The sequence below is a fragment of the Gossypium hirsutum genome, chromosome A08 (assembly GCF_007990345.1).
Source record: "Gossypium hirsutum isolate 1008001.06 chromosome A08, Gossypium_hirsutum_v2.1, whole genome shotgun sequence".
NCBI classification, from domain to species: Eukaryota; Viridiplantae; Streptophyta; class Magnoliopsida; order Malvales; family Malvaceae; genus Gossypium; species Gossypium hirsutum.
The window spans coordinates 2,929,414-2,980,555 of record NC_053431.1 but is presented as its reverse complement, the minus strand read 5'-3'; the positions used below and the strand labels follow the sequence as shown (position 1 = coordinate 2,980,555).

General features: G+C 32.1%; 3 protein-coding genes and 2 pseudogenes across 8 annotated transcripts; 3 read left to right on the top strand and 2 right to left on the bottom strand.

Annotated features, from left to right (window-relative positions):
* The first annotated feature begins 2,997 nt into the window (after positions 1-2,997).
* Positions 2,998-7,752, top strand: LOC107926283 (aspartic proteinase A1). Of its 2 annotated transcripts, none has more exons than XM_016857101.2 (14): positions 2,998-3,216; positions 4,082-4,469; positions 4,560-4,620; positions 4,946-5,040; positions 5,152-5,264; positions 5,401-5,569; positions 5,658-5,697; positions 5,842-5,906; positions 6,194-6,307; positions 6,437-6,501; positions 6,661-6,817; positions 6,909-7,028; positions 7,274-7,362; positions 7,464-7,752. In XM_016857101.2, the coding sequence occupies exons 2-14, from the start codon at positions 4,098-4,100 to the stop codon at positions 7,546-7,548; spliced, it is 1,545 nt and encodes a 514-aa protein (XP_016712590.2). In that variant the 5' UTR covers positions 2,998-3,216; positions 4,082-4,097; the 3' UTR covers positions 7,549-7,752. The 2 variants fall into 2 exon arrangements, with proteins under 2 accessions (XP_016712590.2, XP_040931550.1); XM_041075616.1 differs by lacking the exon at positions 2,998-3,216 and adding an exon at positions 3,242-3,328.
* Positions 7,753-10,688: 2,936 nt separating this feature from the next.
* On the bottom strand, positions 10,689-15,984 carry LOC107926318 (dihydrolipoyllysine-residue succinyltransferase component of 2-oxoglutarate dehydrogenase complex 2, mitochondrial). Of its 5 annotated transcripts, none has more exons than XM_041075611.1 (15): positions 15,907-15,984; positions 15,629-15,698; positions 15,459-15,536; positions 14,769-14,832; positions 14,650-14,677; positions 14,249-14,319; positions 13,609-13,683; positions 13,447-13,502; positions 13,325-13,369; positions 12,907-13,182; positions 12,711-12,805; positions 12,379-12,469; positions 12,155-12,265; positions 11,409-11,603; positions 10,689-11,242 (listed from the first exon to the last, which is right to left on the bottom strand). In XM_041075611.1, the coding sequence occupies exons 2-15, from the start codon at positions 15,677-15,679 to the stop codon at positions 11,051-11,053; spliced, it is 1,428 nt and encodes a 475-aa protein (XP_040931545.1). In that variant the 5' UTR covers positions 15,680-15,698; positions 15,907-15,984; the 3' UTR covers positions 10,689-11,050. The 5 variants fall into 5 exon arrangements, with proteins under 5 accessions (XP_040931545.1, XP_040931547.1, XP_040931549.1 ...); XM_041075613.1 differs by having other exon boundaries at positions 15,471-15,536; XM_041075615.1 differs by having other exon boundaries at positions 15,471-15,536; positions 15,793-15,936.
* Positions 15,985-18,407: 2,423 nt separating this feature from the next.
* Positions 18,408-23,676, top strand: LOC121204883 (NADPH--cytochrome P450 reductase 2-like; annotated as a pseudogene).
* A 2,032-nt stretch (positions 23,677-25,708) lies between these two features.
* LOC121204588 (uncharacterized) lies at positions 25,709-26,368 on the top strand. The gene has a single exon (XM_041074677.1). The coding sequence runs from the start codon at positions 25,709-25,711 to the stop codon at positions 26,366-26,368; it is 660 nt and encodes a 219-aa protein (XP_040930611.1).
* Positions 26,369-29,026: 2,658 nt separating this feature from the next.
* Positions 29,027-33,377, bottom strand: LOC121204882 (uncharacterized; annotated as a pseudogene).
* Between the last annotated feature and the right edge of the window lie 17,765 nt (positions 33,378-51,142).

The following is a 51,142-nucleotide window of genomic DNA, read 5'->3' as shown; positions in this document are numbered from 1 at the left end:
TTATGCCCCATGAGCACCTCTAATTTGACCAACTGGTTCTATTAACTGATTTAACCAACTGATTCTATTAGTTGTTTATTTAAAGTTATAAAATAATAATTAAGGGAGTATTTTGGAACTCAAAACACTAATTTAGAATTCAAAATTTTGGTACAATAGTGATTCGAACTCATATTATTTTTGAGAAATATAAACACCCGACTAATAGATTACGACTTGAAATTCACATGTATAAAATTTTAAAACTGAGATAAAACACGAACATTAAAAATCTGTGTTTAAACATGTCATATTGTATCTATTTCTATATTATATATAAAACTCTTAACTGAATTGATATAATGAGTAAATGACATCGCTCATATCTTGAAATATAAAATAAATTTGCTTTAAATATTTTACTTTTTTTTCTTAAAAACAAATTTAAATAATAAACCTATTATAGTTTATTTTCAACAATCACATCCATTTATCTCACATATTAATTTTTTAATAAAAAACTTTTTTTAAAAACTAATTAAAATGTAAAATTTTTAATCAAACAAATATACTTATCTATGGTTGCCGTAATAGTTTTTGGGTTTGCTAAATGAATTTTAATAGATATGGAGTTAATATTTTTAGTTAGGTGTGGTTGGTCGCTTAAAAATATATCATTTAAAAAAATTAAAATTTATTAAAAAATAATTTTGATTAGCAAAATAAAATCAAGTTTGAAAATACAGTTGTCTAGAAAAAATATTGACATTCTCCTGACATATTTAAAAAAAAGTACCATTAGACGTATTCAATTTAAACTTAACATTTAAAAATTAAACAATATTATGGATGTGGCTGTGGAAACTGTTAATTAATATTTTAAAAAAATAGAAAATAATCGATTAATTCTTAACTCAATTGATATGGGTATTGTTGTTAATGCAGAAGGATGTGAGTTCGAATGCGCTAAAGCGTAGTATGCTCCTATTTATGAGTAACTCTAATAGGAACTATGAACAATAAGACTATAAAGACATAACACATAATACAAACGATAAATAAATCATTACAAATTAAGGTACAAATGTCATGTCTACAAAAATCATCTAAAAAATGAGAAAGATAAATTAACCGTAATTGCAACTGCAATATTGAAATAATTCAGAAATAAACTAGAGATATATCAATTTGATCAAATCATTAAAATTTACATTGAAATTCCCGTCATTATCAAATCAACCTGATAATGAACACTGGTCAAATAAGAAACAATTGCCAAAAGCCTTAGAAGACTCACCACATCAGTGATGCATAAAAAGGCAAGTCTCAGATGACTTATCTTCTTTCTTATCAGATCGGATTAATCACCATCACTATAATTTATCATAATAAAATTCTTTGAGAATAATTATTATAAAATTAACGACACCTTTAAATTGACAAATCTCATATATATATATATATATATATATATTAGGCCTTGACTAGAAATTAAAAGTTACTTTCAAAGAAAACAAAGTAGGTAAAACAAAAACCTCAAAAAATATAGACAAAATAAAACCTTAAAACTACAAACAAAATTAAAATAAAATAAAAGCCACAAAAAATAACGTTGAAGAAGTTGTGATCAGTAACCTACCCAAAAGTCGATACCACCATTGACAAAGCAAAGTTTTTGTTTGAAAAAATTGAGCAACTTGTATTTTAAGTTGGATAGCTTTTTAATCAAGAATGAAAACTTTCAGAAATATATATTTTTTAATTTTTCAATTTTTTTTCATAAAACTTTAAATAAAAAAAACTTAAAATTCATTTCTTGTGTATTATTTTTTAAAAAAAGCTTAAAAATAAATTTAGTTGTTAACGTTTACATGTTTTGTCAAAATGACCCTTATTATATTTTTGAGCCTTTTTTGACTATTAACATTTGTTTTTTTCTTCAAATTATTTTTTCTAACAAATTTGCTAAATGTACGTTAAAAATATTAACGTGGATGATGTGAAATGTTTTTAATGAGATATAATTTATTACTTAGGTAACCCAATAAAATAAATACATATGAAAAATAATAAAATAAATAAATCATACATGAAATTTTAAAAGAATAATTCTTAATTTAAAAAATAAACCTAATTATCTAAAAAAGGTTTCAAAATTAAGTGTTAAATTTTTAACTTTATGATTTATTTATTTATTTTATTATTTCTACATATAATTATTTTATTGGGTTATTTAAGTAAAAAATTACGTCTCATTAAAAATATTCCGTATATAAAATTTCACAATATCCCATTAACTTTTTTTAACAGTACTTTCATCAAATTTGTTAGAAAATACGATTTGAAAAAAAGAACAAAAGTTGATGGCAAAAAAAAACAAAAATACAATTAGAGCTATTTTGACAAAACACGTAAACATTAGTGACTAAATTTGTCATTAAGCCTTTTAAAAAACTACCTATTTATCTTAAAAAATCACCAACTATTTAAAAAAAATTAAAATATAAAATTTTCAATTAAACAAATATATTTATATATGACTGCTCATGCAAATTTTTTTTAACAATCTCATTATATTTGATATTTTTATCACAATGTCTAAAATTAAATATAACCGTTTTCAACTAATAAAGAAAAATAATGCGATTCAACGTATTTGAATATATATTTTTCTGCATTAGTAACAATGCTTATAGCAATTGAGTTAAGACTCAACCGACATTTATTTTCCATATTTATTTAACAACATAATCTAGTATTATATTATTTACAAAAATTTCGATCTATTTTTTATAGGTTTACTGTATAACAAAAAATTATCCCTTATGATTCTATCAAATCGCTCCCTCACCCAAAATCGTCATACAGTCAACCGTACTCAATCACGCTCTCCATTTCTTACACAACAAGGAAAAAAACCAAAATAAATGAATAGCCTGTAATCGCTTTCCACGTGTACCGCTACGATTCTCCAAGAAGTCCGCTAATTTAACACTCCAAGTCCACAAAAAGAAAAAAAATTAATGAATAGCCTGTAATCACTCTCCACCTGTACGGTTATGATTCTCCAAGAAATCCACTAATTAAACACTCTCTTACTTCAGAAAAGAAGAAAAATCAGGAAATAAAGGAATGGATAGTTGAGAGACACACCTCAAAAAGGATCTAGAAAAGAGAATATCTCATCCTTTTATTTTCATTTCGTCTTCTTTTCAGCTCAAATTCATCATCGAAATTGTAAGTAGCTCTCTTTTATTATATCGAAATTATTCATGTAATTCATCTTTACTTTTTATTTTTGGTTCTAATCTTGTTTACTCTATCTCCTTTGGATTACTCTTTTTCTTCTGTGAGTTTTCTCTTCTTTTTCTTTAGTTATTTTTTGAATTTTTTTTGTTTTGATTGATGAATAGTTGCGATATTTGGAGTATGTGATGTTATAAACTGATATTTCATGGAAAAAAAATTAATTAAAAGATTTACTGTTTGGCTTTGATTATTTTTGGTTTTGACTTTTGAGTTGACCGTGTAACTATCGAAGTTCAAGTTATATGTTTAAGTTTGTAGTTATCTTTTTGTTGTGTTTTCCGTTTATGTGATGAGATACTGTGAAATTTTTAGTGTTTGGAACCTCAGAGAAGTGGAAGAGTAACTAGTTGACTTTTAAGTGAAATCTCTTTTGACTTCAATATTCAGTTGTATTAAGTTGATGATTTTGTTTTGAAGTTCTAAGAAGATAAGATTCTGTTTCTGATTTTTTCTCCGGTAGTCTAACATGAACTTGCGGGATACTGACTTTCACTTAATTGAAGTGTAGAGCAACTATATTTAAGATTTCTCTTAGCTTTAATCAAATTAATTTGACCTTAAGAAACTTGACATGGCAACGTATTTGACTAGATGTTTTAGGCATAGGTGAAATAGAGATGGTTTTGATCCCTGTGTGAGCAAAAAGTGGCTTGTGTGCTAGTTTTCATGTGAAAGTACTGTTTCCAGTTGTACTGTTTCTAGTTGTGCGTTTGTATCATATTTTTGAAGCTTCCCGTTTGGAGTTCTTATCATATCTGACTGCAATCTTTGTTTTGTTGGCTTTCAATTGCAGACTTGTAGTTATCAAAATGGGGACAATAGGCAAAACTACTACGGCCGCTCTTTTTCTTTGTCTTCTTCTGTTTCCTATTGTCTTTTCCACGCCTAATGACAGATTGGTTAGAATTGGACTCAAAAAGAGAAAGATTGACCGAAACAATCGGATGGCTGCACACCTTGAATCCAAGGAGGGAAAGGCATCTGAAGCTTTTCTTAGAAAGTATCGTCTTCATGGGAACTTGGGGGAATCAGAGGACATTGATATTGTGGCACTAAAGAACTACATGGATGCTCAGTACTTTGGTGAGATTGGTATTGGCACTCCTACACAGAACTTCACTGTGATATTTGACACTGGGAGTTCTAATTTGTGGGTTCCTTCATCTAAATGTTATTTCTCGGTGAGTTTTATTCCTTAAATTGACATTGAAGTGCTCAAGAATTGGACACTTGATTTGGAATTTTTCTTACATGTTGTTGTATGGGTGCAGATAGCATGCTATTTCCATCCAAAATATAAATCAAGCCGTTCACGTACCTACAAGGCTAATGGTTGGTTTCTGCATCCATTCAAGCTTTCCTGAAATCCACTTATAAACTGGTTATTTTCTTCTGATCTATCTAGAAATGCCAATTAGAACAGATGTGGTAGTTGAATTTGGTGTTATTTACTCTTTTCTTTTATAATATTTTGTTTTCTTTCTGTTTTTTAGATGAAAAAAAAGTCTCTTGTGTTGGTTATTACTTATTCATAATTAATTCTGTGTGCTTTTGACCGTGGAAGGATGACAAGAAGGATATTACACTTGTTTATTTCAGTCAAAGTGAGGATAATGAAGTTGATGCCTATGTACTTTCTTTTGTTGAGTACTTGCAGGTAAACCAGCGGATATCCAATATGGCACTGGGGCTATTTCAGGATTCTTTAGTGAGGACCATGTAACAGTTGGTGATCTTGTAGTTAAACATCAGGTATGTTTGGTAAATTATTTGTTATTATATGTTTACGCTGTATTTCACTGGTACTCTATTCTTGATGGTCCAGATTTCTAAAAAGTAAAGTTTTCTTCTGTATCTGTTTAGGAATTTATTGAGGCAACAAAGGAGTCCAGCTTAACATTTTTGATTGCCAAGTTTGATGGTATACTTGGACTTGGATTTAAAGAGATTTCAGTTGGAAATGCTGTGCCTGTATGGTATGCGATAGTACCTTTTAGTTTTTATATGCTTTTATGCATTGTTGGTCTCATATTTTGACAGAAGATGTTTTTTGTGTAAGAATTAATGACGCAACTGCCATTGCATAGAGTATTAATTTTGTAAGTGCTACAGGTACAACATGGTCAATCAAGGTCTTGTTAATGAACCAGTTTTTTCATTTTGGCTCAACCGCAATCCTGAGGATGATGTTGGCGGAGAAGTGGTTTTTGGTGGGATGGATCCAAAACATTACAAGGGGGAACACACTTATGTTCCTGTAAAACAGAAAGGATACTGGCAGGTTAGGATTCTAAACTTCCCTTGTTTTCATATAATATTTGATGTTAAGTATTCATTTCAGTAATGCTACTTTTTTCTCGAGTTTGCAGTTTGATATGGGTGATGTTCTGATTGGTGACCAAACAACTGGTGAGACTGTCCTCAAAATTATCTTACGAAGAAGTTTGCATACCTTTTTTATGATATTATGCCTCACAGGATAAAGCTGATAAGGGACTGGCAAATATTTTATAGTCTTATACTGGTTTCCTTATATTCTTTGACATGTTTTAGGACTTTGTGCCAGTGGCTGCAGTGCTATTGTTGATTCCGGAACTTCCTTGTTGACTGGACCTACGGTTTGTATCCCTATATGTGTATATTACATGTGCATACATGCTTGTGTGGTTGCACTTGTGTAGCAAGGTGGTGGTATCCATGATTTGTCCTTTCTATGATAATCGTGGAAAAATTGGAGTTATCATTTATCCATGACAGTTTTTCTTCTTTAACTAACACTTCTATGCTTGTAGCTGCACCCATTTCCTTCAAACAATTCTCTGGATGTACTATAAACCTGGTGCATGCATTGGCTATTTAGTCAGATCTTTCGATGGTGATTTTGTTTCTTATACTATGTTTTCAGGCTGTTATTGCTCAAGTCAATCATGCTATTGGTGCAACAGGGGTTGTAAGTCAAGAATGCAAGACTGTGGTTTCAGAATACGGAGAAATGATAATTGACTTGCTATTATCGAAGGTATATGTTCCATTTAAACATATGATTGTTGTGTTGCAGCTGCATGGTATCGGGATATTGTCAGAATAAGATTCTGGTAGTTTATTGGTTGGCTGCCTAATTATAGTATTTATTTTTCTGCATTGTCAGGACCAACCACTGAAAGTTTGCTCACAAATAGGTTTGTGTTCATTTGATGGAACTCGAGATGTAAGGTTGGCCACATATCTTTCTGTTTCCTTTTCTCTCTGTTTCATACCTTGAGTGAAATTGTCAACATAGCTTGAATCAGCTAGCTTAGAAATATTAGTACACGTCTTTTCAAAAACATGTTCTGTTACTTCATTAATTTTTGTAAATTTTATCGTTTTCAGTATGGGAATCGAAAGTGTTGTGAATGAGAATGCTGGAAAGGCCTCTGGTAATGTCCATGATGCAATGTGTTCTGTTTGTGAGATGGCAGTCATATGGGTGCAAAGCCAACTTAAACAGAACCAGACTCAGGAGCGTATACTTGATTACGTCAATGAGGTGAATAAGCATCCCCTTCTTCAACCATTTTGTAAATTCCGGCTAGTTTAACAAAAAGGTGCTTACCTTTTGCCGAAATTGATAATTGCAGCTCTGTGACCGGTTGCCTAGTCCAATGGGAGAATCAGTTGTTGATTGTAACAGCCTATCTGCTATGCCTAGTGTCGCCTTCACAATTGGTGGAAAGATACTTGAGCTTACCCCTGAGCAGGTATGATGTATTATGCTAGCCTTTTGCTTCGATGTAATTCATGATCATAATGTTCATCATCATATCAGCTTAGCTCCAGTAATGATTCCACCGTGCGTATCAATAATTACTTGATTATCGGTTTGGATAAGGACTTAGTAATGAATTATAAACCGATTGATCTGGTTGCGATATCATATTAATGTACACTGATTCTGTTCCTGACCTCCTTTTGCCTTTTTTGTTTTTTGATGACCGGAAATCAGTACATTCTAAAAGTTGGTGACGGAGAGCTAGCTCAATGCATTAGCGGATTCGGTGCTCTCGATGTACCGCCTCCTCGCGGACCACTCTGGTATTATTTATATACTTCACCACTCTGATATTAGATTTTTATTCTAGGCTGGCAAAGAATATCCGAAACCATACTAATATTTCCATTCGATGGATATACAGGATCTTGGGCGACGTGTTTATGGGTAAGTTCCATACGGTTTTCGACTATGGAAACATGCAAATTGGATTTGCAGAGGCTACATAAAGTAATCACTTCAACAGTTACACCCCTTTGGTATGTATAATATGCAGTGCTAAGTATTACTCTTATAAAAATAAGAGAGTGGGATTTAGTATGTAATGATAATTTGCATGTAAATATATTGTTGCTTGTGGTAGGAGCTTTTATTAGGAAAGAATTTTACTTACTCTATACTTATAATTAATGATGCAACTGAATTTTAGCTTTTATGAGAGCTAAGGTTACATATTTTTATGACCTACCATAAGAATTATGCGATTGAGTTTTTTGAATGTTTGATGTAATATTTTCTTTCACCAAAAAAAAAAAAAGTACGATGCTCCTCGTTGATAAATTCAGAGGAGAAGGAAAAAAAAGATTTAGACGGGTTAGAAATTAAATTATAATTTTTATGATAATAAAAATATAATTTTATTATTTTAATAGTATATATTTTTATAATTTTTAATAGATTAAATTAAATTTTTATTATTTATGGGAGATTAAAGTGTAATTTTATTTTTATTAATTTAAAAATTTAAAATTTTTATAAGTTTGGAAATGTGATGGGTATTCTATTTTATTTATTTTTATCCACCTTCTATAAAGGAGGCGAATGAAATCCAAATTTTTGAATTAGAGTCGTTAGGATCAACTATATCCACTTTAAGTTGGCCTTACTCGGTTGAATTTTTACGCTTATCTTCTTTAACTAGTCTTTACTTTAGCATTCTCTTTCTCTTTCTCTTTCTGGCTTAGCCTGGCCCGTGAGAACATACTTTTCTTTTTCAATTCATTTCCATCGGACTGATCCGGGTTCTAATTAATAAGTAGCTTGCCTGGGGTGAGCTGCTCCTACTGATCTTACTCCAAGAGATTCAATATCACCGGAGAGAAAGCCTAGTCACAGGAACTGAAACAATTGAATTACTTGAGGCTATCCCAGTTCCAGTTTCGCTAACACGAGGGAAGTCTGTCTTTTTGGCATAAATTTGTCTTCTTCTTTAAACTCCTAAACTATTCCTTATAGTATAGTCTACCAACGCAACTCTTTTGAAGTTAAGCAGGCTTCAAAGCTTTGAGGGAATTACGTAAAATAGCTCCTCTTTCTTCCTTACTTGCTTCCTCCAGCTCGGAATTACTCTATAACCTTGCTCACTCTAGAACCAGGGGGAGACTCACTGGCCGACTCCTACTCCTACTCATACAAGGCTAGCTTACAGGATAGCTTTCTCTAGCTTACTTTGAATCACCTTACCCTACTTTTGAAAAAGGGTGACCATAGTCAATGTTGACTATAACCCTTAGCCTTCCAAGCTAAGATGCGGGTTCTATCAGGCCTCTAGTTATGTCTCTTAAGTAAATTTTATATATTATTGACGCTTAAATGCTTTTGAAATATAGATTTATTATATAAATAATAATGAAATATCTATATTATAGATAAATTAGTTGAAATTTAAGATATATTAAAAAGTAAAAAATATTTTGAGAATTTTAAATTTATTATGAAATAGATATTTAATAAAATTATAGATTTAAGTATTTATTAATATTATATTTTTAAATAGTTTAATTTTAAGAAATAAGCTTTTAAATGCTACCAAAGGGGATATGGGTTGAATTTTGAAATGGGAATTTCTTTGATACTATAGTAGATTTGAGTCTAAATTCAATTCATGAACGTATGATTTTACGGAGGGAGAGCAAAAATTGATTCTAAATAAAATTGTACATCTTCCTTTTATTTAATTTTTCGTTTTAATTTAAAAAAAATATTTTAATTTTTAATTTTTAATTTATTTTTAATTTTTAAATTTGTGTTATTTGTTAAATTACATTACAATGAATTGTTACATAGATGTGGCATGCATGTGAATTGTTACATAAATATTATATTAATAATTAAATAATTTTTTAAAATATAAAATTTAGGAAAAATTATTAAAAAATAAGAATTATTTAAAATTAAAAAATATTTTTTAAAAAATTAATTACTTGTTCACATGGCATTTTACATGCATATTATATCATCAAAATTAATAAATTTTTAGATATGATATGATAAATAATATAAATTTAAAGATTAAAATAATTTTTTAATTAAAAAAATAAATCATTACGTTTTTTTTTTTAATCTTAGAATTTGACATATTTTCAGGACGTTAGTGCATGTGACGCCTAAAATTGTGATGGACAAATCCCATCACGAATACGATGGAATCGACCGAACACTTGTTTTTTCCTTTGCCCACTTGCGAAATTAGATTGAGGTTTACTCGAAACTTGGGTAACTCTCCATTTTCGGATTTAGATCTTGTCTAGATTGGTGGTCCCATATGAGCGCAACCGATCAGATGATCTTGTCTTGGTAGGCTGCCATATGCTGGAAAATCTACAATGCCTGACCATATACAATTTTGGAGGAAAGCAGATTAAAGGGTTCATAGAATTTTATGGCCTGGCGTTTAGTAATTTAAGTTGCGTTTAGTATTGTTTGTAAGAAATATTTTTGAGATAAAAAATATTTAAAAAAAAAAAAGTGATCTTAAACAAACTGTTTTTTAGAGAAAAAAATACTTCTTCTAAATTAAAAATTAGCTGAAAATTTTAACTTTTCTAAAAAATAGAATTTTTTTTTTCAAAAGCACTTTTAAGAAGTATTCTTAAATTAAACCTTAGCTGTACTGCATGTTGTTTGTTAATAAAAAAGAATCACAAATTTTCATTCCAACTCTTCAAATTTTTTCATCACTTAATTATAAAAAATTATAAATTGACCATTCAACTATCAGTAATTTTTTTTTTCTGATCATTCAACTATAAAAAAATTATAAAATTATCATTCAACCATTCAATTTTATCTTTTCCTTGTTACTTTATTTTTATTTAAGCCAATCAAAACAGAAAAAAATTAAATAATTAGATAATTATTTTGTAATTTAAGAAAATTTCATGGTTGGGTACTATTAACGTATTTTAAACAAATTGTAATAAATGTTATAATAATTCATGTAATTGAATAATATTTTATGTAATTGGACAATTACACAAAACATTACAAAAATTGTAATAATTTGTATAATTAAAGTTGACTGAAAACTTAATTTTAGAAAGCTTGCCAACTTCTCATACGCATAAACTAAACAACATTAATCCAATAATAAATTCAAACTGTCCATGTCTGATTTTTTTTTTTCACATTTAAAAGTGTCACAAATGTTTGATTTATGGGTAATACATTAAACTAGCAGTGGTACTATGCCCACCCTTTCTATACCAGAACTTCAAACAACTTAGTGCAAAATAGAAAGAACACCATAGTTGCCACATCAGCAAACTCGAGAACAGTTCAACGATGGCCAGCCGCGATTTTGGAACTCGTTTACGGGTGAATCAACAAATGAAACCCTACAAAACTTCAGACATTTATTCATGTTCATTTAGATAGGAGATATACATCCAATGCTAAGTGTGCCGGAAAAAAAAGCATGAAAATTATCACGGTAGTTGCGATTTAGGCCTTTTAGACATCAAGTAGCAGCCTCCGAGGGTCTTCGACAACATCCTTGATACGTCGTAAAAAGAAGACTGCTTCTCTTCCATCAATCAGCCTATGGTCATAAGTGAGTGCAATGTACATCATTGGTCTTGGCACTACATTACCTCCAACAACCATTGGTCGGGACACGATTGAGTGCATACCCAAGATCGCCGACTGCAGAAAAAGAATAGTTTAGTCCACAAGCAAAAATTGAAAACGAGAAACTTGAAAGTGACCAAACACCTCCACCAATACGGATTAAGTCACATGTATTGAACCCTCGTTCATACATCTACAAGTATGTCTACGTTCATACAGTTTATAGTTTGCAACCACGAACCTGAGGAGGGTTGATGATGGGGGTACTCAAAAGACTGCCATAGACACCACCATTGGATATCGTAAATGAGCCTCCAGCCATTTCATCAATTGAAATGGTCCCATCATTTGCTTTCTTAGCAAGGTTGTTGATTGTTTTCTCTATCTCAGCAAAATTCATCTTGTCAGCATCACGGACTACCGGAACGACAAGCCCCTAGAAGGAAAGATAAAAGGACCAAAAAGCTTAACATCAACAAAAAGCAAAACAAAATGAGAAAAGACACGTCTAATCTTCGAGAAATCACATTTTCTTACTTGGCATGGAATAAATAAAGCATCTTAATTAATAACGAAAACAAGTAAAAAAAAACAGCGTTACTTGGAGAGTCCTAGGTGGTTCATATTCCAATTCTTATGTCGTGATATAGATTTGACACAAGTGACGTGAATGCTTCAAGAAAAGTGAAAAATCTGAGCAATCTAAAACATCCCTTGAACAAATCTATAGTGCTCTTTAGTTGTCAAAGGTCACTTTTGAACCTATTGATTACTCTTTCCAACTTCCATAAATGCTTTCACTTTTTAATTTCTATAATTTTTGCATGCATAAACCCCAGAGCTTTATAAATTTCTACAAAATTAGCCAAGATAAAATGTTGAGAGACACACTGACTATCCCAGGTTCAGCAAGTTATTTGAATGGCTAAATTGCAATTTGGAAAATAAAAAGAATGTTAAAGCAAGACAATGAAGCAGAAAGATAACCTTTGGAGTACCAACAGCAATGCTGATATCCACATAATCTCTATAAATAATATCATCCCCGTCAATTACAGCATTTACAATAGGCTGATGTTGAAGTGCACTAACAGCAGCCTGAAACAAAAAACATAAGAGGTAAAGGCTAGGAAAAAACGAGAGACCAAGGCTATGGTGAAGGCAGGCCAGGAATGCATATGTGAGCATTTCAAGAATAAATCATTGTATACATTAACAAATCCTGACATAAATCCCAACTTGACACCATGTTTCTCAACAAAAGCATCCTTGTAATCAGATCGGAGCTTCATCAAGTTAGTCCTGCAACACAAAGCAAACCAATAAGAAAAGTAAACAAATTCATGGAGTCAGATTTATCATGAACACACCATAGCCTTTATAGAGTGCTCTCAACAATTTCACAGAAATTAGTTTTGAAAAAGGGAAACAAAATGTTAAGTATGGACAAATAGAAATGGTTCAGAAAGTCGGGTAGCACAGGCAGTCAGGGTGACTAACACCTGATACAAAGAACTAATGTATGTGGCAAAAATGAACTCACATATCAACTTCATTGAACGTTGTTAACATTGCAAAAGTATTCTGGGAATCTTTCAATCGTGTAGCAACCCGTTTCCTAAGCCTTGTCATTGGAACCTGTAATCATGAAGCAATACATTCAGGATTCTTTTCTATGATGATAACATAATTTTTCACCAAAGTTATAATTTGGATGTAAACAGAATGAAAAGACTTACTCTTCTTTCCCTTTCCTTCGGTGGAAGTACAGGTTCAGTAGCAGTTCGCTTGGGAGGTGGAGAAGAAGGGGGTTTAGGCTTCTCCGCAGCAGGAGAAGCTTCAACTTTAGCTTTTGGCTTATCCTCCTTCACAGATTCAGCTGGAGGAGATGGCTTGGAAGCAGCTTTTTCTGATTTCTTTTCAGCAGGAGCAGCAGGTGCTACTCCTACACCAGACTTAGAAATGACAGCAATCTTGGCACCTGCTTCCACAGTATCTCCTTCCTTTGCTACATACTGGAAAAACATTACAATTCACGACACAGATCACTCCCCTAGCTCCCAGGAATGGAAAGAATCTAGGAATGACCAACAAGCTAGATACGTGCATGCATGCATGCAAGTGTGATCCATAGATCCAAAATTGTTGAAAAATTACCTCTTGTATCACACCAGCTTGGGGACTGACAACATCAATTGTTACCTGATGAAAATAAACACTGCAGTATTAGTGGAATAAACACATATCTCTTCGATACAAGAAAAGGTGAAGAATAGTACCTTATCTGTTTCTATTTGAGCAATTGGTTCATCAGCTGCTACTGAATCACCAGGTTCTGCTCCCGAAAATTCAATTCACATGTACCCAAAATCAAACACTTACAACAATGAAAACAAGTGTGCCAGAGTGATGGATGGAAATCAGATTAGTAGAAAACATACTTTTCAAGAATGTTGCCAAAGTGCCATCACTAATTGATTCTCCCATAAAAGGGACAACAGCATCGACCAGATCCCCTGCACAAGTTGATTCGGGAAGCCAAAATTTTTTTATTTTTAAGATAATAAAGAACTAAAAGGAATGCACAGTCATTTTCAAGCAGACACCCACTCCTCATCAATATGTACTTTTGCAAGTGAGAAATGAATAAAAATGCCAAAAAAGGCAAAGGTGCAAATCTTGTACCATAGAATTTCTACTCCAAATCATTATACAACTAAATTACAGCCAAAATTTTCATGCTATGTCTTCACATTTTTCCAGAGAGAAATTTTATAAGAATTTCTGAACTAAAACTAATTTCTTATTTTCACATATTGCTTCTGATCTAGTAACTCTTGACCAGACACCTTGGGCTGCCCAACTGCAAACCAAAAAACAGGTTTGATAATATTTAGATGTTAAAGGTATATTCCAGGTTATGTGGTGATCAAATTAACACTTCTAGGGCATGGGAAACAAATTCTTAACCAAAAGAACACACCCATGTATTAATAATGGTTTAAAATAAAACAATAACAGAAAAATGATAAAAAGCCTCGGCAAAATAAATATCATTAAGGAAATTGATCAATATCATACCGTCTCCAGAAGAGAAAGCCCTGCATGACTTTTGCATGATAGTCTCTGACTGAATGCTAGAAAAGACATCCCTGCACATAAGAAAAGCTGTCAGGGGAAAGAAGTGCTGAGAAGCAGCAAATTGATTGAAAGAACTTTAAAATTTAAGTAAGTATATGAGCATAAAATTTCCTTTTCTAATTGCCCTAATTAACCTAGTTTCGTGATAAACAACAATGAGATGGACTACTTTGCATCGAAATGGACCTTCTATTAATATATATACATACGGTAATTGGACATACAAACATCCTGAGATTAATACAGCAGTCAACACAAACCCTCACAGTCTGAACTAATGATAAATGAGTGCTAGTGGAATTCCTACCACAAGTGCATTAGAAAGTTCAGAACAAACTAACCTTGTCTTTGCTAAACCAACAGAACAACCTGTAATAAACATGAAATAGTTTTCATTCAATAACAGAGGCAACTAACAAAATTTTGCCAACATCAGAACAAAACCACCCAAAAGATTTACCTGGGAGAATGAGATGAGAAAAGTTACGGACATGGGCAATTCCTCTAGGCTGAAGTAATAGAATCTGTTCAAACACATGAAATTCAAATCTTCCGAGAATATTTACTACTGGATGAATGACGAATAAAAATCCAAAATGATTAAAAAAACACAACAGCTTCTATTTGATTATTGATTGTACTCTGAATTATTCGAAACGGGATGAGTGTCTGATAGGGTCATGTGTTTGATACAAGTATGCTCCATTTTTTAAGAGTGGTTTCATATATTTGAAGGACCATATAATATACGTCAAGCATAGGTGTCCAACACATACTTTCGAGAAAATGAAAAATCCAGGTAACATGGCTTTAACTACTTAATTTTTGACTCATTGCTTCCAAAAAGTGAAAATAGCAAGCGTAAAGTAACTAATAAATTAATGACAAAATGCAAGGTTTTTACTTTCAAAATGACAGGACTAAGTTTGAATTGCAATTACAATTTCACTAATTGTTCTTTATATATTAAAAGAAAAAGAAACAAAAAATAAAAATGTTAATCTTGCATTCTTTACTATCTTCTTACTTTATATCAGCATTTACTGAGACAAAGCCTAAACAAATCAAGCATCTTCGACATCAATTACAAATAAAAGAAAAATAAGATCGATCAAAATTCAAATAAAAATAAACTATAAGCATGAATTACTCGACTATTTACCTCTTCTCCAACATTGACAGAAACTCTAGATGCTGAAATAATTGGCCGAATCGCTTTCCCTGACACCTGAAAAAAATTGAAAAAAAAATTTTTAAAAAATCCAAGGGCTTTACTTGAACGAAGTACTATTCAAAAAAACTTAGATTAAAAGTTCTAACCGAGGCTGACGAGCCTCCAATCGCAACTTTTCTCCTTAAAGCGCCCAACATCACCGATATTCAATCCCTTCTATTTTCAAAATCAAAAATCAAAAATACAAACCAATACTTTTAAATTCAAAATCAAATACCTTAATTTTTTTTTCAAAAATCAAAATATTTACCAGATTTCTTCTTATAATCGATATTTAAATCAATAATTAAAATAATAATAATAATAACAATAATAATAATAACGAGACATGGATTAACAAAAAAAAAATAGAGAGATGTAAGACCTGATATTTTAAGCTTAATTTGAATCGTCGAATACAGTATAATAATAAGAATAATAATAATAAATAGGGTTTTGACTTTTGATGTTGAGAGAAACCGCGAAGATGCGCGTTAACGTGGCCAGCTCAGTTGAGTTTGTTTACGTGGAATTATCTTATTGGTTGATGCATGAAAAAGCGAAGATTCTTTTTCTTCCCTCTTGACCGAAAATGGGAAGGAAAAGTCTAACGGCGGCGTTTTGAAATAGCTTTACACTTTGGGCTTGTTTTGGGTAACAAATATGAAGCTTGGGCTTCTGTTTCCCACAAATCTTTGGTTAAGAAAGAACAGCCCAGAGTTACTAAGCCCATATAAATGATAACATTTTAAAATCTCTTAAAAAATTTAAAATTTTAAATAAAAAATAAATTTATTTGTCTCAAAATAAAGAAAATCGAGAATTTTAAAATTTATAAATAAATTCAAAAGATATTTTTCCAATTTCATTTAATTTATATGTCTTCACTATAAAATAAAAAATTTAAACAGCAAAATATCATTTTATTTAAATTTAATATATTTTATATTTTATACCATCAATAATAAGCTGAGTATTTAATATATTGGCAGTGTACCAAATAATTTTCATTAATAATATTTAGATGTTTTACAAATATAATGATACTCCTGTTAAATATTTTTCTATACATGTATTTTTCTGTTTACATTTTTTTGTAATTATTTTCAATTTTATTAATTTCCAATAGCTTAAAATTACTTTTAATATACCATAATTTCAAATTTCTTCAATAAAATTAAAATTTTCCATCCAAATGTAACATTAAGGTTTTTCATCAATTTATAAATGGAATATAAAAATATTTGGTATATTATTCGTGGAGTGTCTAGACTCCACATGTAATATTAGAGAATTGACATGTAATCAGTGGTGGATCTTGATGGTAAGATTGTTGGGGTTAATTGAAATTTTCAAAAAAATTAAAGGATTTAATGAGAATGATTATATTTTCTGATAAGTTTAATTAAAACATTTAAAAAATTTAAAGACTTAAATGAAAATGGACAAAATTTTGAAAAACCCTAACTACAATTTTTAAAAAATTTAAAAAGACTCAAAGAGAAATTTAGAAATTGGAGAGCTCTAACTAAAATTTTCAACTTCTTTTTCTGGAGAGAAAGAGGCTAACCCTGTAATTCCTGAGATGTAGTGCAAAACTAAATAGTATAAAAAATGAAAGTTGGCATATTTTTAGCTTTATTCTTTGAAATTTAAAAATTAATATCCAATCCCAAAAAATATATTTATATCAATATATTTAACGAGTTGTTGAGAGTTAGACTTTCGCTTTGAGTATAGCGAAAGTATAGAGCAGTTTTAAAATTCGTGATCAATATCTACTCTTTAATGGGCTTATAAAATACAAAGGATTAATTACTGGGCTTGTTCTGATATATACATTGAATAATTAAAAAATATATATCTAATAAAATGTGATAATCTATTATATGCTCAAATGCATTTTTCTCGTCGACCCAAGAATTAATGCATACTATTTATGTTTTTAAAACTTCGTTTAATTAGAGATATCGCTTTTAGTAGAAACCTTGATCCCTTAAAAATAAATAAATAATTTAATTATTTTAAAAAAATTATAAAATAATCAATGATAAAATTTTATTTTTAACTTCAAACATAAAAAAATATATTTAATTCCTTCAAACTAATAAAATTATAATTTAAAATATATTAAAATTATCTTTCAAAAATTTTATAATTCTAACTCCGTTAAATTATTTTCCACCGCGATGCTTGCTTATCGTAAGCTTTTACATAACTTAATCCGTCACGTGTGTCACAAAGTCACAATTACGTACGTATCAATATTTCCGTATACAAATTTGATACATATATATGCAAATATAAATGAATTTGTCGAATTATTCAAGCGAAACGGCGCCGCTTCAATCATTAAATCTAACCGTAGTTATCTGGCAAAAGAAGTATCTAACCAGAGTTAATTTTGGTGTTAGGTGGGTGACTAGTATGGGTTGGTAGGCGTTGGCTTCCTTCATTTATAAATTCGATAATTTTTATGGTAAAAAACAATTAATATATATAATATAATAAAAAATTATTTATGATAAAAACAATTAATATATATAAGATATAATAAAAATTAAATTTTACTATTAAATTGTAGATTTAGTCTTATATTTCTTAGATTTTTATGCTTTTTAAATTTATTAATTTAAATAAATTTAAAATTTTATAATTCAAAAATACAAAATTAATATTAATTAAATTAAAATATAAAAATTAAATTCACAAATTATAAAAATACGGAGTAATATGCATAATTTTATATATAAAAAAAGGGATCAAAGAAATCTAAGAAAATACATAATAAAGCATATTAAAAATTTATAATAATTAAAATATATACAAGTACTTAATATTTTAAACAAAAAATAAATTCCTCCATTTGTCATCTGGGTCTGCCGCCTTGCTTTGCCTCCCTTTTTAACCCACCTTCTCTATTAGTCTCACAACTCTCAACTACCACCAAACTCTCAACGACGCCAAATTTTATTTATTTATTTATTTATTTCATTAAAGCCGATCAGAGATCTCCTCCGCCTCTAATTTCTCCTCCATTTGTCTTTTGCATTTACGGTTCTTTAATTTTCTGTAACAAATGGAACCTTCATCTTCATCTTCTGGTTCAATGAAAGTTTCGCCGCTCGATCTGATGTCGGCGATAATCAAAGCGAAAATGGACCCTTCTAACGCCTCCGCCGACTCGGCTGCCGAGATGGCTACCATGCTTCTAGAGAACAAGGAGTTCGTTATGATTTTAACTACCTCCATCGCGGTGCTCGTTGGCTGCGTCGTCGTTTTGGTATGGCGTAGATCCTTTTCTCAGAAACCTAAGCAAATCACTCCTCCTAAGCCTTTGATTGTTAAAGATCGTGGAGATGAAGTTGACGATGGAAAGAAAAAAGTCACTATCTTCTTCGGTACTCAAACCGGCACCGCCGAAGGCTTCGCGAAGGTTCCGTTACATTTATATATAAGTGTTTCCTTGATTTGCTTTTTCTTTATGTTTTTCTTATTAGTTTTATCTGTTCATTTCTTTTTTATTTTTCCTTAGGCTCTAGTTGAGGAGGCAAAAGCACGCTATGATAAGGCGACGTTTAAAGTTGTAGATTTGGTCAGTTTAATGTTGAGCTCCTTTTTCTTTTGTTGTTTGAATTTTGTATTCGAATTGGTGATTTTGACTTTTGAATTTTATTTTTTTGCACTCTAAATAGGATGATTATGCGGCCGATGATGATGAATACGAGGAGAAGATGAAGAAAGAAAGTTTGGCCTTTTTCTTCTTGGCCACGTGAGTTGTTTTGAATCGTTTTCTTTCTGATGATTATATGTTTATCTTTTGTATTCGTGTGTTTTGTGTGTAACTGTGTTATATACTGTTCGTATATGTTTTGCTGATTCGCTTAATTTGGTAAACTTGTAGATATGGAGATGGTGAGCCAACTGATAATGCAGCTAGGTTCTATAAATGGTTCACTGAGGTAAATATTAATTGTAATTAGTCAGGGACATAACGAGTTAGATTTTTTTTTCAGCTAAATTATGATATTGCAGTTGTATCTAGAGTGATTTTGTTTAATTAGCTGTTATTGTATTATTTAATGACTGGTTGGATATTTAGGGAAAAGAGCGGGGAGAATGGCTTCAAAACATGAAATATGGAGTTTTTGGCCTTGGTAACAGACAGTATGAACATTTTAACAAGGTTGCAAAGGTTGTTGATGAAATCCTTACTGAGCAGGGTATGCTATTAATTTTTCTTTTATCTCCCCCTTGCTTATAAACTGACACTTCGATTCATGGAATTTTAATTTCTGTAATGGCTACTTGGATGCTAAAAATGCTGTTAATCTTGGCTAACTAATTTTCCGTTTTATGAATTATGATGATGCATCTTAATATCCACATCATTCCAGTATAAAAGCTATATTATCACTCACCTCTAGTCACTTGACTGTTTCACGAGGAAAACTTCTATTGAAAGGTGAATGCAGAAGTTTTTGGCTATACTATTACTTAAATCACTAAATATACATTGCAATCCAGAACTATAATGTTCATCTTTTAACTTGATAATTCTGAATAGATGTGCATTCTAATTTCAGTGAGATGAAGTGAGTCTTGACATGTATCCAAATGTTTCTATTTATGTATTCAAATGTTCAAACAGAAATATACACATAATGTCATCAATTTTTCACTACATGGGAACCTATGTGCTAAAATTGGCCTTGCTATATTTGCAGGAGCAAAACGCCTAGTTCCTGTGGGTCTTGGAGATGATGATCAATGCATTGAAGATGACTTTACTGCATGGTAAAAAGAACATCACCTCTGTTCGAATAAAAGGCTTTTTCATTCTTTTACATTTACCCTTTATTGAACCATGTTGCTCTTCTAGGCGTGAATCAGTGTGGCCCGAGTTAGATCAGCTTCTGCGTGATGACGATGATGCAACAACTGTTTCTACCCCATACACTGCTGCTGTTTTGGAATACCGTGTTGTATTTTATGATCCTGCAAATGCACCTGTCAAGGATAAGAACTGGAACAATGCAAATGGCCACACTGTTTATGATGCTCAACATCCATGCAGGTATACAGGAATAGTTTTTTCAGATATCCTGGTGGCCATTTTTTTAGTATTCTTCTATGATGAAATCTAACTTGGTTTTTTGTTTCTAACTTGAAGGTCTAATGTGGCTGTGAGGAAGGAGCTTCATACTCCTGCATCTGATCGTTCTTGCACCCATCTTGAATTTGATATTGCTGGCACTGGACTTTCGTAAGTTACTACTTTCCTAAATATTTTGTTCTGTATTGCTAAGTTTTTTTTTTTTTTTTTTCTCTTTTTCCAATTATGATGACCTCCTTCCTCTCTTATCATCATCTTAAAACTAGATGCTACATAATAGAGAACTTCACCAGCTCATAATTGTCTTCCTTTTCAGATATGAAACAGGTGATCATGTTGGTGTTTACTGCGAGAATCTAGACGAAGTTGTAGAGGAAGCATTGAGATTGTTGGGGCTATCCCCAGACACCTATTTCTCTGTTCATACTGATAAAGAGGATGGCACTTCGCTTGGTGGAAGTTCATTGCCTCCTCCTTTCCCACCTTGCACTCTAAGGACAGCACTGGCAAAATATGCTGATCTTTTGAGCTCACCAAAAAGGTTTGTTTATTTTGCTGTTCTCAAGATGTCATGGACTCTTCTATCTTTTTTCTTGAATAAAGAAGCTAATTCTTAATGCATGCATCTTCCAGTCTGCTTACTTGCTCTGGCTGCTCATGCCTCTGATCCCACTGAAGCTGATCGACTAAGACACCTTGCATCGCCAGCTGGAAAGGTTCTGAGAGTGAACTTATAGTATAGTTTGGTTTCCCCATTTGTGGCTTATTTGTAAACTAATGCTCCTGGTATTTATCCAGGATGAATATGCACAATGGATGGGTGCAAGTCAGAGAAGCCTCCTTGAGGTCATGGCTGAATTTCCTTCTGCCAAGCCTCCACTTGGCGTCTTTTTTGCAGCCATTGCCCCACGGTTGCAGCCTAGATACTATTCTATCTCATCCTCACCAAGGTAATCCTCTTTTCTTATCTTCTCTCTCTTTGGCAAGTAGTTTTGCAAGAGGAAAAACACCATTTTGGAGTCCTGATTCCTCATTTCCTGGCCAGTTGAGTGTTAATAGTTTACCCTCTTGTAGAAATGACTCCACAGCCATCTAGTTCAGCATTTCTTTTAGCAAGAAGAAACCTTCCAAAAGGTTGAAAAATATGTAGTAGGCAATTATGTCAGTGGCATGTAATTCTCTCTTTAGGAGACTTCTATCATCTTTAATTTCATGTTTTTGTTCTAGCTCTAATATTTTCAAATGTACATGGACATATTACCATCTACAATCGTGTTTTACAGGATGGCACCATCTAGGATTCATGTAACTTGTGCATTGGTTTATGAGAAAACACCAACAGTCGTATTCACAAAGGAGTTTGTTCACTTGGATGAAGGTATTAAGTTCATGTTTCCTTTTCTCTTTTACATAGGAGAAGCCAGCCTTTGCAGTTGACTTAAATGGCATTTTTGAGGAGATACATGATTCCTGTTTGCAATGTGCTAACTCATTAGCATCCATTTTCTCCTCTCTTCTTAGCATCCATTTTCTCCTCTCTTCTTATTACACCTCCCTGTTGTATTTACATTTCTTTTCATTGAATAATAGTGTTTATATAATCTTTATCCCCATTTGCCTCCTTTTCAGAATTCCACACCATTGGACAATTGCCATGATTGCAGCTGGCACCTATTTTGTCAGGCAATCAAACTTCAAACTTCCTTCAAACACTAAAGTGCCAATTATTATGATTGGCCCTGGTACTGGATTGGCTCCTTTCAGGGGATTCCTTCAGGTAAGTTCTATTACCTTCTCAATGTTCATGATGGTGAGTGAATATTATAAAACTAATTATTTATATTTTCCCTTTCAGGAAAGACTTGCCCTAAAAGAAGCTGGAGCTGATCTGGGTCCATCTGTATTGTTCTTTGGCTGCAGGAACCGGAAAATGGTAAGTCATGCACTTTCAAGTCCTACAATAAGTGGTGGGTTTAGGGATACATTTGTAATTGAACACAAGTTTAAATTGGTACACATTTTTTGTCCAGGATTACATTTACGAAGATGAGCTCAACAACTTTGTCAACAGTGGTGCACTTTCTGAACTGTGGTTGCTTTTTCACGCGAGGACCTACCAAGGAATATGTGCAACATAAAATGATGGAGAAGGTGTATATTTTGCCTACCTTTGTTTTGATGATTTGTGCATTTCAGTTCTTTGTAGTACCCTTAATTTCAAGTTCTAAGCACATTTCTGCCTTCTTTCCAGGCCTTGGACATCTGGAACATGATTCTGAAGGAGGTTACCTATATGTGTGTGGTGATGCCAAGGCATGGCTAAAGACGTGCATCGAACCCTACTCACTATTTGCAAGAGCAGGTATGTTCCTTTCACATGTATTCTAGACTATATAATTGCTGATATCAATAATTACCAGCCGCCAGTTTAGAAGGCAATTTGACCAAAAATAGGTCACTGCAACTTTTGGAATTTTATATTCCAATGCTAGAAAGTTTTTCCTTTATCGTTGAGATTTGATTATCATTTGATGGCGCTCCCAAAAGTCTCATTAACATGTGGCCTGAGTGTCCCCACCATCTTTCTTCTATTCACTACTATTCCATTTCTGTTTCATATCTGTTGTTTCCCTGATTTCAGGGATGTCTAGACAGCTCAAAGGCTGAGAGCATGGTGAAAATCTGCATACGACCGGCAGGTATCTGCGTGATGTATGGTAACTGACTACACCATGAAAATGCAGAAAGAAAAGAAATGGCTTTATATATTATATATAATGCAGAAAGAAATACCAAATAAGCTTTGAAGAGAAAACATCACCTTTAAAAAGGGGTGGAAATTAATGATTCTTTTTAACTCTTGCATCGCAATATGAAGGATTTTTTAATTTTTGATTCATGTAATTTATGTATGACAATATAATTAAGAGTATTAGGGGTATAGCAATGGATTCTCATTTCATTGGTTTAGTTTTTTAGTTTTTACATTGTATGAACCGGCCAAGGAAGGTTCAAAATTACAACCAAATGTTGCTGTTATTCTTACGTTGTAACTTTTTTATTCTTCTGATGGTATTTCAAGTTTGGAATCTTTTTAAGAGATTTTTCATTGTGCGGAAATTGTATTTTACATTTCACATATTGCATTTATTTGCTGCTTCTGAAAATGATTCGACCAACATGATTTTTATGTTAGCGGACCTAATCAACCCATGATTAATGTGAAATTTTTTTTTTTTTTAAAAAAAGAAGAAAAGAGATGCAATGTATAGTGTAGTTCTTTCGTTAGCGTAATGTAAGATGTATGAACAAAAAGAGTATTTTCTAGAAAAGTTGAGTATTGGATCTAATTTTGTCATTGTAACACTTTGTTAAATAATTGTTTTTCAAATCTTATTGATAAATTTACAGAGTTCATTGACCGGAAATTGATAGACATATGTACTTATGATTATAAATTTATTCTTAAATCAAATGATATTTAAAATTGAGGAATACAAATCTAGAATTATTAAATTAAAGTACGTAACTAATGCCTCCACGCATGATACAAAGTATAATTCCACAAGTCAAATCCATTTGAGGGCGAAATAAGAAAAAAAGATGGAGCAAAGTTTAGCAAACGTGCTAAAATATCAACCGCTCATGCAAGCCTACTCTTAAAAGCCAAGCAAAGGTTATACGTCATGTCAACTTTCTTGATGACGAAGTGAAAGCTCGAGAATCAATCCCCCCCACCCCCACATACACAAAGGTCGTACCATCCACGGTTTATTGCCCATGGGCATAACAAGAGACGACGTTAGCAAACTACCCTCAAATGGAATTATTCAAAATCTTCATTTTAAGCCAGTTAATGGTTAAAATTTTTGTATTCTTTATTTATACAGTTTGTGTTAAACCAATGTTTTCTTTTCAAATTTTTAGGGTAAATTATAAAAATGGATATTTATATTTGTTTTAGATTACATTTTAGTCGCTTATATTTGAAATGTTACGTTTTAGGTACGTTATCGTTTTGTTACGAAGTTGTCACTTTACCATTAAGCTCCATTACCTCCTTAATAGTAGTCCTACGTGACAGTCCAAATGGGTTTTAAATGCCAATTTGGATGTTCTATATGGTAATCTAAATTAAATTTATTTAATCAAAAACTTATTTTCTTCTTAGCAGTTGGACATTCATGTTAACATTTAAAACTCATTTGGATAGTCACGTAGGGCTACCTTAGGAGGTAATAAAGTTTAACGGTAGAGTGACTATTTCGTAATAAAACGGTAACGTAAGTGACTAAAACGTAACATTTTAAATATAAATAATTAAAATGTAATATGAGGTAAAAAAATGACTATTTTGTAGTTACCCTTTTTTTTATAGTTTAGTATTTTTTTTAATGTCATGAATCTAAGAATCAAAATCTAAGTAACTTTGTTCTTTTAATTTCTGGTACTGACCATCAGATCATCTTGAACTTAATGTATGTTATTCTACTTGTTAATGTATATTAGTCCACTCAAATTGTTACGTGAAGTCTTCATTATAAATATCAATTAATTTAATAAAAATTTCAAATAATTTTATAAATTTTAAAATTAAATAACCAAAACAAAAACTATAATAAACTACAAAAACAACATGAAGTTCTTCTATTACTAGGCTTCCTATTATCCTTTTATATGTTTTTTTAATCAGTTTCTAGATGTTTATCCTTGTTTTCCTCTTCATTTGTTTTGTCATATATATATATACTCTTGCATTATCATCTGGAAGCTATATATGGACAATAACCCCTTAAATTTCAACTTCAATAAAAGCCATCTAAAAATAAACAACTTTTCCCCCTCTCTCTTACTTTTCCTTCTCTTCAACTTACGTGAATCAATTAAACTAAAAACAAAAATCATAATTTTTTTTCATATATATAATACTCTCCTTAGCCGACCAATTCATTCTCTCTAAAGCTTTTGCCTTTTATTTTTTTCATATATATAATACTCTCCTTAGCCGACAATTCATTCTCTCTAAAGCTTTTGCCTTTTATTTTTTTTTCCTCTTAAGCAATCAAAAACAATGGGAGAAGAAGAAATTACTACTAGTATGCAAGTTCTTCATGAAGAAGATGAAGAAGCACTTTCTCTTTGTGATCTTCCTTTAGAATATTTACATACCAAAAGCAGTCCTACAAATGATCATTTGCATAATTTAAAGCATACCCGAACTCAGAAATCATCATCAGAGTACGACCCAGAATTTTTCGAGTTCTTCAGCGACAAAAAGGGTTCCGATATGTGCCCGGCCGACGACTTAATCTTTGGCGGCAAGCTCGTTCCTTTGAAACAACAACAACAACAACAACAATACTTTCCGAGTCAAACTCAAAGCCATGTACTTTTACGCAAACGATCCGAGTCACTTTCCGAGTTACGTACCCAAAACAGAGCTGTTCTTCTTAGGAATAGTCGTTCTTTGGATTATCAAAAGCCGAAGCTTCATCGGTATGATATGGCGGAGAGGAACTCTAAACCCGAAGTTTTTTCGCCTAAAAAGGTGGTTAAGCCAAGGTGGTACGTTTTCATGTTTGGGAGTGTTAAGTTTCCGCCGGAAATGGAGCTTAAAGATATAAAAAGTCGGCAGTTCCGTCGAATCCGGCAATTATGTTTCCCAATGACGGCAAAAAGATGGGTGATTACCGGAGCGCCGACAAGGGTTCTTCTTCTTGGTGTTTGTTAAAAGCGTTGAGTTGCAGGATTATACTAGCGTTGCCGTAACGTCGTCGTTTTACTTGTCTCATGCTGATAATACTGAGATTAGGAGATTAATTATGGTTCATGCAATTCTTATTTACATTTTTACCCTGCTAATTTTATGAATGGTAGGGCATTTTGGTAATTCCAATATCAAAATACTAATAATAATTATCATTATCATTATATTTTTTAAGTCTATGGTTGGTGGGCATCTTTAAAGAATAAATATGTATTTATACATATGAAATTTTTAAAAAATATAAATACTTTATTTTTTTATAAATAATATCTTATTTAATTATTGTCATTATAGTATATTATATTTATTTTTATAAAGTTTCATTAGTACAAATATAAATTCAAATACAAATACATATTCTATCAATTCAATATAGAATCCAATTAATTCAACACATGACGTAAAGGCAAAGTCATAAAAAAATTTTAATGGCCAAAATTAAATTATAATTTTTACGATAATAAAAATATAATTTTACCATTTGAATAGCCTATATCTTTATAATTTTAAAGAATTAAATCAAATGTTTATCGTTTTTAGGGGATAAAGTGTATTTTTATCTTTACTAAAGAGTTTAAATAAAATTTTTTTATTTTAAGAAGGTCGAAACTTTGCCAAACTCTGACTATGCACTTAACATAACGAATGAAGAATTAGGCAAACCTACATATGACATATGCATTAAAAAACCCGACACATCGCGATTTTAAATAATAAAACACAAACCCAACCGAGACCTCAACCTTCATCAACCTTCATTTACTTTATTTTACTAATTTTATTTATTGAATAATATATTCACCCATTACATCAAACGATTTTTGTAGTGATAATGCCTTTCGTACTTTCTATTATTAGGAGAAAGAATGCTATGAATATATTAATTTAATATTTTTAAAAATTATCGTAATTAATATTTAAAAAATATTTATTTATACAAAATAATTACTGGAGTATATTTATATTTAATTTTATATGTATTGTGTAATAAATAAATAATTCTTTTCTTTTTAAAATTTTTAAAAATATCACCATCATTTATATTAAAAGATATAATCAATATATATATTTAAACAATTTTATTGTAAATTCTGACTATATCAGATTTTTTTGACATAATACCTAAAATTACTAATACGCTTCAGCACACTAAATTCATGCCTATTATATTGATAACAATACTCGTCCCAATTGAACTAAGGCTCAATTGATAATATATAATTTATTTTTAAATATTACTTTTTTTATTTTTATTTTAATTTTTACTTCAATGAAATAGTGGAGAATGTCATGTGGGGACAAAAGTAATGATAATCACGAGACTCCCGGCCCTAACATTAATATATAGTGTTATAGCTCATCAAAGAATATTGATTTTGTAATATTTAAAGGGAAATAATATCGTCACTTTTGGATTTTTGCTTTTATATTTATTTGGAATTTGGTAGTTAATAATTTATTATTTTCTCATAAAAAACAAGTATTATTACTTTGCATTCTCAACCAAAAGGTGACATTTACGTATTACAGCATGCTTTATTTTTTATTGAAGGCAAAAAATATTTGAATTAATTTGATAAGCATAAAAGTACATCAAGTATAGATATTATAAGATTGTTGATACAGGGAATAAAAATAAAGAAATAAGGAGGATATGACGATGAAGACTGCGAGACTAGTTCACATTTGATAGGCGGAGAATCAGAGTAGAAGGTTAAGGGAAAAAGAGAGGAGGAGGAGGAGGTCCAAGGACAGGAGAAGGTTGGTAAATGCTAAGTTAACATGTAGAATGCCTGAAGAAGATCCTTGATATCTCGTGTGTAAAGGTATATATAGACGAGGTTCCCTTATTTGGTCACCAACAATACGAATGGTAAGTTACTCATGTGGCCGACTAGATAGGCATGTTAGTTGTTGTCAAGTGTCATACTGTGTGGTCTTGCTTTAACATTCTCTTTACTAAAGTAATATAAGATTGTTATGTCTTAGCTGTCTTTCAGTGATCTCCCTTAGGAGAATAAAAGTGGTTGATATGAAGTGCACGGATGGATGGTCATGAATGACAGCCGGATGGCCACCACTGAGGTACAAGGCAGAGGACCATCCGCGAGTACTCACTGAGCCGTTCCTTGTGCTACTAGTGTTCAAGTTTAAGTAGGGGAACAACAAATATGAATTTTAATTTTAATTTTATTTAATATGTAGTGTGATTTGTGAATTTTAATTATGTGTAATAATACACATAAATTTTTATTTAGATTTAGTTCTTCTGGATAATTATTCGCTACAGCATGTGGAGTTTTAAGACTTCACAAACAGGTTAAGAGTGTGACAAATATCTTATGCGGCATAGCAAAAAATATTAAATATATAAATAAATCTAACACTTGATACATTCTCAACTCACTTGTAAAATCTAAAAAAACCCCCAAAATCCCGGAACATTGTTGCAAGAAATGAATTGAAATACCTTTTAGACATTGAAAGTAAAGAAAGTTGAAGCTTCAAAGTAAAGGAAAAAATGCACCAACCAGTAGACATTAAAAATTTCCAAACAAGAAAAGGTGAATGAATTGATAGCACATAACATGACAACAAATTTCACTAAATTTGAAGCAACAATGAAGGACAGAAACAAGCCTTTCAATTATTAATTTGGAGTAAATGTGAGGGCAAAGCATCCTTTTTTGCTTTACAAAGGTAGTGTAAGTTCATAATGCTACAATTGACACCGCTTCTTACTTAATGTAAATATTTATTATTTAAAGCACATGAAAGCTTAGCTCACATGAGAATTGACTGTTTTCTTGACTGTTTTCAGACCCTCTCTATGCTACCAAATAATCCTTCAACCATATATTTATATATAAAAGACTATCAATGCATTTACAGTGTAGCAATGAAGATGGCAACCAACCTTTCTTGTTCAAGCTTAGCTCGAGATGAAGTTTCACCCAGATCTTGAAAATGACAGGGAAAGAGGTTAAAGCTCGCAATGTATGCCTCCAAAGGGAATCCGAACCCTGGGGGAATAGATACAACACCTGAAGGGGGAAAACGATTTAAGAACTAATCAAGACTCTAAACTTTTGGGAGATGTCATGTGAAACTAGAATCCACACCACTCCAAAATCACCAATATTCACTACTCCCTCCTCCCGTCGTACAAAACAAGTTCCCTAACCTCAAGTAGAATGACTAAAAAGCAAGGATTTAAATTGTGGTCTAGTTGCATTTATCATGGATGCGGATATAATGGTGGTGAAAATATGTACCAAGTCCTTCTACATAATAGATTTAAAAATGTAAGTTCAATATTAACAATATAATTATAACAATGTCACCAATTGGACCTAAATTTCTAAATCCAATAAGTAGAGGGTCTAAATTCCTAGAAATAAAAGCAGAGAGACTAAATTCTAAATGTACAAAAAGTAGAAGGATTTGAAGCATATTTTAACCTATAATGAATGCTACCTCATTAAGTGCAATAAATATAGACAACCGAGAAAGCTGAAACCAAATAATAGCAGCCAATATTGCACTGTGGTTACTATTTAATTAATCCTGCCGACAAGGGAAGCCAGAATTTTTTTTTTTTTGTGCCTGTGTGTTTGATGCATTTCTTCTAGTCTTGTCAATTGGGCAAGTTGAGTTCGTTTTGGGTCCAATAAATTCGAAATCTAAAATTTTCCAGTCATTTTGGGGTTCACACTGTTCCGGCTTTGAGTCATTTAGGCCTAATCGTCATGAGTTTTTGAGTCATTTTGGATTCTAGTCACTACACATTCAGGTCGCGTTGGGTTACTTGTTCAGATTATTTCAGGTCTAAATTATTTCAAGATTGTGTCGTTTCTGGTTCAGGTCAGTTTCGGATTTGGGTTCAAGTTGGAATGGTTTTGTTTGTTAACTTTGATGGTTGAAAGTATAGAGTTGGGTTCGGGTTTAGGTTGATTGGGTTGAGTTTTCAAGTTTATGTCTAAGTTGGCAGGTTAAATTTCTTCAGGCAACAACTGGTACCATGCACCCATTTATTAAAAGATCAAAGTTGTTCTAAATTATAGCATATTAGCTCCACCTCAAAAGAGAACTGACTTCAGTCCAGTATCTTCAACTACACAGCATATAATGAAATACGAGTTTCCAGACCAAGTATAATAAAAAATCGAGTTACTGTATTCCGGGGAAATAGACTTACCTCTCTTGATCAACAGCACATGACAGCCACTTGCTCTCAACTCGAATAAAGCACAAAAGGCACTGCAGTGCATTGTTTAAAGATAAAAAAAGAACATAAGAAATATTCCTTCAGTGGTACAAAATCATGAATAAATGTTACCTCATTAGGATAATTCACAAATTTACAGTCCCTATGAAATTTACTATAATAATTTGTGAAAGTTCAAGGGCACGTCGATGACTCTTAATCCTAAACATGGTCCAAAACAGAACCAATTATTGCTAAAAGTAAATCAGGGTATGGATTAAAATGCCAGATTATATATATATCCTTGCAGCTTGACCATACTGATACTATAATGGACCGAAACATCACAAAATTCACGTTGGCTTCAAGAAAAAGCATATATAAACAACACTAATTTGGTCATTGTTAACTAGAACACTTCAGAGTTAGCGGGTGTCTTAAAAGCATGAAAGGATAATTATTGGCATCTTGAGGGAAGTGCTTCGAGTTCTTAGCTTGTAATTGATAAACACCGAAATCATCAACTGCAAATTTCTTATATGTAGCAGAGCCCGATCGAAAGGACTAGAAACAAGCATGCTGTCGGATTTTTAATCGAACTTTTGCATTTTTAAGCCAATGACAGCATCTATCACAAGAAACCCAGAGTGACTAATGATAAACAATCTATTATAAGCATATTCAATGACACTCTTTCAAGCATAAAAAGTCCTCGACTGCTTGAAATAGAAAAAAATAACTTACCAAATAGAAAAATAGCAATCAGTAAAGCAAGTGTAAGTTGCAATGAGCAACTAAATTGCAAGTGCACCGGACTTTGGAGATGTCTCAATAACCCACTGATCCAGCCAAAGTGCTGTGACATATTACAATTAGTATACTCCCGAGTACTTAGCATAGCATAAAATCAAGAAAAAGGAAATAAGTAAATGATGCTCCTTCTGTGATTCGTACCTGATAGAATAAATTAAAAGCACCTTTGGCCTGAGGAAGATCTCCACACCTTTGCTTACGGAAGAAAGGCTTCGATCCTTTTCTTTAGGTGTGGACTCGATGCCAGACCTGGTTTTGGTCCTATCATCATATTTATCGGCGATTACAATTTTCAATGTGCCAAGATTTGGTGAACACCATGTTTTTCTTGCACCAGTTGTTCTCTCTAGTCCACTACTAACCTCATTTGACCTTCCGGAACTTTCACCATCTTCTACATCAATAATACACTCGGCATCTTTACCGGAATCTTTAAAAACTTTCGTCATCTGCACTTCAGATGTATCTCCATTACAAGCAGCATTGTTAGAATCTGTGTCTTTTCTCTTCTGGCAATTCTCCAAAAGAGTGTTCTTTGTAGACGGTTGCAACAAGCTTGGAGAAGTCCCCGAAAGGAAGATTGCTAAATCATCACATTCTTCTTCATCCAAATTAACCCACTGAAGTGGTTGCTTCCCTTCCTTGATAAATGCTTCTTTTAGTGCTGCTTCTACATGGGAATTTGACTCTCGATTGCAGAAATAAATTGTTTGTGCCTAGTTGCAGTAATCTCATCGCTACGATGTCCATGACTCAACCTTATTGCTCTCTCAAACTCCTCCAACTGAATTAAGCATACAATTTATGAAGCCAACACTAACACGAGTAAGCTTCTTAGAAATAGATAAAAGGCATCGATATGGAGATATTACTAGTCAAACATGCACCGCATCCAACAAAAATCGATATCCGAGTGACATAGATGTCTTAAATCAAAAGAAAGAAAAGACAAACCTGCCATTTAGCTGTGCCTAAAGCAGTTTGCAGTTCTCTACACAGTTCAACAGAATCACCAGTTCTTAGCCCTTCTTTCCTCTCTTTGATCCACATTCTATATGCTGATTCCATTCTGGAAAAAAAACCAACAGAAGCCATTAAATTACTTCAAAGGCTTCATGAAATAATTATTCTAAAAAATATATGTTTGAAGCTTAAGCTTGTTTATATATACAAAAACCTTATTAAGTGGCTGATTCATAACATTAAGCATTACAAAATTTCCATTGAAGTTTTCAAATCACAAGCATATAACCTTCCACCAAAAAATGGAACCTTTAATTATATGTTTTCCCTGGTTCAACAGATATATATATATATACACACATAAGCATGAACATACATATCAGCATGAAAACTAGGAAATATAGCACATTTAGTAGAAACCCAACAACAAAAAAGGAACCTTTAAAACCCCCCCCAAAAAAAACTAAATAATTGAACAGTCAATTATATGAAATTAAACAAACATTTAAGAAGCACAAATAAAACCCATGTCACCAACCAAACCCCAGTAAATTTAAAAAAAAAGGCATGAAATTTAAAATTTAAAAAAAAAACATACATATCAGCAGATTCTTGAACCTCTTCTGCTGCAGAAAAGAAGGCATCTTTTTTCCACAAATCAAAACTATTTGCAACCATCATCTTCTTCACCGTTCAACAGCTTCAATCCCAAAAATAATTCGCTTTTTTTGAACGCGCACACACATACACACACACAAAAAAAAAACCACTAACAAGAGATTTGAATTTTTTGGTGGGTTTTCATTTGTTTACTTTGATTTCTTTGCTTTCTCTTCTTTGCTAAGGAAATTATAGAGAAAGCAGAGACATGGCTAAGCCAAAAATAGAAAGAAAGACAGACAGAGAAGAGAAGAGAAGAGACGTGCAAAGGATTCTATTATTCCTCCATTCCCTCTTTCGTCTTTCTTTCTTTTCCTTTCTCTTTTACCTTTTTTTTTTCTGAAATAAACTGGAATTGTGCACATAAAATTTAATAAAAAAGGTCAAATTTGAAGGTTGGTCCCTCTAGTATGATAAATTTTAATTTAGCAAAATTTCATAGTCTATTTAATAGTTCTGGCTAAAAAATTGATATGATTTTTTAAAGAAAAAATATCTCTTCAAACTTATCGAACCGAAGATAGGGGTTAGCCAAGGTCTTGATCCTTTTCTGTTAAAATATTTTACAACAATATTCAGAAATAAAGAAATTTTACTTAAGTTAAACTTTGAGTGTTCAAGTTTAAATTTTACATTGTGTGAATCATATGTAGGCTTTGTTCAGATTTATTTTTACTTAAATCTCACTATGTATGGATTTTATCTAAAGTTATTCTAGTCCAATGTAAACTCACACTCCCGTGTAGTATCGATATTTTGGAACATAAGGGATAATTTCAATTAACGTTAATAGTATTTCTAGCTTTGTCCTTGTTGCCATCGAATTTTTTTATTCGAATGGTGCTCTTTTTTAAAAAAAAATTCAAGTTACATTAACTATTAGAACTAATTAATTATATTATAAAAGTAGAGATTAAATTGTGTTAAATTAAAACAAGATGACTATATCTCAAATTTAAGTATAATAGAATGACCAAATCAGAATTTGACCTAAAAATTCAGTATGTATATACAAAATTTTTATTTACGTGATACGGTGTTTGGTTCAGACTTCAGAAAGCAGGAGGTTCTATCTGGTGGTTTTATAGCCAAACATTTCATTGCTCAGAAACCAATCAAAGCTCTCCACGCCAATGTCATAGGCACTTTGACTGACGTGTTTAAACTTTAATGGTTAATTGTATGATATCATAAAAAGGAGTAGAAACAGGTAATAAAAGCTCAACAAAAATTAAAAAGTACGCTTTGGTAGTTGCAAAATTTAATTAAAGTGTTATTTAAAATGATTCTTTTTAAATTTTCTTCCCCGTTTATTAGAATAAAATAGCTAATGATAATTTATAAAAATTATAAATTAATTAATTATATCGGATAATATAAATTATAAAAGGTTTAAAATAATAATTTAATTATTATAAAATTTTGCTTGAAGGAAAGTTTAAAAGTAGTTTTATATTTAAAAATTTTGAAAATTTATAATATTTTGTAAAAGTTTAAAATATTATACAAATAATAGTTTTTTCTAAGGAAATTAAAATAATAGTTTAATAATTATAAGATTTGCAGATTGATTCTTAGTTCAGTTACTATTTATATTATTATTTAAATAAAAAGATATGAGTTCGAGTGCATTAAAACACATTATTTTATTATTTAAAAATTGAGGATCTATAAGTAATAGAATATTTTAATTATTATTAATTATTATTGGAATATTGATTTATTTAGCTAAAAATCCCAAATATTTAATATTACCTTCATTTATTGGTTAATTAAATGTCAGATGAGAATCATAAAAGATGGTAATTAATATATCTTTATTATTTTCACTTATTCATTATATTTAATAAATAATAATAATTTGAACATCTTTATCTTGAATTGAATGTCACCAAAAATAACTACAAATTTGTACATCAACAAAACTTCAACTTGAATCATGTTTTTAATTTCTTAAAGTAAATCTTACTCAAAATATGTTTTAAACTTCAAAAGACAAAAAAATTAATTAATTAATTGATTGATTAATTGAGGATTAAATCATAATTTGGTTTTTCTATTTTTACTTAAGTCACTAAATTGTTATTTTTTTTAAAGTTTGGTCAGTGAGCTTCGAGTGACGATTTAATGACTAGTATGGTGGAACATTACCTATTGGCGAGTAAAAGAACATAACCCAGGTCCAAGCTGATCTGACTGTTGATGTCGAAGATAAAAGAATAAAGTTGTTCGACTTTTGATTCGTAGATTCATGGTATTCAAAGCTATTTTATAAAGATATATATATAAAAAAACACTAAATTGTATTGGGAAGTTTACCCTTTCGATTGGTGCTAGAAGTGAGAACGGAGAAGGCCGTGCAATAACAATTTTAACAACCCAATGACTTAAATGAAAACTTTCAAATAGTTTAGTGACTATTTTGTAACTTATTGAAATTGAATTACCAAAATATAAGGTTACTAATAATTTAATGACTTTAGATATAGTTTACCTGTTAATAAATTAGTATTGATTGTAAGTTTTTTTTAATAATCTCGTTATAGGTTCTGATCATATCTGTTATTTTTGACACAATATTTAGAACTATCTATAGTTCATCCCCAACCCATAAATAAAAAGATAATGCACTTCAACGTACTCAAACTTACATCCTCCTATATTAATAACAATACACATAACAATCGAGCTTAAACTCAATCCGCAATATTAATTATAAATTAATTTTGTTTGGTGGGGAAGAATAGAAAGAAAAAATGAATGAGATTGTTGGACTTTGAATTGATAGATTAATAAATGAATGGTAAGGAGAGATGTAAACATCATGAAAGTCATACCTCACTTAACCACCACTTTAACCACCATTTCCCCTTATTTTATTATTATGTGGCTTCAATTAAATTTGTACCCATTCCTACCCTACTATTTTTTTTGTCTTTTATTTCTCTTTTAACTTTAATTATTTTACTTGTAGACACACATGTCTTAATTCAATAATCTGACCTCTAATTATTGCCTAAATTTGAAAATAGTCCTCGACTTCTAAAACTTTCTCATTGAGTCATAAAAGTATTCGTATTTAGCGATCAAAGGTGGGTTCTACTGCCTCCTGATTCTTTTAAGTTGAATGCTGATGACACTTGTAATTCAACTTCAGGACTAGCTTGCTTGACAGTAGTGGCACACGATGAGCATGGCAGATGAATGTGGGGAATCGGAAGAAATATTGATAGATGTAGTGTGGAGCAAGTTGAACTTTAGGTAATTTATGATGGCCTCCAATTAGCGTGGGATGTTAATTGAGAAAATATTGTTGTTGAACTGATTATGCTCTAACTATCAAAGGTATCCAAGGTAGCATCAAAAGGCATTCAAGATTTGGTGTTGTGAATTTAAGAACTGTGCAGCCGTAAGTGGAGAGTGCATATCAAGCAAATACTAAGGGAGGCGAATTGTACTCCTCATATTTTGGCTAGACTGATGAAAGGTTTTCCTACTGATACTTGAATCTTTCATGAAGCTCTTTCAATGGTTGCTAATCAGATACGGTTAGATAGACATTTTTTGTTATCTAACCCTACTGCTATTACTGTTATTTTATAATTGATAATTATTTTTAGTTTGTTATAAAAAATATATACACATTTATAATTTAATTAATATATTTTAAATATGTTGTATCAATTCCATTTAAATTTTAAATATGGTATTTAAAAAAAGAAAAATAAATAAAATTTGTAATGATTTTTTTTTAGGAAAATGGATGTTTGTTTAACTAAAGCAAAATTATATGGTCCAATTCTCATTCAAATATTTAGTAGAATAAAGGCATTAAATGACAAATCAAAACTTTATAATAAAGTAAATAAACTATATATATTATGGTAACTAAGTTCTCTTGTGACAAAGCATGACAATAAATTATTGTACCATTACTCATGTCGAAAATCCAGGGTTTCCTGCTGCTTATATTATAAAAATTTAATGACACAGAGCCAGATGTTCGACAGCTCATTGACCTTCTCAGAGTGGGTGTGCCTATTCACATTATTTTGCAATCAAATGAATAAAATTCTTATAAATTACAACTATCCAAATAAATTATTATAAATTATAAATTAAATAATTTTATGAAACTTAGTGTTTATAATTAGATTAAATTTTTAATTATCCAACATGAGCTCTAATATTTTTTATAGGTAACTCACGTACTCTTAACAAGAACAGATCTCTGTTGCACCCACAATAAACAGACAATTATTATAACTAGAACTCACTATGTTTGATAGAAAAATTCTATACTTTAATTTAAATAAATGAATTTGTACGCTAAACTTTAAATAATGACTTTTTAAATTGATATATTTAATTTCACTTATTATCTTTATTTAATAAAATATGATTAATATATTTTTATGTGAAATTTAAATATTTTATTAAAATAATATCTAAATTAACGTATTTTTATTCAATAAAATTTAATTATTAAGTTTAATTATATGAAATACTATAACTTTACTTAAAATTTGAAACATTAAATAAAAAATTATTATAATTTATTTTTTTTAAAAAATATAAAAAAATCGATTCTATTAAAAACTTTACTATTATAAAAACAACAGACTGATTTGAAAAATGATTATAATTATATACAATGGATTGAGTGAGAATTTTTATTGTCCATGTCTGAATTGGTTTTCCAAAGGCCCATTGAATTTTGGCCTTCAATTGAAGCCTCGTTGTAGTTATAGAAAAATATTCTCACTCATTGCTTTTTATAAAATATAAAAAAATTTATAATTTTGCGGATAAAGTGTTGATTAAAATGATACTGTTAAAATTTATATATAAGAGGGCGAATTGAGTTGTAATTGTCAGTGTAGGAAGACGTGAGTTTGAATGCATTAAAGCGCATTATTCTCCTATTTAAGGGTAGATAAGAGGCTATATGTAATTTTAGGAAATTTATTTGATTTGAGTTAATTATTTAATTCAATATTTATAATAATTAATTTTGATGATAAGTGTTGACATAATTTTTAATTTAAAAAAAATATATATAATTTTTGGTTGAGGGTTCGATTCTCACCCTGGGTATGGAGCAGCTTTAAAACTCATGATAAGTATCTATCCCTAAATAAGCCTACAGGAGAATTAGTTACTGGGTTCTCTCTAATAGATACTTTTAGAAATAAATAAAAATTATAATTTCGAAAATCAATCTTAATTTTAATAGATTAATTAATTAATTAATTATAATTTTATTATTTATATGGATGATTATTTTTCAAATTCATGTATTTATTACAGGCTTATGTAGTAATAAATTAAAAATTCTTTAAAAATTATTGAATTTAATAATTTAATAATTTTATATTATTAAAGTTTACCTAGTTTCAATTCAATTTTTTATGTAATTGATCCTTAAACTTGAATTATTTATTTAATATTAAAATAAATAAATAAATTTTATATAAATATAGTAATTAAATTTAAATAAAATAACTTTTAATAATTAGATTGTAATTGGGCCGTAAACTAAATCCAAATCAGTGAAGCATATAACCCAACCTTATCCATCCATCTTTTTTCTTTAAAAAAGTTAATATCGTTTCCAATATTCTTTTTGAACGTAAAGCTCATCTTTTTCGAGCTTTTAATATTCAAGAATTCAACAAATCTAGATTTAATACTCTTTTGGTGTTTAAAATATTATATTATGAATCTCGTGTTAGTCTGATTGTTAAAATGTTCACTGCTTTAAATGTAGTTTAGGTTAGAGCCGTATTAATTTTGTTATTATTAAAGCTTTGCCATCATATTATAATTAAAAAAAAAATTCATATTATCATTTTTTTTTCTAAATGGTGAAATTTGAATTTTTTAACCATATTAAATTGTAAATTTGATTTTTTTTATTTTTTTTATTAAATCGAATTAATTAACTATAATTTATAAAATTCGATCTAATCAATTTAGAGTTTAAGAATCATCATAATTAAATTGACTTTAAGTCGATTAATCAATCGATTTAATTTTTTTTGAAATTTTAATTGACTTAGTTGGGTTATTTCTAATTGAGTTATTTTTACTTTAATTAGTGTTGGACTTATAAGCTTGAATAATATGATATATTATAAAAATATAAATATATTTTAAATAAATAAAAATAGATTAAAATATGTCATAAGTCATTTTACTCTTTGAAAATTTAAAATTTATTTCATTTATTTTTAGAAATTTAGTCTCTTCACTTTTCAGATTTCGAAATTCAGATCCAATTGTTAACATTATTAAATTTTTTGTTAAATTTATTGGTGCGATATTTAAAAAAAAACTCATTTGATAGCCATGTAACTGAACAAAATGACATTATAATGAACCTAAATTTAACAAAAAAGAATAACATCGTTAACAATTAGGCTTGAATTATGAAATTTGAAAAGTAGAGACTAAATTTTTAGAAATAAAAATATAATGACTAAGTTTCAAATTTTGGAGAAGTAAAAGAGCTTATAATATTTTAGCTCAAATTGATTTTTTTTAACATCAATCTCATTATAGATTCTTACTATATCTGTTCTTTTTGATACAATATCTAGAATTAACTATAGCTCTTCCCCAACTCTGACATATTGATGCGGTCGTTGAGAGCACCAAAAATATCCTATTCCCTATAAAATAATAAAAAAGAAATAGTAAAGGGGAAGTAGGGTCGAATCCTCAGGGACCGGATTATACGAATGCTCGTCTCTCGAAATCCTGGGCAGAATCGTGCCCAAGAAAACTTGCATTCCTAGAAAAAAAATAAAAAACAGAATTTAAGAATTGATTTTGGAAGCGAAAATAAAATAAAAACAGAATTTAAAGTTTACTAAAATTATGATTACGAAAATAATAAAAATAATAAAGAGAGTTTTAAGAGAAAAGAAATTCTTATGGGAAAGTTCCAGCCTTCGGTTGTCTCATTCCGTCTTGGGCTCAATTCTTGGCTTTTGGATGATCCTTCTCGACTCAAGTAAGCCAGTTATAGTGGAAGAGGACGCCTACGACCACCAGCTCCAAAGATTAGATTTACGATTTTTAGGGAACCTGACTCTAGCCAGTAATCTATGCTAGATCAACGCTTCTCAATGGCGAATCCCACGCCATTTTGTCTCTTTGGCTCGCCAACCTCTGACGCAGTAAGTTAACGAACCGACTATGCAGTCCTTCCAAAACATACAAAACGGCCGCCTTTGCATATGCTGAAAAGCTTACTTCTTAAGGGCCATGGACGGAAGCGTCAGCCCGTAGTGCGGAGAAACGATGAATACTTGGCGAGAAGGCTAAGTACGGATTCTAGGCCTCAAGAACCCTTTTTGGGGAAATATTGACAACTTTTGGCTAGAAGGGTTTTTTAGTGGCTCATGATAATGGAGGGAAAGCAAATAAATAAAAATATGGAAAAAGAAATTTTATTGAAAAGAAATATGAAAGAACAAAAGACTTTTTGGGGGAGAGTGTTTACAAAAAAGATGCCCTCAAATAAAGTCACTTCACCCCCTATTTATAGTGCTAGGGAGATAGTCTAATTGAACTTAAATTCTAAAAAGATAAATACATTTAATTAAAGATAAACAAAGATAATTAAAATAAAATCCTAAATTTGAATAATCCTAATAATTATCTTAATATTAATTATCCTAATAGAATAAAATAAAATAGAGTCTTCCAAAATAAAATCTCTTCTATTTGCTTTTAAGTCCTTGTGCCTTCCATGTTCGCACTTTTGGCACATATTTGTCCCACGTTGCATATTGGCCCATTTAATCTCCAAATTGACGCTTTTTCCCTTGAATTTACTTTTCGCCTCCAATTTAGTCCCTAAAAGATAAAAAGACATAAATAGCTCAAATTAGTAGGCTCAAGTTCAAAATAAACACATGATTAATATATAAAAACACGTCATTTTAGAGTATTATCAAATTCCCCCTACTTAGCCCATGCTTGCCCTCAAGTATGGTTCTTATCGACTGTGAAAGCTAGATTCTGCCATAAAAGAAATACCACTCCAAAGTTTCATAAAAATTAGTTAAAAACGCATATGAAAAATAAAGAGACCTCTAAGCTTGCTTTAAGTAAAACAGAAAAAGTATTCCAATTATTTCACACAAAAATTAAGATCGACTTGAGTTATACCATTTAGGTAAATTACCAAACCTACTAAAACACCTTAATTATTTCCTCCTTTAGTCCCCGAAGTGCCACTTTATTAGTACTTATTTTTTTCTTCTCCCTTTTTTTTTATCTTTTTTAAATTTTATTATTATTTATTTACTTAGGAATATATTAAACCTTTTGACGCGAAGAGAGATGACAACCCAAGCACCCCACCCCGGTTACTCAGCCCAACATACTCCTAAAATTATTTATTTTCGGTTAGCGGAGTTTTACCCAACACGTCACACAACCTTTTGACTCGAAGTAGAATGACAACCCAAGCACCCTACCCCGGTTACTCAGTCAGTCACGATTTGAGCCATACTCATAACCTCGGCTAGCGGAGTTTTACTTGTCACGTCACACCACCTTTTGACGCAAAGTAGAATGACAACCCAAGCACCCTACCCCGGTTACTCAGTCAGTCATGATCTAAACTGTACTCATAACCATGGAAAACATTTATTAAAAATTAAACGATATTTAAAATTCTTGAGAACTCAGGAAAGAAAAAAATTTAAGTGTCAAAAATAAGTTTCAATAATCACCTAATAGCCATGAACATTAATTAAGCATGCGATCATTTTAAGTGTTCACTTTATATTAAACTTGATCAATTTTACGAAAAGCAAGATAGAATTAACCCTATTAATAACAATTATTTTTAGCCTAATAAAAATAAAACAGTGGAGATGGAATCAATTATGGGAAAAATCATAACTTCCTTAGAAGGTAAGAATCATGCATGAAAGTCAAATAGTAGGCAATTCCTGGTAAAATCTTGGGCATGAAAAGCAGCAGGATATTCTTAAAATAAATAGGCAGAAACGAGCACAAAACAACAGAAACAACAATATGACAGTAAAAATAGCAGATAATAACAATAACAACGAAGAATGCCTCCCCCCACTTAAAACACATAGTCCTCGATGTGAAAGTAAAAAGAAAACAAATAGATGGAGAAAAAAAAGTTTAGAAAAACTCCCCATGTAGTTACCGTCGATTGGCGCACACGGTGGAGAAGAAGATGACGAAGCGGCAAAAGGTGGAGACGGGGTGGGTGATGTGTGCAATGTTGGTTCGGTTTCGGGTTCTCACCATGGTGGCTAAGAAATCAGCGGTGGGTGGTGGAGGAGAAAGGAGTCGGCGGTTATGGAGAAATTTGGGGTAAAAAAATGTAAGGTTAGGGGGTTTTATTTGCTGAAAAAGGGTGTTTGGCTGCAGGTTTTGGGGATTCTAAGGCTAGAATAGGACTGTTTGGCTGCAGAGATATGGCATTCTGGGCTGGAATAGAACTGTTTGGCAGCATGGATAGGGTTGTTTTGGTGCACACTTTCTGTCTTTTTTTTTCTTCGTATTTTCGCTTCATTTCACCTAGATGGAAGAAGAGAAATTTATTAATATTTAACTAAAATAAAATAAAAATAAAAAAAAATAATAAATAATAAAAGAAAAAAATAAATAAATAAAAATAAAAATAAAAAGAAAGATTGGGTTGCCTCCCAACAAGCGCTTGTTTAACGTCGTTAGCTCGACGCCTTGAACGGTTTTGTGGTGGTTCTAATTGAATTTTCTCGACCGTGTGGGCCTGGAAATTCTCGTAAAATGGCTTCACCGTTGACCATTGACTGTGAACCGCTTTCCTGATTCTTCACTCTCTATTTCAACTGCGCCATTTGTAAATACTTCAGTCACAATAAAAGGTTCTTGCCACCGAGATCGAAGCTTACCTGGGAATAACTTTAATACGGAGTTATAAAGCAAAACTCTTTGTCCTACTGAGAAATGCTTCTGAACTATATTTTTTTCATGAAACATCTTTGTTTTGTTCTTATAAATTCGAGCATTCTCGTAGGCATCATTGCGAATTTCCTCCAATTCTTGAATGTCCAATTTCCTTGCCTTCCTCGTGGGCTCTAACTCCATGTTACATTGTCGAATAGCCCAATAAGCTTTATGCTCCAACTCTACTGGTAGATGACATGCTTTGCCAAAAACAACTCGATACGGGGTCATGCCAATTGGTCCCTTATACGCCGTCCGATAGGCCCAAAGCGCGTCATTGAGCCGAAGACTCCAATCCTTACGGTTGGGTCAAACCGTTTTTTCCAAAATTGACTTGATCTCCCTGTTTGAAACCTTTGCTAGGCCGTTCGTTTGGGGATGGTAGGCTGTTGCTATACGATGATGAACCCCATATTTTGATAATAGTGCCTCCATGACCTTGTTGCAAAAGTGGGTACCACGATCACTGATCAAAGCTCGAGGTGTTCCAAACCTAGAAAAAATAGTTCGTTTTAGAAACTCCACAACAGTATTAACATTATCATTGCGAGTAGGCTTTGCTTCTATCCACTTAGAAACATAGTCTACTGCAAGAAGTATATATATGTTTCCAAACGAAGAAATAAAAGGGCCCATGAAATCAATGCCCCATACATAAAAAATCTCACATACATGAATCGGGGATAGGGGCATTTAATTTCGTCTAGTGATATTACCTGTATGCTGACATTTATCGCAAGACTTACAGAAGTTAAACGCGTCGCGAAAGATTGTAGGCCAATATAGCCCACACTCCAATACCTTGTGAGCTGTCCGCTTAGGGCCAAAGTGACCTCCACAAGCTTCTGTGTGACAAAAAGTAAGGATAGAGGTTACCTCGATTTCTGGAACACATCGTCGTATTATCTGATCTGAGTAATGTTTCCACAAGTATGGATCGTCCCATATGTAATTCCGAGCTTCGCGTCTAAGCTTGTTTTTTACGGATTGAGCTAACTCAGTGGGCAGCGATCCCGTGGTTAAGAGATTAACTATGTCTGCATACCACGGATAGTAAGCCTCGGTTGGGAATAAGCTTTCGTCGGGAAACTCATCCTTTATGGGATCATCATCAAATGGAGTTTTTATCCTACTCAAGTGGTCGGCCACCAGGTTTTCACACCCCTTTTTGTCACGAATCTCGATGTCAAATTCTTGGAGCAATAAAATCCACCTAATGAGCCTTAGCTTTGCTTCCTTCTTTGCGATTAAGTACTTAAGAGCTGCATGGTCAGAAAAAATAATCACCTTAGATCCAGTAAATATGATCGAAATTTTTCTAAAGCAAACACAATAGCTAAAAGTTCTTTTTATGTGGTTGTGTAGTTGCTTTGTGCAGCATCTAGGGTCTTTGAGGCGTAACAGATGACATGAGGTTCTTTCGCTATCTTTTGTCCCAATACGACTCCCACGCTACGTTCGTTTGCATCGCACATAATTTCAAAGGGATAGTTCCAGTCTGGTGCTTGTACTATAGGGGCGGTTACCAACTTTTGCTTAAGTGTATCAAAAGCCTCCTTGCATTTTGAGTCAAACTCAAATTTTTTGTCTTTCTACAACAGCTTGCACAATGGTTCAGCTATTTTTGAGAAGTTTTTTATAAAACGCCTGTAAAATCCTGCATGGCCAAGAAAAGAACGTATCTCTCTAACAGTAGAGGGATATGGCAAAGAATTTATAATGTCAATTTTGGCCTTATCAACCTCAATTCCCTTAGATGAGACTATATGACCTAGAATCAAACCTTTGTCTACCATAAAATGACACTTTTCATAGTTCAAGACAAGATTAAATTCCATGCACCTGTTCAAAATTATCGTAAGGTTTTCAAGGCATTCAGTAAAACAGTTTCCATACACGGTAAAATCATCCATAAAAACTTCAATAATTTTTTCTACATATTCAGAAAATATACTCATCATGCATCTCTAGAAGGTAGTTGGTGCGTTGCAAAGTCCAAATGGCATCCTCCTGTATGTAAACGTACCGAACGGGCATGTAAAAGTGGTCTTTTCCTGGTCTTCTGGCGCAACAGGGATCTGGAAGAAACCTGAATATCCATCAAGATAACAAAAGTGAGTTTTACTAGCTAAACGTTCAAGCATTTGATCTATAAAAGGAAGAGGGAAATGATCTTTTCTAGTATAAGCGTTCAACTTCCTGTAATCGATGCAGACACGCCACCCGTTCTGCACTCGGACCGGTACTAAGTCGCCCTCAGCATTTTTCTTTACTGTCACGCCTGTTTTTTTGGGCACGACTTGTACCGGACTTACCCATCTACTGTCAGAAATAGGGAAAATGATGTCAGCATCCAGCAGCTTAATTATTTCTTTTTTCACCACCTCCATCATATTCGGGTTTAAGCGTCTTTGTGCCTCTCTCCTTAGTTTCGTGTTCTCCTCCAAGTAAATCTTGTGGGTGCATGTCAAGGGGCTTATCCCCTTCAAGTTAGCAATGGTCCAGCCAATCGCCTCCTTATGACTCTTTAGTACCTGGATCAAACTTTCCTCCTCGGGTTTAGAGAGTTTATTTGAAATTATAATGGGTAAGGTATTACATTTTCCTAAAAATGCATACTTGAGATGCGCAGGAAGTGGTTTCAATTCCAAATCTGGAACCTGCACAACAGAAGGTAGAAGTTTAGTTTCTGATGGTGATAATAATGTCTTAACAAATTCATAATCATCATATCTATATTCAGATTTGTCTTCATAAGTTGACTCAAAAGTCTCGTTCACTAATGAGTCAATCAGGTCGACGCGGTTTACGCTCAAGATTTCGCTTGGATGGCTAATGGCCTCGTAAACATTGAATTTCACGATCTCCCTATCAAATTCCATCATAAGAGTGCCACTTCGGACATCGATCTTGGTGCTAGCAGTACTAAGGAAGGGTCGGCCCAATAGGAGGTCTGAAGATCCAGCAATGTTGTCCTCCTCCATCTTAATTACATAGAAATTTGCAGGGAAAATAAGTTCATTAACTTTTACCAAGACGTCCTCGAGGACTCCTTCGGGATGCACAATAGACCTGTCTGCCAATTGAATAATAACACCTGTCTTTGTCAAAAAACCTGCGTTAAGTGATTCATAAATAGAATAAGGCATTACATTTATTGAGGCCCCTAGATCACACATAGCCTTCTTAATTCCCAAATGGCCAATTTTGCATGGAGTAGCGAACATACCCCTATCTTTGCATTTAACTGGTATTTTCGCTGTAGAATTGCGAAAACATTCTCACCAACACTTACCTTTTCATTACCTGTTAGTTTTAGTTTGTTGGTGCAAAGTTCTTTGAGGAACTTGGCATACCGCGGAATCTGTCTAATGGCATCTAACAGTGGTAAGTTGATCTCAACATTTCTGAATGTTTCGAGGATCCCCTTGTCCTCCTTACTTTTTCGACATTGATTTAATCGTCCTGGGAATGGAGGTTAGATTTTCGGCAGTGGGGGTTTCGCTCAGATCTGTTCGTCGTTTCCTGGAGTTTCTTGGGCGATTTCTTAACCAAGATTCTTGCCAAGAACTGGTTCCAGGATCTTTCCGCTTCGTAACGTTACTGCATTCGCATTCTGCCTCGGGTTTGGTTCTGTTTGTGATGGCAGTTTCCCTTGAGAGTTTAATTTCTCAATTGATGTGGTCAACTCCCTTATGGATGCTTTAGTTTTCTGCTGAAAACCCTTCATTTCTCTTTGGAAATTGAGAGTTTGCTGTTGAAATCAAGGACATTAGTTGCTAATTTATTGACCAAAGTTTCTAAAGAATTACCTGAATCTTGCAACTGTTGTGGGGCTCGATTTTGGTATGGCTGGTTATATCGTGGATTAGCCCCATAACTAAAATTAGGGTGGTCCCTCCATCCTGGGTTGTAGGTATTGGCGTAAGGGTTGTATCGTCTTTGTGGTGGCCTAGGAAAATTTCTCATAGCATCTAAATGGGCTATAGAATCGTCACACAGACTAGGGCACGCATCAGTCGTATGTTCAGGTGTAGCATATATTCCACATTCTCAGGCTGGTTTCGATTTTTCTGTAACAAGGGAATTCACAATATTAGTAAGTCTATCAAGTCTATCTTCAATGGTAGAATTACTTAGCTGGTGAACCCTTCTAGGGGGTTCAGGATTGGTTCGAAATTGCTGGGAATTCGCAGCCATTGTGGAGATTAAGTCTCTTGCTTGTTGTGGAGTCATGTTGACTAACGCTCCTCCACTCGCGGCATCTACCATATTCATCTCCATGGGTTTCAAGCCTTCATAAAAGTACTGGAGCAAAGACTGTTCCGTTATACCGTGTTGTAGGTAATTTGCACACAACTTCTTAAATCGCTCCCAATAGTCGTATAGAGTCTCTGCGTCTTTTTGCCTTATGCCCACGATTTCTTTTCTTAACTCAGCCGCTCGTGATGCAGGGAAAAACCTGTTAAGGAATAAACGAGATAGATCAGCCCAAGTTGTAATGGATCCAGGAGGTAAATAAAATAACCATTCCCTGGCTGAATCTGCTAGGCAAAAAGGGAAAGCGCGCAATTTAATTTGATCCTCAGTTACCCCCTGAGGTTTCATACTTAAACAAACCATATGGAATTCTTTTAAATGCTTGTGGGGGTTTTCATTTTGTAACCCACGGAAAGTTGGCAGTAGCTGAATCAAGCCTGACTTTAATTCAAAATCAATATCCATAGTAGGATACGCGATGCATAGTGGCGGTTGTTCTGTCGGCGCTTCGGCCAGTTGCCGAATTGTCTGAGCCATAAGTTAAGGTGTTAAATTAGGGTTTCGTCAACCCTAGTGTTCAGCACTTCTTCAGGGGAATCTACATCTTCTTCTTTACTTTCTAACGTTTGAGTAGGGTTTTGTTAACCCTAGACTCTACTTCGTCGTCGATTCTAATTTCTGGCCGTGGATTGCTTTGAGTTCCAACCACCACTGACTGTTTTTTCCTTAGTTTTGTTTCCTTTCGATTAGCTTTCGCAATCTTTTCGATTTCTGAGTCGAACGCAAGAGTACCTGGAGCAGATCTGGTCATAGAAAACAAAGAAAAACAAGATTAGTATGTTGCCGATCCCCGACAGCGGCGCCAAAATTTGATGCGGTCGTTAAGAGCACCAAAAATATCCTATTCCCTGTAAAATAATGAAAAAGAAATAGTAAAGGGAAGTAGGGCCGAATCCTCAGGGACCGGATTATACGAATGCTTATCTCTCAAAATCCTAGGCAAAATCGTGCCCAAGAAAACCTACGTTCCTGGAAAAAAAAATAAAAAACAGAATTTAAGAATTGATTTTGGAAACGAAAATAAAATAAAAAACAGAATTTATGTAACAGCTTAATTTTCAGTGGTATCGGGAATAGAGATTTGAGATCACCAAATCTGACGGGTGAGTTAAAAATTTAATAAATTAATACCTATGAGTCAAATGTGAATATAAAAGCATTTTTGAATTAGTGAATTTGGTGATTTAAAAGAATTAATTAGGTAAATTGGGTCGAGAATGAGGTATCGAGACCTTGACTTCATAAATCGAGCCATAAATATTTTTAGAAATATTTATGGAGTGTTGGTGAGGTAGTATTAAAATTTAGTCAGAAAATTTTGACGTTTGGGTGGTTAATTAAATAAAAAGGACTAAATTGAAAATGGTGTAAAAGTTGCTAGAAGGATTAAATAGCTCAATTGTCAAATGAGGAAGGACCTAAAGTGAAAATAGTCCTAAAGGAGATATTTTGGGCGGCAATAGCTGAGAAAAATCAGGAAATGGATGAAATAAGGGCAAAATTGGAAAATTGCCAAAATTGGCTAAATAAAAATGGGACTAAATTGGAATATCTAGAATTCTGTTCATTTCTCTTCATATTCATCAGCTGAAAAACAGCCATGGAGAACGGTTCAAGCTGGTTTTCATACTCTAGTTTCATGTAAGTTTAATTCTTGCTTTCTCTTTTTAATTTTTATGTTTTTGTGACTTTTACAACTAGGTCCACTTGTTGAATTCATTAGTTTTTGATTCTATGAAAGAAATTGAAAGTTGTTATGAATATGTGCTGGAAGTATATGATGATTTGACATGGAATTAGAGCTTTAAATTATTTATATGCTGATTTTATTGAAAGAATTGAATAGAAAGTGAATGTTTGGGACCTAATTGTAAAAGAGTTTGAAGTTAGAGTTTCATATAGAAATTCTGAATTTCAATAGTTATGAAATAACTTATAATGTCTAGAAAAAGTGTTAATTGAGAAAATTATCTTAATTGAAGGGTTAATTGAGCAAGGACTGAATTGTATGAATTGTGAAATTTGGGGCAAAATGGAAATCAATATTTTGCATTAAAACTGTTTTAGACAGCAGCAGTAGTCTAACTTTGAAAAATCACTAAAAATTATAGAAATCGAATTAGAAGATGAATAAAATATGAAATTAAATCTTATTGAATCTAGTTTCTTATAAAAGAAATTATGTAAGCAATGGAATTGTAAATCATGAGATACAATAACTTTTGTGAGACAATGTCAGAATGATTTTGAGTTCCCCTGTTCTGACTTTGAAAAATAATAAAAAATTGGATAAAAATAATTAGGGGCTTAAATTTATATGTTTAGAATTATGAATGAGTCTATTTTCAATAGAAACAAACAAAGACATCATTCGAATCCTGTACAAGAAGATAATTAATTTTTAGTGAAGAAGGGTCGGAACTGTCAGACAGCAGAACATGGGAGACTTTAATGAATAAACTGTATTAATTGGCCCAACCAAAAATTATGAAATTTTTATGGTAAGAAGGTATATGAGTCTAGTTTCAGGGAAAATTATAGGATCTTAATTTTGAGTTCTGTATCTCAAGATAAAAATAATTTAGTGACTATGACATAGATGGACAGCTTGAATATTCACATAAGTAGATAGTGAAAATTATGGATAATGTTGCCTACAAGTGTGTTGTTTATACTAAGGATGTGGAATGGAGAGGAGGAGGAGGAAAAATATGTATGAATATTCAGCTAGCATGGCTAATTTGTATGTTTTTGGCTCAAGGACTAAATTGAATAAAAGTAAAACTTTATGGGTAATTTTGTAAAAATGTCGAAAATGAATAAATTGAAGGGAATGAATTATTTTATTATCTAAATTAATAAATTGAATGAAATTATCAATTTAAGATTGGGTGAAATTTGGGAATATGGTAAATTACCAATATGCCCCTAAATCTTGGTATTTCTGCAATTTAGTCAAGTAGGTTCGTATATCCTGCATGAGCATGTAAATATGAAAATTTAAGTATTGTATCGTATTTTATATGATATTTTGAATTGAATATATGAAAAGAATGTTACATGAAACATGAAAATGAATACTAAATAATATAAATTAATTGAAATTATTCTGAAAATCTCGGTAATGCCTTTTATCCTATCCCGATCTCAGGTACGGGTATGGGGTATTACAATTTAAAGTTTACTGAAATTATGATTACGAAAATAATAAAAATAATAAAGAGAGTTTTAAGAGAAAAGAAATTCTTATGGGAAAGTTCCAGCTTCCGGTTGTCTCATTCCGCCTTGGGCTCAATCCTTGGCTTTTGGATGATCATTCTCGATTCAAGTAAGCCAGTTATAGTGGAAGAGGACGCCTACGACCACCAGCTTCAAAGATTAGATTTACGATTTTTAGGGAACCTGACTCTAGCCAGTAATCTATGCTAGATCAACGCTTCTCAATGGCGAATCCCACGCCATTTTGTCTCTTTGGCTCGCCAACCTCTGACGCAGTAAGTTAACGAACCGACTATGCAGTCCTTCCAAAACATACAAAGCGGCCGCCTTTGCATATGCTGAAAAGCTTACTTCTTAAGGGCCATGGACGGAAGCGTCAGCCCGTAGTGCGGAGAAACGATGAATACTTGGCGAGAAGGCTAAGTACGGATTTTAGGCCTCAAGAACCCTTTTTGGGGAAATATTAACAACTTTTAGCTAGAAGGGTTTTTTTGTGGCTCATGATAATGGAGGAAAAGCAAATAAATAAAAATATGGAAAAAGAAATTTTATTGAAAAGAAATATGAAA

Bases quoted from the DNA above. Each gene is read 5' to 3' on its own strand.
- LOC121204588 (XM_041074677.1), top strand. From the start codon at position 25,709: ATGGGAGAAGAAGAAATTACTACTAGTATGCAAGTTCTTCATGAAGAA.
- LOC107926283 (XM_016857101.2), top strand. From the start codon at position 4,098: ATGGGGACAATAGGCAAAACTACTACGGCCGCTCTTTTTCTTTGTCTT. The intron at 5,698-5,841 runs GTGAGACTGTCC...GACATGTTTTAG, and splicing joins GATTGGTGACCAAACAACTG to GACTTTGTGCCAGTGGCTGC. The intron at 5,907-6,193 runs GTTTGTATCCCT...CTATGTTTTCAG, and splicing joins CCTTGTTGACTGGACCTACG to GCTGTTATTGCTCAAGTCAA.
- LOC107926318 (XM_041075611.1), bottom strand. From the start codon at position 15,679: ATGTTGGGCGCTTTAAGGAGAAAAGTTGCGATTGGAGGCTCGTCAGCC. The intron at 13,684-14,248 runs GTATGATATTGA...CAACTTGTGCAG, and splicing joins GGCTTTCTCTTCTGGAGACG to GGGATCTGGTCGATGCTGTT. The intron at 12,806-12,906 runs GTAAGTCTTTTC...TCATGATTACAG, and splicing joins CGAAGGAAAGGGAAAGAAGA to GTTCCAATGACAAGGCTTAG.